Genomic DNA, 72089 nt, shown 5'->3' with positions numbered 1-72089 from the left:
AAAGTTATGTTTTTTCCCCAGTCTTTCATGATCCTAATGTTGCTAAAATGAGTTTGAGTAGAAATACATTCTTATAGGAAATCCCACCCCGCCAACTGTGTTACATTTTGAATCCTGAGTATGTGCTTCTCCAGCTTAAAAAGAACTCTTAAAAAATGGCGACATGTATTGATTACATGTGAATCTGACACCTTGTATCCCCTAATGTCTTATATAACATTTTCTAAACACTGATTTACACGTTTGATTCATTGTCTGTGTGTGATGTACAGTGCTCCGACACCCCACACTGCTGAGAGAGGCGCTATAAAACAAAAATACATGTGAGTGAGGGGCTATTGCGAAACGAGGGGCACTGTTGGAGGGTGGTAGCGAGGGAATCATTGAAGAGCCCCAACAAAGATTATTGTATACTGGTGCATTGTAGGGTCCTCATTTAATATGCAATTTGAATATATAATTAAAACGTGTTGTAGAATGCACCATTTTAAAAAAACATTCCCCGATTTTCTTGTTGGAAACTTCCTCCAAACCCCACTTGTAGTGGCCAGGCTCATTGCGCTCACTCGCTCCGCACCGTACAGGATTGGTCTGACAAAATTTGCCATGGCTGCTTTGGGTTCACAGGCCGGTCCTAGGGAAACACTGTGGGGCATATTCACAAAGAGCTACGGCTGAATTAACAGCACTTTATCGCAGCCAAAGTCTTGATAAATTTACCCACCATTCACAAGCCCAGAGCACCAGTTTCCCCACCATAGCAGCCGCAAAAAACATCTCCAAAGAGGATCCCCGCAACTATCGCTAATGAGATGCAGAGTAGGCGTACCCGTGCCAAAAGCTGCGACAACACCACACCTCAACATTCACAATGACCAGACAGATCGACAATAAGAACTCAAAACACGTAATAAGGCGTGTTAGCAGAAGGAAATTTACACCTGCCCTGACCTGGTGTAAAGTCGGACGGCAGCCTGCACCACACTAGGGAGCCCAGCCCAGAACCACGCCTGAAGACAAACAGAAGCCATGGAGCTACTGATCATGCAGCTCGGACACCCAATAGGCAACAACACCCACCCGTCACACCCCTCCCGGACCACCACAGAGGCAGCGCAGACAAAGACAGCGGCCCCCAGGAAACGCACCTGCCTCACAGGCACAACTTCGGACAATGTCACTGTCCACTACAGGCTGAAAGGGAAAACCATACTATGCATCCTGGCCATCATCGCCCAACAGGCCAATGGCGCCAACACAGCTGACAACCAACATCCCACTCCCCCCAAGCTGCTGGCAGTGCTGCACCTGTTGGAGACTGGCACACCCCAACCAACACTCGCCAGAGCCGGCGGATTCACACGGGCATCACATCCAAGTACCCCACACCTGTCATGAACATCACCATAACCCTAGCACAACAGGCCCCGTACGGCCAATACAATGCGCATGAACTGCTAGGGACCAAGCATGGACCATACGCCATAGCCGGATGCATGCACGTGTTGGGGCAATCCACTGCACACATGTCCCACCTGTGCCCCCTGGTGACACAGCACACAATCAGCGCAACAGGAAGCACACGTCACACATCTATGTGCAGGCAACATCAGAACACTGTGGGATCTTCACCAATGTCGCATCCAAATACACAGCCAGTGTGCATGATCCCTTCACCTTCCGACATTCCATCAGCAACCAGCCTTCCCAGGATGGCACCAAGGGAAATGCACAACTCCTTGGCAAGTTCCCAAATAACACCCCACTCACCTCAACTCCACAACCATGCAATTCACAAATCTGGCAATGCACACGTCACAAATTCACAACCAACATGCACAACAACATGCCCACACACCAGACATGATTGAACAACTTACAATGTGAACCTGGGCAAGCTGTGAACATGACCAATCAACATCATGGCAACTCAGCCACACAATAGACAAATGTGGGGAGAGGAGGCAAGCAGTCATGTGTGAAGGATGCCGTAGAACCATGATTGGGAAAGTACACAATGCAAAGAGTGGCGGCGTAGTGCTGGACAGACTGCGGTATGCAGAACACACCCATATCCACGGCGACCTACACCTCTGGTGTATGGAGTGTAGTGGACAGTGGACGTAACCATGTCACCCCAGCGGGGGTCCTTGCAGAAATGTTGACTATTATGCCCCCGTAAGCGGGAGCAGAGTGGGATAGTACGGCGTACTCCAGGCCAGCATATTGGTGTGAATAAAAAGCATGTAGCCCTGGGCGTGGTCCTCTTCCGGAAAGCACAACGTCTCTGCCAGGGCGGTGCCTCCCATCCCGCCACGAGGCAGACGCCGTCCTCGTTGCTCAGGCCTCTCGTGGATGCCATCATCGGCCTGATACCCTGCTCAGCACTCCAGGTGCCAGTGACTCAGTGCACCACAGGACATTGTCCGTTGCTGATTGTGTTTTGTGCTGTGGAGCAGTTGTACAGGTATGTCACCTCAAACAGTGTGGGGTCCCGGATATGTTGATGGGCAAGATGATGCAGGTCTAACACACCACACTGCATCTGCATCAGTATTATTTCGAAGGGACACAATTCAAGACCTTTTCTTCACATGAGCGCGCTCATCTCTAGTGTCCCAACCCCAGTGCACTGCAACTCACAGACACTTCTGTTTGCATGTTGGCTGTCCTCTGGACTTTCTCCAGCTCACTCCATATTGCTCACCAGTTGACTCTGTCATGCATGTGTTTTCTGTTTCCGTTGCACTGGTGTCCAATGTTCAAGTGGTTGCCAGAACCGGACATTCCGTGTGGAAGGGCTTACACTCACCCCACACACACCAAGCACAGGCCTCACTGTACATGTGGCCCTGCCAATAAAGGGGCCGGGCGCATGTGCCTGTAGCCAGTTCAGCATGATTTCTGCGTGTTTCCCTGTGGTCTTGTAGTATGCATGTGGGCCCTGGGCCCTATGACATTATATTGTGCTGTGTACATCGGATGCAGACATGTCGCCGCAGGCAGCGGGTTGGAACTTGGACATGTAGCTTTGTTGTCACCCACTCAATTCGCAAGGGGAGTGGCCAGGGCCATCGTATGCAAAGCCAACATGGGTGTGTGACTGCTATTTGAGCGCCCCTGGGCGTGGTTCTGTGCTGTGCGGAGCCAGTGTGTCCTCTGTTCTGCAGTGTTGGCTATGCACATTGTTCCATGTTGTCGTCAATGTGGGTGTGCTGTTCGTGCTATGTGTGTGTGCTGCAGTGTGCCAAGGGAATCTGGGACATGATCCTGGATGTTTGTGGGTGTGCAGTGTGCTACGCCTCGTTATGCATGTATGCCATTGTGCCCATCTCCCCCCGTCCACCCAGTCCCTGTTTGTGGAACTCCCTGTTGATGTTGTGTCAGGTCCACTCCAGATGTGTCCGTACTCCCTACTCCTTGCACTGTCTCCACACTGATGACTGTGGCCTGGGTTTCCTCCAAATCCTCCAGGGGCGCTGGACTGCCACCTTCTGTCGCCGTTGCTGCCTTCCTGTTGACAGCGGGTTGGTGCCTGGTTTAGGTAGTCACGTCATGCCATCGCCTATTGGCCTCCTGGATTGGCCTCCTCGGCACTCCAACTGCAATTCAGTGGTCTGCTGGTGGGTCAGTTGCTGGTAGTGTTCTGTCACCTCCGTGACTCTGGTCGTGTTTTCCTGTGGTCTGCACCCCGTCTTCCTCTCCCTCTTCTCCTTGGCCTTCCCCGACCTCGTTGTTCCTTGCTGGTAGTCTGTGGGGGTTGTGGGGTTCGAGTTGGCCTCTGCGCTGGGTCAAGGAGTATCCATGTTGCTACGTGTTTTGGGTTGTTTCTGGTGTATTTTTCCTGTGGTTTTTATGGTGCATTGTCCCACCAGACGCGTGGGATTTGCAGGCCTGTGGCTGCTTTTCGCTACTTTTTGAATCGCTTTTGGCCTTATCGCATGTTTTATTGTGTTTGCCTATTGCATTTTTGCGGCATGACGTTGATTTTTTTTTTAAAAAAATCTTTATTTTTCATTTTGCATAAAGAACAAAGAGACAGAGGAAAAAAATAAATAAATAAACAACACAAAACAATCAGGTGTATACTGAAACTGTCCCCTGTCGAAGGAATACAATGCACCAGCAATAACATTGAGAAACATAAGGGGATACGTAGCATTGATATGACTGCACGATTCAAACTTGCGATCAAATATATGAGCAGAGTGATGTGACACGTAAGCTAAAACCAAAGGACAATGATACATAAAATGTGTGAGATACATAGGACAATACACCAGTAGCAACTCATAAAACCCACACCCGCAGCCCAGGGGCCAGGTGGACGAATGACAAACCTCATTATGCAATGCAATGCGTGTACATACCTGTGGCTATCCCACTCCGGAGGGAGTGAGGCCGGAATGCAATGGTGAGTCACCTCCGGACTTGCACCGTGATATGTACTCCCTGTACGGCCCCCAAATGTCAACTGGTCTAGACGCGGTGGGGAGTAAAGTGCTAAATTCTTGGCAATTCACATTGCAAAAGGCCATGCTGTTTAACCAGGAGCAAAGCGTGGGAGCCCGTTTAATACCCCACACCAATGCCATCTCCGGTTTAGACAGGAGGAAGCTTAACGCCGCTAGCCGGCGAATCTTCTTCGGGAAATTAAGCACATAACCCAAAAGGGCAATCTCCGGTATAGGGGAAAGGGCCATGGATAGTATGTCTCCCAAAGTGGAGTGGACGTCCAGCCAATATTGGTGTATTTTAGGGCATGTCCAGGTTAAGTGTGCAAAATCAGCGAATGGGGAAAGACACTTAAGGCAGTGGTGTGGCCTAGAGATGTCATTGCGATGTGTGCGGGCCGGTGTGATATACAGCCGGCGAAGGAACTTGAAATGAAGCAGCTTGTGACGACTATTCAAGGAAATGTCAGTCGTGACGCTACAGCAGAAAGTCCACTGATCGTCGGAAATGGGTCCACCCAGGCCTCCCTCCCAGGCAGCTGGTGATCTGGAGTCATCTACGGGCTTGAGTGTGCTACATTGTTTATACAGCTTGGAAATTAAGTGGGCGTTGTTGGGACTCTGTATCACCAGGGAGAGTGGAGCGAATTCCGTTGGTTCCAAAGGAAAAGAGGAGAACTTGGCGCGCAAGGCCGAGCGTATTCGGGCCAGGTTGAAGGCATCAATGAAGGAGAGGTCGCTGAATCGGACCTCATCTGTTGATGAGAAAACGTGTCTATCCGGAAACAAATTGCCTACGGTGTTTAAATTGCATTTCGCCAGGGTGCGCTGTATCAACGTTTCCCCAGTGATGGGGAAGAGTGCAGAATTGGGCATGGGCAAAGCTGGAGAGTATAAAATATCCACCCCCAAAAGCCTACGTAATTTAACCCAAGCCCAGCAGGTGGAACCAGGCGTATGCGTAACAACACTGGGCGATTAAATAATATAAATACAGATCCAGAACGCCTAGCCCGCCCCTCTCGGGTGGCAGTGTCAGGACCCTCCAGCACACTCAAGGGGTTTTTATTACCCCAGACCAAGCGAATCAGCGCTGAGCGAAGGCAGGTGAAAAGAGCTGTAGTTAAAGGGATGGGGATGTTATTAAAAAGATACAAAAATCAGCGTAGAACAACCATTTTGATAATTGCGATTCTGCCCGCCATGGATAGGGGCAAGGCCAACCAACGGGAAACCTGTGTCTCAAGGTATCAATCGCAGTGCCATAATTAAGCGAATGATCGGGGCAGGGTCAAGGTGAATATGCACCCCCAAGTACTTAACAGAGTCCGAGCACCATTCTAAAGGGAACACAAAGGACCATTGTACGGTGCAGGCGGTGAGAGGAAATATTACTGACTTGTGCCAGTTAATATGTAGCCCCGAAAACCTACCGAACCTTATAATTTCACGAATCAGTGGAGTTAAATTGTCCCGGGGAAGGCGAACATACAACACCATGTCGTCCGTGTACATGGAGAGCAATAGCTGCCCAGTGCGAAACTGAAGGCCTCGTTGCAGATGGTTTTCTTGAAACTGGCGTGCTAAAGGGTCCATAGCCAAAATGAAAAGGAGAGGAGATAACGGACACCCCTGTCTTGTGCCTCGCAACAGGGGAAATGAGTTAGGTAGGGTACCATTAAGGCGCAACCGGGCCGTAGGTTTATTGTATAAAAGTGAAACCGTGGCAATGAAGCATTCAGGCATGCCCATCCGGCACATCACTGAAAGAAAAAAAGGCCACTCAAGGGAGTCAAAGGCCTTCTCGGCATCCAGTAAAATGGCGGCCGCTGGCGTGGAGGGGTCAACGCGATGCAGGACAGTGAACAACGTGCGGAGATTAAGTGAGGTGGACCTATGCGGAACAAAACCCGACTGCATCGGGGAGATTATGGACTCCATCAAGAGGGAAAGCCTAATAGCGATAACTTTGGCCAGGATCTTATAGTCTAAGTTTAACAGAGAAAGTGGGCGGTACGAGCCACACTGCATAGGGTCTTTCTCGGGTTTAGGCAATAGGATGATTAGCGCTTCTTGCAACGTCGGAGGGAGGACCCCGGCCTCCAGGGCTTCTGCATATACCTCTACCAACCGAGGAACTAGCAAGTCTTTATAAGTTTTATAGAAATCCGCCAAAAAGCCATCAAGCCCTGGGGCGGAGGAGGCGCGGAGAGCATCAATCACCTCAACTATACTGTCGGATGTAATAGGGGTTAAAAGGAATTCCTGCATGTAGCGTTCTAAATAGACCAATGCAACTTCCGATAAGTATTCCTCCCGGCCTCCGCCGTCCCTAGAAAGGCGAGAAGTGTATAGATCTTTGTAATAGGTAAGAAACAGATGACAGATTGCAGGGGTGGAATCGACGGGGGAGTCGTCAGGTCCGATCATAGTAATGATGTATGTGGGACTTCTGGGAGGGTGCAACGTGTTTGCCAACAAACGGCCCAGGCGTTCGCCCTCACCGTACTGTCGTGCAACACAATGTTTGTTTAGGAACAGCAGTTCCCTCTCGCCCGCCTCGCGGAACTCAACACAGAGCTCCAATCGGCGGGCGGTAAGGGAGTCCGAAGGAGATGTAAGCAAGTCTCGGTCCGTCGCCGCGATCTCCCTCTCAATCCAGTTCAGAGTGGAGCGGAGATCAAGCAGAACCCTTGTGTGTTTCGAGATACAAACCCCCCTGATATATGCCTTGAAGCCCTCTCATAGTACTGCCCAGATGTCGACGGATCCAGTGTTGAGGTCAAAATAGTCTTCTATGGCGCTCCTAACGTCTTCGGTGAAGACAGGGTCTAGTAAGGCCCGCCCTGGGAAGCACCACTGTCGTTCAAAACCTCCCTCTCGGGGAACCAGTAGTGTAAGGATGACCGGAGAGTGATCGGAAAGAGTGCGTGGAGGGGTCTGGACTGTCCCCAACCAGCGCGCCACCTCCGGGGAGACCAGCCAGTAATCTATCCTGGTCCAGGTGTTGTGGAAACCCGAATAATGAGTGAAGGTGGGGCATTGTGTATATAAATGGGCTTCAACGTCCATCAGGGAATAGTGCGTACAGATCTCACGGATGGCCAGCCGGGAGTGAGGCTTGGTGTCAGGAGTGGAAGCAGTACTGTCTCTGTTGTGATTGAGTAGGAGATTAAAGTCACCGCCAAGAATCAATAACCCTGTGTCCACTGCAAGGAGTTGTGTGAGCAAATCGTGGAAGAATGAGGGAGAATCACTATTCGGACCATATATGCATACAAAGGAGACCCTATGTCCCATTAGTGATCCCGTGACTATCAAAAAATGGCCCTCAGGGTCTCGGAGTGTGGAGTAGGGCGCAAACTGCGTCCTTTTGTGTATGAAAATGGAAACGCCTCTGGAATAGGAACTATAGGTGGCGAAAAACTTGTGCGGCCCCCAAGAGGCGGCCAACGTGGTGGTGGCGGGGCTGGCCAGGTGGGTCTCCTGCATGAACAGGACGTCAGCGTGGTGACATGTAATGTAATTCAGGACCTGCCTACGTTTCCTGTTATTGCCCAACCCACGCACATTCCAAGTCATTAGCGAAAGCCTGGACGGGCCGGGCACATTTCCTAGCTGTACCATCTAGATAATAATGACAAATGTAAATCCGTGTAAACAAGCATCACATCAAACAAATAAAGTTTAATCTCTTGCAATTTGAACCACACTTCAGTGAAATAAACAAACCCCCCCCACCACCCCTCACCCACCCTCTCATGAACCAATAAGAGGAATATCCCAACTAGCAACCCCAAAAAGTAAACCATGGAGGTGTTCACCATGGGGCATGGCAACGCCACGCCAGACGGGCGGACCAGCAGAAAAAAATCAGGGTAAACATTAATCGACCATGAATGTGAAGGTACCACAGATCAACAATTAGCACATCATTAGCAAATGAGGGGAGAGTCAACCATCCCCGTGGGGGAAAAAAGATCCACACTGGATTGCGATGCCTGTTGCAAGGAATAGCTGGAAGGAGAACCGCGAGGCGGCCCTCCAGGATTGTTTTTAAAGTCCCGGAAATATTCCTGAGTTGCATTCGGCGCGTCAGAGATCCTAGGACTGCCGTTGATATCGACTCTGAGACGCGCCGGGTAAAGCATGCCGTAGCGGAGGCCCAAATTTCGTAGCATGGCCTTGACACTTTGATATTTGCGTCGAGCCTCCTGCACCACAGCCGTGAAATCAGGGAAGAATGAGAGTCTACTGCCCTGCCATTGGATTTCCCCCTTCTCACGAGCCGCCCGGAGGGCTGTGTCATGAACTCTAAAGTTCATAAGTCTGGCAGTGATTGGTCGGGGAGGCAGGCCCTGTCTGGGCCTCGGTCCCAAGGATCGGTGTGCACGCTCCACTGTAAAGCCCTGGGTGAAGGATCCCCTGCCAAACAATTCTGAAAGGAGTTGCTCTACAAATGCATCTAATCTGCCAGTGGCTGTCGTCTCTGGAATACCGAGAATGCGAATATTATTGCGGCGCCCCCTGGCTTCCAAATCCTCGTTCTTAATTGCCACCTCTTTAAGAATCTTTTCGACCCTCTCAAGCCGTTTATGGGTGGTAGAGGCACCATCGTCAAGGTCAGACACCCTTGATTCCACCACATCCAACCTACGGTCGTGCCCTTGGACCTTTGCGTTCATGTCCGCAAGTTTTTTGTCCAGGTCGTCAAATCTAGAGTCCAGAGCTTTAAAGCCAGCCCTCATTTCGGCGAGCATGGCGGCGGTGAGAGACTCATAATCTGCCATGGTAGGTGGAGGTGCGGCCTCTGTCTCGGGGCAGGCCGTGGTATCGGAAGCGGCCCTGGAGGCTTTTCGAATTGGATCTTAGGCTGCCGGGGGTCCTTCTTGACCATCGTGGTGAGATAGTGATGTCCATAATGAAGACGCTCAGCCTCCAGAGACTCCAATCAAACCCCCAGGAAGTCCCAGACCATAAGTGCCCGGAGGGCCACAAAGAAGAGGTCCCAGAAGGATGGCAACCCTCTAATACTGTGCGGATCTTGTGCCACCGTCGGACAGTGGCACAAGATCCTCTAGCACCTCCAATCGGGCCGCAATAGCAGCAGGTAAGCCGTTGGTCTTCCCAAGTTGAGTGGGGGAAGCAGGCGCCACTGCCAGACTGGAATGGCGTAAGGCGCGGCCAGGTCCGGACCACAAGAAAAAGCAGCCCCCCACGAAGCTGGGCAGCACGGGTCCCGGGCCTCAGGTGACTCCCAGAAGGGCCCAGACCGGGAGGGAATGGGGAAAAAAAGGTCCCCTAATAACCATCCGGCCCAGGATCACCCCCCAGGTGCCAAGGTGTAGTGCTTCCCAACACCCACCGCCGCCAAACCCCTACTCCATCCACACCTCCACCCCGACCCCGGAACGCAACCCCTGCGATCAGGCCCCGAAGCCAGCCAATCCACCAACTTTAGGCCCCGGCTTTAGGCAGCGTAGTAGGCCCGAAGGCTGGAAAGTCCGCAACTGCTGCGGGGGCCGGGCAGGGGAGAAGAAGACAACGAGCGGGCTACAGGAGTCGGGCCCCCGGCAGATGGGAGCGGGGAAGGAGCGCGGGAAAGCGGCGGCAAGGGGCGCGAGCTCACCTTCTCTCCGGCGGCACCGGCGCGGCAGGTGCTAGGCCCGGGCCGGGCCCTGATGAGATCTGGCAGCTGCGGCGGCCGGGGACAGTTCGGGTCACAATGGAGGCATCAGCAGGGTCCAGCGGTCTGTGGGAGCTGGATTTTGACCGTGTGCGGGCCCTCACATCGCAGGATCAGGCTGGTATCGGCGCCCGGCCGGCGGAGCTCTACGCGTGTGCGGCCATCTTAGCCGCCTCCGTAGCCACGCCCACTCTGCATGCGGACATTTGCCGCGTTATCTGCTGTCTATCGCATGCACCGCCGCGTTGTGATTTCCACGTTGACACAGGGTTATTTTCCTGCAATAGGCTGCGTTGTTCAAAGTTGCGTTGCGCTACTCTTGCGGTAGTTATCACACCTTCTTGTGAATATACCCCTATGCATGTTCAAAGATGTGTCCGGGCCTGCCACTCAAGTTTTTTTGTTATTTTTCACGGTAATCATGTTTCCTGTGCTATACTACCAGAAAGAAATTTGCAGCCTTTTGGGAGATCCAAAGAGCAGCCTCAGTACATCTTACAATGGAATGCAAGGGAATCAAGGCACGCGTGACTGTCTTTCCCAATGCTCTCTCTTCAGCGATTTTCACTTATTAGACGTTGCTTGAATGCTGTGTCCTTTCTTTGTATTTGCTAATTCTTTTTTAAATATATTTATGTTCTTTTCGTTCTGTAAGTATAGTCTTTAAACAAATTGATGAGATGGTGCATGTGAAAGCCATGAAAGGCCATCCCTTTCTATAGCTGAGCTGGTAGAGCAGCAGACATCCAGCATCCCAAAATGGAGCTGGACATTAATTCTCTTGCAGAACACCACCAAAAACCCTCCTTTATTCCCATTAGCTTCCATATCTGGTGACCCAGTATTTTTGTTCTCTTAACTCTATTCTTATTTGCTTCAATAATTGGCCTTTATATAAATGTCTTTCTGTATCATCATTGTTTACGCTCTTGGGGCGGCCTGTGAAGAGGACATTACAACTCTCTGGGCCCGATTCATAGAACTAACTTAAGACAAAATCCTAAACTTACTACCATTTTGGTATTCACAGAAGGCACTTACTCATTTTGGTATTCACAGAAGGCACTTACTCATTTCGGTATTCACAGAAGTTAGGAGTTCTAACTTTAGGACTCCTAAATGCCTTCTGTGAATACCGAAAGTCTTAAAGTTAGGATTCTTAGGATATTTATTCACAGCAAACTTGCACGAACAAAACAAAATAGACGCGTTTCGGTATACACATAGAAGAAGGTCTATACCGAAACGCGTCTGTTTTGTTTTGTTCGTGCAAGTTTGCTGTGAATAAATATCGGTGAACAGCCCCTAAGAGTGCTTTTTTCTTTCAGACGGAAGTCTTGTGAGAGGAGAGTTGAGCGGTATTTGTGATACGGGAGCACCCCCGTATGAGAAGCACCCGCCGGTGAGTGCACCGCGTTATTGGTGCCGCAGAGCGAGTATATATATATATACCAAACAAGCACCAACTGTGAGACATGTGGAACCTGCAACCAGTGACTCGAACTTATCGGCGTCTGATGCAAGTCTAGCCCCGAGCGAAACTGAGTCTGAAGACAGTATCCCAGGTGCAAAACAAGGGGATTTGGGGCAATTGACGCTGGCCGAAGAGTTGGAATATATCCGATTGCAGAGAAAACTAACATTACGCCCGAGGAATCAAAACTCCGCAACAAACAGAGGAGAAATGCAAGGAGACGCAGCGACGAAAATGCGCCAACAGGAAGAGGGAAAAAACAGAAAAATCGTTTTTGGAAAAAGAGAAACTAGAGCATGACAACACAATAGTGAATCTAACGGACACAGTTTTAAATGAAGCAGAAAAACAACTATTGTCCCTGGGATTATCCTTTTGCCCTGAAAGCAATTTTAACTATTGCAATACCCGCATTGACGTTTTCAAGTTCATTAGGAAAATCAAGCTAAGAAAGTAATATGCAATTAAGAACCAACTTAATAACAGAAAGGAAAACATCAACAGCAGCCACATAGATCAGTGCGGGCTACAAGCCAGGGATATGGGACTTATGCGAACACTACATGAACTGAAGCATGACACATTGAGCACAAGCAGTACTTAAGAAGTGGCCGATAGTGAAGAAATAAATATCATGCACACCTCAAAAAGCCCTTTTAAATCCTTGTCTACATTCATTCCCAGTATGCAGCGTGATGCCATAGATATCTATGCTGAGCGCATCACAGAAGAGCTTAAGAAATTACAATTTGCTTCAAAAAAATCGTTCAAGCGACCAAGCAAACAAATGAAACAATATTTCGACCTCATGAAACAATTAAAAGGTAACAATTCTATTGTCATCAAACAATCTGACAAGGGCGGAAATATTGTTCTGTGGGATAGGAAGGCATATGTAGCAGAGGCTCACCGGCACCTGGATGATACGCAGTGTTATAAGAAAATAGACATGATGGCAGTGAAAAACATACAGAAATTATATAAGGACGATCTCAATGAGTGGCGAGGTGAGGGACTCATTTCCAAAGACGAGTATAAGTTTCTTCACAATGAACATCCCATTCTTCCGAACATCTTCTTCATTCCAAAGGTTCATAAAGGCGAAACTCCTGTGCCAGGAAGACCTATTGTTTTGTCTATTAGCAGCACCTTTGAGAATACTTCTAAATACATTGACTTTTACCTTCAGGAATTTGTGACAGCACTACCAGCGTACATAAAGGATACTACCGAGTTTCTACACCTTCTAAATAATTGTGAATGGTCTGATAATCTGTTGTTTTTAACCATGGGCATATGTAGCCTTTATACCAGTATTGCCCATAACGACGGCATACAAGCTGTTAGTTTTTTTTCAAACAAAAGACCTACTTATGAAAATGATTGACAGATGTTTACATAATACATATTTACGTTTGATAACTCTGTCTTCAAACAACTAAGGGGTGTGGCGATGGGGGCATGTTTCTCCCCCAGCTACGCGGGGCTCCACGTTGGCTAGTGGGAGGAACATGTCCTCAAGGACATTTAAATCCTTTGTTGAGAAACTTAATGTGAACAACCTAAATCTACAGTTCACAAGCCATATCAGTGTGAATACCATTGAATTTTTGGATGTCCTCTTGGAAGTGAAGAACGACAAACTTACTACCAAACTATTCAGAAAAAATACTGCTGGGAATAGCGTACTAAATGCAAACAGTAGTCATCCTTCCAATTTAGTACGCAGCATCCCGTATGGGGAACTGCTGCGTGCAAAAAGAAATTGTAGTACTGAGATCTTTTGAAAAAGAGCAAAAAACTATGTGTCAAAGGTTCCTTGAAAGAGGATATAGTAAAAAGATCATTAAAGAAGCCGTGGAAAGGGTAGAACTCAAAACCAGAGACGATCTACTGTATCCTAAACATAAAAACAAAGAAGATGATTGTATTAGATTTATCACCACATTTTCAGGACAGGCAAATGCAGTGCGACAAATTTTTAGAAAGCACCGGCATGTACTATTGACAGACAATCATCTCAGTAATAAACTAAGTAGTAATCCACAAATTACTTTTAAGAAAAGTAGATCACTGTGGGATGAATTGAGTCATAATCATGTCAGGTCAATGACAGCAAAAGATACCTCAATACCAGCTGGTTTCATATGCTGTAAAAAATACAAAGCCTGTAGAAATAGCAGAGACTGTGACAAATTAAATGTACCCAATTCCAGCAGGGAGTTTACCATCAAAAAGAATCTTACTTGTAACACTACTTACAGTATATACGTCTTAATTTTCCCATGCCAAAAATGGTACATTGGTATTACCAAACATGAAGCAAAAAAACGAGTGTTAGAACACCTGCGGACTATTAAGAATAAGACCAGACAATATCCGGTATCTCGCCATTTCGCTGAAAACCATTTTAGCAATGAAACTCTGGTACGAATGGTGGTGATTGATTCTGTTAATTTGGGAGCTAGAGGAGGCAATCGTGAACTCTCTCTACGTAAGTTGGAGTCACGATATATTATTGATTTGGAAAGTCTTTCACCTAAAGGTCTGAATATTAGAGAAGAATTAGCAATTCATTTACATGAATAATATGGTCTTATCTGTATACAGTTTATGCTGATTGTAATTTTAATCATGTTTTTATTTTAGATGTTTTGAGTACTTCAGTTTTGGCAACCTGCGGCCTAGAGATGAAATAATGAATTGCACAAATGAACTGTGAATGGAATGAATTTGCACATTTTGGATTCAAGAACTTGATACATAATTGGTGTATAGTATATGCATGCCCACTTGGGCTCTGAAAGACAATCTTGCCTACTTGGGCTTGGCAGGAAGCACGCTGTCTCAATAAAGTTACTTGGACTCATTTGAAAGACAATCTTGCCCACTTGGGCTAGTAAAGTTACGTGATTGAGACAGAGCATGAAGACCGTTTCGGGCTTTATTAAGCTCGGCGATATTATGACATTAACTGTTATGTTTTATACTATTACCCCGGGATGTATGTAACGGTTTTGATAATTTTGTCACAATGAGCAAATGAGATTCTGATATTACCGTATTAGAATCAACAATTGTCTGTCTTATGTGCTATCAAATTCACAGCAATGAATATTGAACTTTGATACAAGACATTGTATATGTGCTTATATTGTGTATATATCCGATGCAACCTTGCACACTATAAGATGGCCGCCACTGTTGCCTTGAATAATCGCATGAGGTGAATGTTTTTTACGTTTTTTCACGTAATGTATTTAAACATGGTGGACACTTGCTTTTACGAGTGTGATCAAGGGCTAATCCCCGAAACGTGTCGTTTTTCCCTTGCCAAATAAATTTATTTGCAGCACTTGAAGTGTCCGAGTGGTTCCTGTGGCGAAGGGAGCCTGGGAGTGAATATATATATATATTTACATATATATATGTTACCTACTGGCAGTCGCCAGTAGGTAGTTATAGTTAGGATTATTTTATATAGGAAAACCGCAACATTCTATTGGGAATAACTTTGGTGCCGATTGAGGGATCTGCCTGTAATTTTCCTGAAATTTGCCTCCCCGCGCTCCGCTCCTTCCCTGAAAGTTTGGGAGGGATTCGTTAAGCGGGGGCCAGGATAAAAGGGGGGTCCCAAAACGTGTTTTCCCCATGTTAATTTCCATAGGGCGGTTGGACTCACTTTTAGCCCGAACGGCTGAATGGATTTCCACCAAACTTGGCAAAATTGTAGGGACTGGTAGCCTGATGTGCCTTTGCTAAGTCTCAAGATATGTGCTCCAGTGGATTTTGAGTAATTTAGGTTAAAAAAAATATATATATCTATAAGCGCGCCCCGGTACGCGCACCGGGGCGCGCTCCAGCGCGCTACGCGAGTTCGGGAGCGGAAAGCTGATTGGCTCTCGGGTGTCTGTCAACATTCCAAACAGTCCGGAGCGGCCGCCATCTTGTGTCTCGGTAGGATCGAGACACAAGAGGTTGCAAAAACAAAGGGGGAAATGACCAAAAGGGGGCAGGGTAGACCCCCCTGACCCCCTAGGTTTGATGTGGGGGCCATAAAAGGACCACGCGGGGCAAAAAAAAAATATTTTTTTTCGATTTGCGCGGGGGGAGCGCCCGGTACGCGCACCGCGGAGCGTACCGTGGAGCGTACCATGGGGAAAAAAGAAAGACAGAGTTTTTTAAAAATGTAGCATTTTTTTATACATTGGAGGTAGTTCTAAAAAGAACTGTTTTTTAAATTCTTTTTGTTGTTTTATATTTTTTTTATTGTTTTTTGGAACATTTTTTTGGCTTTTATGAACAATTTTATATTTTTTTGTAATTTTTAATGGGACAAACAAAAAACAGGGAATTGTAAACGGCTCAACTGGAGCAAAAAAAAACAGGGAAAAATTAAGGTTTCTTTTTACAGTTGTGGTTGTCTCCAGCACGGTTGATGAGTTTAATACTTGGCTCTCCATAGCAAATTGTAGTCCATCAAAATTTGCAAACTATTTTAAAATCACCAAACTGGGTTTGGATGTTTGGGACCATCTCCCTTGTCTCTGGAGCCGATGGAGTGGGTTGTTTACTTTGGGAGGTGCTGGGAGAAGATTGGGGAGGGTTTCTGGTCAGTTCTCTGACCTCTGCCGCAGCATAGTTGTTTGGGTGTCGGCGTTGCATGTGGCGAATCATGGTGTTGTTGCCAAAAGAATACTTTTTGGCAGGGTTCCCCCTGGAAAGTACAGTGCCACAGATCAGACAAGTAACCTTTGGCGCATTAACTTTCTTGAGGCCCCTTGGGATTTTAAAAAACTCCCAGACAATGTGCTCCTTTGGCTTATAGGGGGTAGTATCTTCAGACAGGAACAAAACTGTCCTGAACCAATAAAAAGTGTTATTTATAGGTCACATGACCCGACGCGCTTACGTTACGCGCCCCGGGGCTTTCGTAGCGCCATCGTATGCGCTCGGGTGCTTCCGGGTGCGCTTACGCCGTGCGTATCACGCGGACGCGGCTATGCGATACGTCACGATGATGTTTTTGTTCGCGGCAATAGCGCAAACGGGACGCTCACTGGTACGCGCAACGGGGCGCGCCGCAAGACTGCGCTTTCCGGTGCGCACACCGGTACGCGCACCGGGAGCGCTCCAGGGCAAAAAAAATAAATATATATATACATACAAAAAATAGTATTACATAAATAAACAATATAGGATTCATTTAAAAAAATAATATATTTGATAGCAATAGAAATTTGCTATTAAAAAAACTTTGAAATTCACTGAAAAAAACATAGGTTTGAGGCCCTATATATAGTTAAGAATTAGCATTTAAAAAACCTATGAAATTCACTGAAAAAACCATAGGTTTCACACCAGTTATAGTTAGGAATTAGCATTTAAAAAACCTATTAAATTCACTGAAAAAACCATAGGTTTGACACCAGTTATAGTTAGCTGGAAATTTTACTGACATAAATCCATTGAAATTCCCACGTTATAGTTAGTTGGACTCTCTATAACTTGCGCGCCTGCAATGCACTGCTGATGACGTCACATATTACATCACTCATGACATGGTCAATGACATCACTCATGACATCACTGATGACACCATCCTTGTGACAGAGTGACAGACCTCCTTTCAGTGTAATGTAACCCTTGAAACACATATTGAAAAATAGAAACTAACATTTTCAAAAAAATGGTAATACCCATACCAGTTACAACAACCAATTCAGTAATTCCACCATCTATATACACATCCACTCATTCACCAACAGTTCTATATAGTCACTCATACATATACTCACTCATCATATGTAGTGATACACATATACATCCTGTTACACACCGACAGTCATCCAAAAGTTACTCACACACATACTCACACATGCAAATAAACTATTGAACATCCATTTATTTGCATATACAGCTATACACACACTACCACCTTACTTCTAAGGAAACTTACCCATACTTACTCTCTTAAACAATCACTTATAGAAACACATACTCATTTAAACAGGAACTCTTACAATCTCTCACTCTCACATATACTCACTTATATACATCAATACTCACATATACTAGATTAAAACATATGTAGTTACTGATAAAGACACTAGTGAGACAGTCATTCACTCCCTAACACACACATATACACACTCATCCACCCATACAGTCCTGCACATATGCTGTCTTCAAAACACACACAAACAGTGAGTCAGTCATTGATGCATCTATGTGCTAAGTAATATCCACACCAAACCATACAGACACTCATACTGATACTAAAAAAAACATCTAATAACCCATACACACACATGTAGCTACTCACCAACCCATGCAGCCACTTATACACAAAGTGAAACACTGATACATATATTTAAATATTTAAACATTACTCGCTAATATATGTATTCACTAAGATACACTTAATAAGCCAGTTAACCAATCAATTTTTTTAAAAAAACATCCATTTAGACACTTATTTAAAAATGTATTCTTCCATCGACCTTTACAAATACATATATAAAACATATTTATTTTACAGAAAGACACACATTCACTGGATGGTGTCATCAGTGATGTCATGAGTGATGTCACTGACCATGTCATGAGTGATGTAATATGTGACGTCATCAGCAGTGCATTGCAGGCGCGCAAGTTATAGTGAGTCCAACTAACTATAACGTGGGAATTTCAATGGTTTTATGTCAGTAAAATTTCCAGCTAACTATAACTGGTGTCAAACCTATGGTTTTTTCAGTGAATATATATATATATATATATCTATATCTGGTATGCCCGGTTGTTGTAATCTACCTGTGATCAAGTTTCGATCTGTGAACCAAAACGCGTTGGGTATAGCTATGATTGCTAAATTGAAATAAAAGCAACTTGAAACTGCAGATTCCGAGTGAGTGCGTATTCAACCGATCTCTGGGCTCAGAGGTCACCTGTGAATATATTTACCGGCTGCCCTGCCAGAGGAAACTCGCACCGCACCAAAGATGAGCGCTGGCGTTGTAACCGAGGGCGATACAGGATTTATATATATATATATATATATATATATATATATATATATATATATATATATATATATATATATATATATATTACCAACTGGCGGTCGCCAGTAGGTATATATAGTTAGGGATCTGCCTGTAATTTTCCTTAAATATGCCTCGCTGCGCTCCGCTCCTTCCCTGAAAGTTTCGGGGGGATTCGTCAAGCGGGGGCCGAGAAAAAAGGGGGGTCCCAAAACGTGTTTTCCCCATGTTAATTTCCATAGGGACATTCTGACAAGGCTACAGCTCGAACGGCTGAACGGAATTACACCACATTTGGCAAAATGGTAGGGACTGGTATGCAGCAGTGCCTTTTGTATGTTTGGTGTAAATCGTTCCAGTAGTTTTTGAAAAAATTGAATGTGAAATGTAGCCCAATGCAATTTTCCATAGGACCTTTAGCCACGGCTACGGCCCAAAACATTTTTTTTTCCAGAAAATCACCGTACACGCACCGTACATGTACGTACGCGCACGGGGTTATCTCACAGGGGAATACCAGGACGGGTTCCCTAAGCAAGCGCCGGGAAACCCTTTGTGGGTAGCTGTGCGCTATATAAGCTCAAATACATTTACATTTACATTTACGGAGCGCGTACGCCCGCGATTTTCCTGAAAAAAAAATTTGGGGCCTGGGGGGCCTTGTGGGACCCCCTGAGCAGGCCTAGGGGGTCAGGGTGCTTCTACCCTGCCCCCTTTACGTGTTGTGCACCTTTGTTTCACTGCTTTCTTGTGCCTTGGTTCTACCGAGGCACAAGATGGCTGCCAACACTTCCTGGTTTGGAGTGTTGACAGACAGTGGCAGTGGCAGCCAATCAGCATGCCTTTCACAGGAAAGCAGCATGCTCATTGGCTGTCAACACTTCTAACCAGGAAGTGTTGGCATTCATCTTGTGCTAGGTAGACCGAGGCACAAACGTGTAGAATGCAAAAAGGGGGCAGGGTAGAAACACCCTGACCCCCTAGGGCTGCTCAAGTGGTCCCACAAGGATATTAACATATTTAAACATTATCCGCTAATAGAATTAGCATTTAAAAAACCTTGCAAATTCACTTAAAAAACCATAGGTTTCAGGCCATATATAGTTAGGAATTAGCATTTAAAAAACCTTGCAAATTCACTGAAAAAACCATAGGTTTCAGGTCATATATAGTTAGGTATTAGCATTTAAAAAAACGTGCAAATTCACTGTAAAAACCATAGGTTTCAGGTCATATATAGTTATGAATTAGCATTTAAAAAACCATTGAAATTGCTCCTATATAGTTAGTTGCACTAACTATATTTCGCGCACCCGCAATCCACTGCTGATGATGTCACATATTACATCATTCATGACATGGTCAGTGACATCACTGATGACATCACTGATGACATCTCAAATAACATCACTGATGACATCACTGATGACATCTCAATTGACATCACTGATGATATAATTCATGTGATAATACAATGCACCTCTTCACACTAATATAAGCTTTGATACACCCAGTGTTAAACACAGACTTCCATTCTTGAAACCATTGACACACCAATACCAGTTACTACATACGTACACACTGATTGCCAGGTCTATACACACATCCAATCATGTACCCATAGAATCACTCATACATACAGTCACTCATCAATACAACACTATCATCTGCACTCAAACACCTATTCAAACACTCACACTCTGCCACTCATCCATGGAGTTACTCACACATCTAGTCAGTCATGCAAAGAATCAATCACACTTTCATTTTCTCAACTATAAAGTTATACACACAACACCTTACTTATTCAAACATATACTAACACACACTTACTTTGTTATACAAATACTGATACAAGTACACAATAATTCATACAGCCACTCGCACAATCAGTGGCTCTTATGTGTAGTCATTTATATATGCCAGTTACCCACACACACACTCAGTCTCCCATACAAATACTCGAGCAACCAATCAATAACACATATAGCCACTCGTATAGCTACTGATTAACACATGCATTAGCTTACACAACAACAGATATACTGATGCACACATTCAGACAGTTTAGTCACTAACCCATGCATTCAGTAAGACACATTTAATCACTCACTCATACATTCAGTCATGTACCTACCAAATCTTTCATCCAGACACTTTTTTTTTTTTTTAAGTTTCAAAAAACCTTTATTCTTTTGCAAAATATTGTACATGGTGTGCAGCCTACAACCCTGGGGCCGGCAGCTGATACTCAACAAACACATCCACTCATACCAGGAAATTCCTACACAGCCTGTTAGCCGACATCCCGGAGGCTCGGCGGCGTTCAACTACTACATGATGTAAAAGATTTCCAAGTATATCAACAGTGTCACGGCCGAAATATCGTCTCATGTCACCTGCTACTATACATTTGCTTGCTTACAGGCAATTATCACGCCAAACCCGGCATATCGCAGGACAAACACAGCCTACATTTGAAGCAAAATCCCTAAATCCTACCCCAACAATCCCCCCACCTGCAACTTGCCAGCAGTTCGCTTGTCCAATCTACGTCCCAGAGAAGTATTTTCTAGTTCCCCTCCTTTAGGTATAGGAGGGGGAGACGAGTACCCCGCTTGGATTCTAGTCTTCTACCCCATTCCTGCAGTATCTCTCAAAAACTCCCCTCGAAGGTTATCCCCTGGTCACGTTTTGTGAGTGCTGTGCACTTCGGCCCCGCTCTCCCCGCTGACTCAAAACACCTCCGTCCTAATTCCAGTTTCACTCTGTGCGCTCCCCATTCCCAGAATCAGTCCCCACAGCGTGTTCCTCAGGTGCAGCAAGCTCATCAGTGTCCCCACCCTGCTCTGTCTCCTCCTCTACCTCACTTGCGTTGACATATGTCTGTACAGACTCCAGAAGTTCTTGGGGCGACTCTTAGGCGGAAGCAATTCACTGTACACCTCAGATTGAGTGCAGCAATACAGCATATCTCTAGCCCATCTCTTCTTAGTAGGTAACGGACCCCTCATCCAGCAAATGGCCACGACGCGCCTGGCCATTAGTAAAGCAATATCCGCCAGGCGTCTTAGTGCCACTGGCAGTGGTTTCGAGTATTCCAGCAGTGCTAGTACCGGGTTGGCTATTATCTCTACGCCTAATATCTAGCTAAGTTCCGAGAAAACTTCCACTCAAAATTTGTGGATGCCAGGACAGCTCCAAGCCATGTGGATAAAATCAGCCATTTGCGTGTGACAGCGTTCACATTCCGTAGACCGCCGCAGGCCGTACCTGTATAGCCTCTCTGGGGTATAGTAGACACGATGCAGATATTTAAAATGCATCAATCTATGCCTCCCATTCAGAGACAGTCTTTTAGTGCTAGTGCAACAATACTTCCACATCTCGTCGTCTATCTGTGTTTGGAGGTCGCTTTGCCATTCCATTCTAGCCTTGGAATATTGAAGCTGTTTGTGCCGGATCCCCAATTTATTGAGGTTAGTAACCAGCTTGCGAGAGGACACTGTCTTAATCACATATGTAAGTTCCAGTACCTCAGGTGGCTCCGCAAGGCCCGGGCCCAAAGAGTCCTGCAACGCGCTTCGGACTCTATGATACTGGAAGCGCGTCAAGAGTGAAGCCTCTGTCTGCGGGGGGGGGGGGGGGGTGTATCTGTTCTAACGTTTTCACCACCCCATCAATGAATAGGTCTCCTAACCTTGAGATTCCCAACTTGTTCAGTGCTCTCGTGACCCCTTTCTCTTTCAGTAGGGGGAGCCATACTGCCCATTCAATATGCACTTGCGGGGAATACAGTAATTTGCAGCCCTGCGGCTTTGTCAACTCATGCCAAGCATGGTTCGTGGTCTTTATGGAGTCCAGTCTGCCGACACTACGGTCAACCGGGAGGCAGACAGTGGCCGGCAACGGTAAAGGTTACGCGAACAGACGTTCAAGTATCACATGTGGGATGTGTGGTTTTCCATGTATCCACGAATGCAGGTGAGCCGCCTGTGTCACCCTATAATATCTCTCCATATCCGGGGCTCCCAGGCCCCCCATCTCGTACGGTAGTGTTAAGACCTTCCATTGAATTCTAGGTTGTCTGCCCCCCCATGCAAGGGTAATGAGTACCTGTGTCAGTTGTTTGAAAAAGACCCTGGAGAGGACCACCGGGATATTAGTGAATAGAAACAAGAACCTTGGTAAAACCACCATTTTCATGATAGCAATCCTACCTATTAATGACAAGGGAAGTTTGCACCATTTTTCAACGTCATCTACCAGCCTTGAAAAAGCAGCCCCGTAATTCTCCCGAATCAGTATTTCAGGATCTGTATGTAGCTGTATCCCCAAGTATCGAACCGAGTCCGTGGACCACTGCAGTGGATATTCCATCTCAAACGGCCTAGTAACTGGAGTTAACGGAAATGCCACTGATTTGGCCCAATTAACTTTCAGCCCCGAGAGGGCCCCAAACCTTACCACCTCTCTAAGTACTGATTTGAGATTTGTTTCCGGATCGCGAATATACAGCAGCGTGTCATCTGCGTACGTGGAGATACCTATTTTGTACGTCGGACAGTTGATACCCTCTAAATCATGGTATTCCCTGGTCGCACATGCCAAGGGTTCAGCAACCAGCGTGTATAATAGGGGGAAGAGGGGGCATCCCTGCCTTGTTCCCCTGCTTATTTCGAAAGCGTCAGTGACATTATCTCCTATCCGTAGTCTAGCCGTGGGTTTGTAATATAATGCCCCCAGCATTTGCAGGAAGGGTTCACCCAATCCCAACTTCTGCAATACTCTCAGCATGAATGGCCCTTCCACAGAGTCGAATGCCTTCTCCATATAAAGGAATATGGCTAGCTCTTTATTTTCTTGCTGTACGTGCTGCATTGTTCCCAATACCGTTCGGATATTATACGTTAGATTTCGATCTGGGACAAAGCCGGCCTGCTCTGGTGCCACAAGGTCTGGGACGAGCAGAGCCAGCCGCGTGGCTAACACTTTAGCATACAGCTTGGCATCTACGTTTATCAGGGAAAGCGGCCTATAGGAAACGCAAGAGTTGGGAGGTTTCCCAGGTTTCAAAATTGTGATCAGCAGTGCCTCACTCATGGAGGCTGACATACTGCCCTCCTCGCAAATGTCATCAAAAAGGGTAATCAGGTGTGGCATTAGTTTGTCTATAAACGTCTTGTAAAAGCCCACTGTGAGGCCGTCCGCCCCTGGGGCACTGCCAGCACGCATCCCTCCCAGCGCCTCCCGAATCTCATCCTCTTGGATTTGCACCATCAAGAATTCCCTCATCGCATCAGACAAGAAGGGCATCTTGATATAGCTGAGATAATCCTCGATTTCCTCCTCCATCTGGGAGGATTTTGACTTATAGAGATCAGCATAATAACCCTTGAACTAATCGAGAATCTCTATCTCATCTGTGAGCACATCTCCTGAAGCTGTTACCAACTCATCAATCACCATAGGCCTCCTTTCCTGACGCATTATTCTGGCCAATACTGAACTAGGCCTATCCCCTTCCCCGTACGTCCGAGCTGTAGCATACTTGCCCATATGCTGCACTTCCCTATCTGCCTCCTCATTATAGTCAGCGAGTAGTGTTTTGAACTGTTCCGTGACATCAGCATCCGAGTTATTCTGCTGCCTCGTCTCAAGGTCCTTCAGTTGGGTTTCAAGGTGTTTCAGCCTTTGTCTAATGGCCTTAAGAACACTAGAGTGTTTGGCCATAGCCCATATAGTCTGGAAACTATCAACAGATCCCAGATTAGTCTCAAAGAAGGCATCTGTGTCTTTTGCCAGTTCCCCTCTGAACACTTCGTCCAATAGGGAGTAAGGGGGAAACCGCCACGTAAATGGAGGAATTCTTTTCGTCGCGACTACCAGGGTCAAGAGCAGGGGGGAATGGTCTGAAAGCGTACGAGGCAGGAGCACACAACACCGGACACAATGAAGCACCGATTGCGAGGCCAGGAAGTAATCAATTCTTGTGTGCACGTTGTGAAAGGCTGAGTAGTGCGTATACCCCCCCTGTGTGGGGTGCTTGGACCGCCAAACATCGGCAAGGTCGAATTTAACCAATTCTGCCTGCATAAGGAGGGCTGCAGCAGCCGGCCGCCGAGGCGGCCCCCTAGATCTGTCCAGTTCCGGATTGAACACAAAGTTGAAATCTCCCCCCCCCAAAGCATTTTAGAGGAAGCATAGGATCTGCAGTGCGCAGCCAGGGCCGCGTAGAACTCTGGGTGGTCGTAATTGGGCCCATATGTGTTAACCACTATGAGATCGTGTCCTTCACCAACACATCTGGCAATCAGATAGCGACCTTCCAAGTCCGCCTCAATCAATGTCAGTTTTAATTGGGATCGAGGGTTGACCCATGTTACTACCCCTCTGGAGTGTGTGGTGAATCCCGCCGCCAGACTGTTGCCCCCAATTCCCTTAGCAGAGAGCATCTTACTCTGAGGCGGGTGGTGAGTCTCTTGTATAAGTGCGAGATCAATGTGGTGCCTAAGAAGGTAGTTTAACACCTTCCTGAGTTTGCGGTAATCATTCAGCCCTCTCACATTCCAGGTCAAAGCCTTCACGTCAGCCATTCCATGTGTACAATTGAAGAGGTAGCAGACAGCGTTCTCCTAGCACTGCCAAACAGTCTCTGCAGGGCTATGTCAACATCAGTGGTTCTCCTATATGTAAAATCGGACAGCATTCTGCTTGGCTCAACGTTCAGTACCCCTTGTGCAAAACAACAACACACATTCCCCCCCACCCACAGCAGACCACCCCAACCTGGCCTGGCAGGACCCAATCCCACCCTCCCACTCCGAACTTGCAAATATTTTCTGAGTATTCCCAGGTAAAGCCCACCTAGGGGTGGTTAGTGCTATAAGCGCTAGGGCAGAGGTCGCCATAAGAATCACACAACAGTGCATCAACATTGTACCGTGCTAAAATGACCCCAGACGTCATCACCCTAATCAGCGTCCATCAACGGACGGCCAAGCCAGGGTTCAGTAAGTGTTTCCCACTCGGTCCCCTCCTCACTCCCGCCTCAAGTCTCTAAAATAAAAGTTCTATGGCAGTGTGTGGCAAGAATTATGCTGATACATTGCCCCAATCTTTAGAAATGTTCCCCTGAGTAGTCTCAGGTACAGCCCTCATAGGGGCAACCAGTGACAAAATCGCTAGGGCAGAGGTCGCCATGAGAATCACACGAAAGTGCATCAGCGTTTTACAGTGCAAAAAAGAAAGAGACCCCATTGCCACCATCCTGGCTAATGTCCATCGACGGGAGGCCGAGCTTCGGCCTATCGAGTGTCGATACAGGGCGTCTCCCAATCACGCCCCCTCCCATACCCACCCCCCATCCCCAACATCAAAGATCCATGGTAGTGTTAAGCAAGAAACATGTTGGAACTTTGCCCCAACCTGTACCATGAAAGTCACATGAGTGTCATCTGGTGTGTATATAATGAAAAGATCTCACCAATCCGCCATGCGCAGCAAAATCTCATGATGTGACAGTCTCTTGTCTGCAGCACTTCGTCACACCAAGGAGTCATGACAAAGCAGTGTCCCAAAAGGCACGCCACTGCTCCGAGTCAAGTAAGTTCGGGAGCGGGCGCCCGTCGGATCGCCAGTGAGTTTATTCTTGTTCGTCCAGGTTGCTGCTTTCTTCTTGTTCTCCGATTCAGAAAAGGGGGTGGTGATGAACAGAGTGTCTGAATTAAGCAGACCACTCTTACCCAGTCCAAAGATCGGTCTGCCCTGTTCCCATGATGCACTGGGCCAGGGTCAGACTAATTTGCATATAGCCAAGTTCTGAGCTGGGATGGTGCAGTGAGCTGAAAAACGGTGATGGATCAAGCCCTGATCTTTGGACTGGGTAAGAGTGGTCTGCTTAATTCAGACACTCTGTTCATCACCACCCCCTTTTCTGAATCATTTTTGTCCACCATAAGCGTGGAAGGGTATACTCAGATGTGAGTCCCTAGCTCATTGCACCATCAGGATTCAAGCAAGCCGGGCCGAAGACGGCTGAAATGCCAGAAACCGGTCCCCGGTAGCTTGTTTCCTTCCCAGTATAAGAATTGGCTTGGTAGTTTGGTCTGCCCTGTTCCCATGATGCACTGGGCCAGGGTCAGACTAATTTGCATATAGCCAAGTTCTGAGCTGGGATGGTGCAGTGAGCTGAAAAACGGTGATGGATCAAGCCCTGATCTTTGGACTGGGTAAGAGTGGTCTGCTTAATTCAGACACTCTGTTCATCACCACCCCCTTTTCTGAATCATTTTTGTCCACCATAAGCGTGGAAGGGTATACTCAGATGTGAGTCCCTAGCTCATTGCACCATCAGGATTCAAGCAAGCCGGGCCGAAGACGGCTGAAATGCCAGAAACCGGTCCCCGGTAGCTTGTTTCCTTCCCAGTATAAGAATTGGCTTGGTAGTTTGGTCTGCCCTGTTCCCATGATGCACTGGGCCAGGGTCAGACTAATTTGCATATAGCCAAGTTCTGAGCTGGGATGGTGCAGTGAGCTGAAAAACGGTGATGGATCAAGCCCTGATCTTTGGACTGGGTAAGAGTGGTCTGCTTAATTCAGACACTCTGCTCATCACCACCCCCTTTTCTGAATCATTTTTGTCCACCATAAGCGTGGAAGGGTATACTCAGATGTGAGTCCCTAGCTCATTGCACCATCAGGATTCAAGCAAGCCGGGCCGAAGACGGCTGAAATGCCAGAAACCGGTCCCCGGTAGCTTGTTTCCTTCCCAGTATAAGAATTGGCTTGGTAGTTTGGTCTGCCCTGTTCCCATGATGCACTGGGCCAGGGTCAGACTAATTTGCATATAGCCAAGTTCTGAGCTGGGATGGTGCAGTGAGCTGAAAAACGGTGATGGATCAAGCCCTGATCTTTGGACTGGGTAAGAGTGGTCTGCTTAATTCAGACACTCTGTTCATCACCACCCCCTTTTCTGAATCATTTTTGTCCACCATAAGCGTGGAAGGGTATACTCAGATGTGAGTCCCTAGCTCATTGCACCATCAGGATTCAAGTAAGCCGGGCCGAAGACGGCTGAAATGCCAGAAACCGGTCCCCGGTAGCTTGTTTCCTTCCCAGTATAAGAATTGGCTTGGTAGTTTGGTCTGCCCTGTTCCCATGATGCACTGGGCCAGGGTCAGACTAATTTGCATATAGCCAAGTTCTGAGCTGGGATGGTGCAGTGAGCTGAAAAACGGTGATGGATCAAGCCCTGATCTTTGGACTGGGTAAGAGTGGTCTGCTTAATTCAGACACTCTGTTCATCACCACCCCCTTTTCTGAATCATTCTTCTTGTTCTCCGGCCTGTCTGTGCGGACTGTTCCTCTGTTCCTTGGACCACTCCTTTAACGATTTCTGTAGTTCCCTAGGGTCTGTAAAGAAGTGCGAGTGACCCCGTCTGTTGATCCTCAATTTTGCCGGATACAGCATTGCATAGTCTAGACCAAGGTCTCGCAATTGTTTCTTGTACGGAGCAAAGTGCCGTCTCTCCTCCTGGCCCTTCGCTGTGAAGTCAGGGTATAGGGACACCTCCATGCTCTAGTATTGTAGCTTTCCCTTGCCTCTAGCCACTCTCAGCGCCATGTCGCGGTCTCTATAATTCAGCAGTTTTGCTATTATCGGCCTCGGAAGCGCGCCAGGTCGTGGTCGCGGTCCCAGCGTGCGGTGTGCCCTCTCAACTATAAACATCGGGGAGAAGACATCGTCACCTAGCAGGGTGACCAGTAGTTTCTCCACGAAGAGTTCCATCTTTCCCGTTTGCGTCGTCTCCGCAATCCCCGTGATGCGTATGTTCGAGCGTCTCGATCGAGCCTCCAAGTCTTCCGACTTATCCTGGATAACCTGTAGTAGTCTGGAGAACTGTTTACGATCTTTATCCCACTCCGTCTGCGCCTCTTCGACCTCCGTGATACGCCTCTCCGACATGTCAAGTCTTTTCGCATGCTTGTCTACCCGCTCCGACATGCGATCCATACGGTAGGTGAGCGCATCGATCTTTGTACCAATGGAAGCCATGCTGTCTTGCAACCCTTTCTCCATAGATACAAGCATATCTTTTATCTCCGTGTACATTGTGCCTTCTGGCCCTTTGTTCCTTGGAGAGGGATCGGGCTCTGTGTCTTCCGGTGCCTTTGTCTTGCGCTGTTCAAACGCCAACTTAGTCTGGGTCCTGTCGTTCTTGCCCATATTGCGCCGCTGGGTTGGGATGGCGCCCTCTTCCACTGCACAAACTCTGGGTTAATGGTCGCTGCAATCCGTGGCGCTGGTATCACAGCGGCGCTCTCACCGCGCGATGCAGACTCTCCGCCACTACCCACTGCTCGCGGTCTCTGGTTCCCGCCGATAGTGCGGCACAGTACTGTGAAATCCGGTTTCACCTCACAGCCGGTAGGGAGACCGCGCATCCGGGATTCATTAATTGCAGGCGCTATCAGTTGTCTTTCCATTGGGGTGTCAGCCGCGCATCCCCCGTTGCGCTGAGGTATAGTGGTCACCGAGCCAGCTGACCATATGTACTAGGGGGAGTGCTGCTGTCGGTCCCTTAGTGCAGCCCACCCCGCCGAATCTCCTAGTGCAACGTGGTCCTGCGCCGTGCACCGTATAACTCCAACACTTCAGTATCCTGCCGGCAAATATCTCCGAATATGTGCGCTCTCCCGTTTAAAACAGCTATGCCGATGTGCGATCAGCGCCCAAACACCACCTTGAAGCGCCTTGGGTGGGAGGAGTACAGATGACCCGTGACCCCACCGCACAGGGACAAGGAGTTGAATCCACTCCGGAGGGGGCCGCAGTCGGTCGCACACCTCGCTAGTCCGATCACCCCCTGTGTTCCTACGGCCGGTGCAGTCCCACAGTTCGGCTCCTCTGGGACTCTACAGTCTGATTGTAGGGAGTGCTGAGGTATGGGGGGGGGGCCCGGCGCAGCCGAGCAACCCATGGGCCGGACAGTAGTGGCCTCAGCTTACACCTCGGCACCTATGTTGAGGAAGCGCCAGCTCCGGGGTAGCGCCCAGGCAGCACAAACGATGTCCATTGGCCGCAGGGAGGGTCGCCGCCGAAGCGCCAAAATGGGCACAGTGCGCTGGAAAATGTTCGCATCCAAATCCGGCATATTCCCGAGGTCCTGTGTATGGCTGCTGCAGTCCGAATCACAGACCACTGTATCTCACCTCAGAACTCCTCGACGGCACTGTGCTCCGCTGCCCGCGTTGTGCTTCTCGGAGGTGTACCGAAGGTCCCTGAGTCTCCGCCTCCCCACCAGCCGCACGTCGGATCATGCAGGCCGGCCAGGCGCACAGGAAAGTCCGCTGCTTTTGGGCCTGGGCAGCCAGTCGCCCGTATGCTCTCCCACACCTCCGATTTTCGGCCGATTTCCGCCGATGACACCACCGCTTGTACCGGCAACGTTGGTAAAGTATATATGACCGGGATGCCCGCCACCCCCTCCCAACACCAATTTCGCATGGGAGGAGACAAACACAAGTTTGAGTTTTTAGAAGGCGGGAGGGGAGTTACCCCCCGGCCGTATTTATTAAAATATGAAACCAAATTTAAAACTTTAAATTAAAACGTTTCATGAATTATGTACAATTTTACTTCCATTACATTTTCATGAAGACATGTTCTTTGGCTAACCTTAACAGATCTCTAATACAAAGGTTTCCTAGCCGAGTCTAGCATCCTGAAAATGCATAACATTCTAAAATAAAATTGTACATCCTAGCATTAATGGCCAACGGCAAGGTCTTAACCGGTGTCAGATCCCTACTACCAAATTTCGGCCCTCACGGTGTGAGTGGCGCATGCGCAGAGGACTTTACCCTCTTTGCCAACTGTAACTTCCCTTGTCGTGGGGGCCCCCTTTCACTCGACGCCATCTTAAAGGTCGTCCGAGTTCCCGTGTGAGGTATCCGTAAGAAGGACAGCGTGGACTCCCCCCCTTCCCCACACTCTCTTCCGCCGGAGCGGATATCCGGCCCCCGGGAAATTCGTAGGAGGGGCATATAGCCGTCTCCCCCCTGGGAGGGGCCTATGGCCGTCTCCCCCTAGGCGACCCATCCGTAGTGGGTGCCGCCTCCCTGTGGGAGGGGCCAATGGCCGCCTCCCCCCGGGCGCTCCCATCCGTACTGGGTGGCGCCCCCCCTAGGGACCTTGAAATCACTGCTCACCGATCATGACCTTACCGCCCGACCAAAATAAATACGACAGTTGTTTTACCTACTAAGGAAAGAAAATACGCCTAATCTGCCACAGCTTGACAATTCATCAACTTTCACATTGCTACAAAGGGAAAAAAGTCCTAAAGCACAAGACAATTTTTATTATTTGATACATTCCTCCATTTTTTCTACAAAGGAAAAAAGGCCTACAAACATTTATTCAATCAAAGGCATCCGTTAATGCTGTAAAATGAAACTGTATCTCTTTAATACATTCGAATATCACCAACAATTACTTTATTCAAACTAACATTGCAAAAAGGGGGTTGGTGGGTGGGTCAAAATTGCTGCTTGTTCCGTCGAGGGCTCACGAGCAACGAGTGGTGCAGCCTTCCAAACACTGGAACAAGAGGACGCTTCATTGGATTCCCGCTCTATTTATCCGTCTGTGGAGGGGCGGGGGCCCTCCTCGGGTACGCCCATCCGTGCGCGGACTTCCGGGCGGGTGTCTAGGACAACCCCTTCTGGGCGGGAAGGGCTTGCTCCGGCTACGCCGCTTTGGGCATACCAGCCGAACCACGCCCCCCGCCCACAATGGTTTCCCGGGGGGATCGGGGCACCCATCCATACGTTCGGGGGGGAGTGGTCTTCCCTTTCCGTATGGCCGGGATGCCCGCCACCCCCTCCCAACACCAATTCCCCATGGGAGGAGACAAACACAAGTTTGAGTTTTTGGAAGGCGGGGGGGAGTTACCCACCCGGCCGTATTTATTAAAATATGAAACCAAATTTAAAACTTTAAATTAAAACGTTTCATGAATTATGTACAATTTTACTTCCATTACATTTTGATGAAGACATGTTCTTTGGCTAACCTTAACAGATCTCTAATACAAAGGTTTCCTAGCCAAGTCTAGCATCCTGAAAATGCATAACATTCTAAAATAAAATTGTACATCCTAGCATTAAGGGCCAACAGCAAGGTCTTAACCGGTGTCAGATCCCTACTACCAAATTCCCGCCCTCACGGTGTGAGTGGCACATGCGCAGAGGACTTTACCCTCGTTGCCAACTGTAACTTCCCTTGTCGTGGGGGCCCCCTTTCACTTGACGCCATCTTAAAGGTCGTCCGAGTTCCCGTGTGAGGTATCCGTAAGAAGGACAGCGTGGACTCCCCCCCCCCCCCCCTTCCCCACACTCTCTTCCGCCAGAGCGGATATCCGGCCCCCGGGAAATTCGTAGGAGGGGCATATAGCCGTCTCCCCCCTGGGAGGGGCCTATGGCCGTCTCCCCCTAGGCGACCCATCCGTAGTGGGTGCCGCCTCCCTGTGGGAGGGGCCAATGGCCGCCTCCCACCGGGCGCTCCCATCCGTACTGGGTGGCGCCCCCCCTAGGGACCTTGAAATCACTGCTCACCGATCATGACCTTACCGCCACAGGCCGGATAGTTGACCGACCAACCTGCCCCCCCCACACCTCCTAAAGGTCATGCCTCCTCAATCCCACTAGCCATGCTATGAAGTCTCCTATGAGTAAATCATTCCCCGCCCTGGACAAGTGAACCCCATCATTCAAGTAACAGTGATCACCCCGAATACACCCATTGGGAATGCTTTGCAAATGCGCGGAGCGAAACAATTTCCCAATTTTGTTGTTGACCCTCTTTACCGAGTGGTTTAACGCCGTTACAGAGAAACCCCCCGCCAAACTCTCCTGGGGATCATGTGGGACCAGGCAATTGTGCACCCCGGGAGCCTCCTAGCCAACCAGCTGACTGCCGACAATATGTGTTCGACTAACACCCGTCTTCCCAGTCTTACCAAGTCATTGCCCCCCAAGTGCACTATGTTTACAGATGGCGGTGACCTTTTCCGCCCTAAGAGTCCCTCCACAAACGCTTGAAACTGGTCAAAACAGAGGCCTCCCTTCCCATGGAAGGTTACTCTGAACCCGTATTCCCCAGATGCGTGAGTCGCGTCACCTGCCATGAATACGTCCCCGGCGCGCCTCACGTATGAGTGGCCCACGAACCATACCACTCGATCTCCAGCTGGTGATCCCTGACCGTTGGTCCTTTGGTGCTGGGTCGATCCCCAATTCCGCCCCGCGTCACAGGCTTGGGAAACTGTAATTCAAACAAAAGACAACAAGCGTGAGTGCATTTCATCAGTCTTTTACAACATGTGCAGTCGCACATACCTCTTGAAACAGTTCGAGGACCAACGGCCCAGCTGTTTAACTTCTTCCGCACCCAGACCCCGAGCCGTAGCCTCAGTAGCGGCCCCTATTCTGAATGAGTGGGTCCCAAAATCGCACGGGTTCAAGCCCGCCGCAGCAATCGTAAGTGCCAGCACCCTCTGAAACTGAAATTTCGTCAACGGGGTGCCGTCCTTGTGTCTAAGCAGGCTCCCTCCCCATGTCGCCGGCCTCTGTGCCAGGTAGTCCTCTAAATACCTTATGGGACAACTGGGGCTCCCTCGGGCGCGCTGCACAACAACACTACTCCCCAAAGCTTCCTGGTCTGTTTTGGACCTGGCTATCGAGAGTAACATAGAATCACCCCGTATTTGGACATGATCCCTGCATAGGCCTCCCTCCACATCCTTCTTGTTTCTTGCCACAAGTTCACTTACCCGCATGGCCCCATGGAATGCCAATGCGATAGCCGCTCGGAACAGAACTACCTCGGAAGGGGAGGAGCATGTCTCATCAAGTTTTGCTAGTAGCAAAGACAATCTCTCTAAACCAATCGGGTGCCTTGTATCTTGTCTGCGACCCTCCAGGCGTTGCCAACCGCGGAGTGCCTTTCTGACTAGGAAGGAACCCGTCGGGTCCCGTATGCCGTGGAGCTGTGCCATGAATGATATGGCCGCCCTATGTCTGTTGGCAGTTGCAGCTGATCGGCCTTCCTTATGAAGCGCCACTAAGAGCTCTAGGAAGGATTCCTCCTGCCCCCAGCTATGTCTCCCTACCGGCCCTAAAAAGGCGCAGTATGAACGAAACGCTCCCTCATAGGCTTTCCTCGTCCTGGGCGCTAAGCTGGCTGCCACGAGGTCCTGTAATCCAGGGCACAGATCTGCCACAGTGCTTCGGGGAACGGTGCCGCCACTAGATCCGCTGTAGGTAGATAGCCCCTGAAAGCCTGCATGTGTGAACGAGAGAGTGCATCAGCTGCATTATTCAGTACACCCGGCACATGTTTTGCCCTGACCTGTACATTCAATCTCATGCATCGCAATACAATTTCTTTCAACAGTCTCAAGATCCACTTGCAGCGTGCTGCCTGGTGATTAATGCACTCGACCACCGTCATATTGTCAGACCAAAACACTACCGAGCGGTCCCTAAAATCTTCTGGCCATGCCAACAGAGCCACTCAAATGGGAAATAGCTCCAAGAACCCAATGTTACCTGTTAGGCCACTGGAGTGCCACCACGTCGGCCATACTTGCGCCGACCATCAGTTACCAAAGATTGCGCCAAATCCCACGCTCCCAGCTGAGTCGGTCCACAAACCCAGTTCGTCAGACGATGCTGGGGGTTTGTTCCACGCCACCCGACCGTTGAAGTCCGCCAGGAATGCCAACCAAATGCGCATGTCCTGGCGAACCTCTGCCGACAGTCTCGTGCGGTGGTGTCCCTCCTTGAGGCCGACCATAGCTTGTGCAATGGAACGTGAGAAGGGGCGAGCCATCGGTATCACTTTTAAGGCAAAGTTAAGCTGGCCCATGTTTATTGTAATTGGTGCAGGGTCACCTTCTCCTTACCCAGGCATTGTATTAAGGAAGCCCTGAACTTGGCCACCTTCTCCATTGGCAGACGGAAGCATCCCTCCACGGAATCGAGCTCAATTCCCAGAAACTCCAGTGAAGTAGATGGCCCCACTGTCTTACCTGGTGCCAATGGGACCCCAAACTCCTGCATGAGAGTGCAGAAGTCCTGCAGTGTCTGTGAACATTCCGTAGTGCCTGCCGGACCCAAGAACAGGAAGTCGTCTAAATAGTGCATCACCTGTCTATGCCCAGTGGCCTCGGTGAACGCCCATTCCAAAAAACAGCTGAACATTTCAAAATAAGCACAAGAAATTGAGCAGCCCATGGGCATGCATTTATCCATGTAATACTTCCCTTGGAACGTGAATCCCAGCAAGCGCTGGTCCCGAGGTTGTACCGGGAGCAACCTGAATGCTGATTCGATGTCTGATTTCGCCATCAAAGCACCGGGGCCCAGGCGATTCAGTAGCTCGACGGCATCGATGCGTATCGAACTGAACATACTTCAGGGTCAATAGCTTCATTCACCGAGGCCCCCCTCGGGCCGACAGATTGTGAATGAGTCTATACTCCCCCGGGTCCTTCTTCGGAACCACTCCTAGAGGTGAACACACAAAATCCGCCACTGGCGGGCATGCAAAAGGCCCTGCTACCCGTCCCAAGCTGACCTCTTTGGTAGTTTTCTTGGCGGCCACCGCCGGGTTATGTTGAACAAATAGCTGATTCTTACAAAAGGGGCTCCCCCGAAAATTCCCCGCCGGGATGTTGAAGCCATACAGGAAGCCATTCCTCAAAATCCCGCCAGATACATGATCAGGGTATTTGTTCAGCCAGGGAGTCAAAGCCAAGATGTCGATGGGTGAAGATGATTGCTTCCTGCTTGGATCCCCCCTTTCCTCCCGAACTACCGCTCTTGGATCTACAGCTAATTTCTGGATGTGAGGAGTTCCCACAGCCCGCACAAGCATGCCGGAACCTACATGTTCCCTGGGGCCTGTTACAGTTACCTCTGTTGAAACCCTAACAAACCCCACGCTTGCCCCCATTCCCGCCGGTCTTGGGCTGTGATTCCCCACCAGCGCTTGCACGAAAGGGCTGTGCCGGTCTTTGTTGGACTGTCCCAGACCCGCACCCGCCTGGCGACGACGTACCCGCCGATCCAGGCAAGAGCTGTTTGTGCCATGACACCGTGTCGAGACAATCCCACGTTAAAGTCTCATCAAACTCTTTAGATTTTCGAAAGTGAACATCATAACCCTTCCATTCATTCCCCCGGTACATTGTATAAAAATCCATGATCCTGTTCTGGTAACATGATAATTCGGGCAACACTTCGGGTTTACGTTCCCCCATTACTGCTGTAAATATAGAAAAGGCCTTGACCCAGTTCGCCATGGTCTCATCGACCCTAAATTCCGCCATCTTGGCCCGCCATACGCTGGGGTGCCATAAATCTTTCTGGGTCTTTGCGTACTCTATCTCACGATGGTCGGTCAACAGTTTAAACATATTAATATATTTGTCCCCCCCATATCATTTCCTTCGTGGCCGCCGGGATGTGCTGAGACAACCTTTCCCGCCTCGAAGGCACTGAACTCTCCCCAACCATTGGCAATGGGTTCTTACCGGGTTCAACTGCCGTGTCCGCTGTCTTTGCTCGGCCATCCGTCGTGACTCCCGGTGCTACCTAGTGGGGAATATAAGGAACATTCGCTGTCCCGGCTTCCCTTGACTGCCGTAACTGCTCAATTATTATTCTGGCTTCCTCGGCCGGATCCCCCGCAGCCACTGCCCCCCCCTGCTTTCTTCTTTAGCCAGGGTAACACTGCCGCTAACTGAAGGGCCAGTTCTGGGGGCATCTGATCATCCTCAACTGCCGTTATCACCACGGGGATTGGTAAACCCACGTCCGGACCTGGTACCGGGCTGTCCACCGGTGCGACTGGGTTGATTGCGCCCGGGCCTGCTGGGGGCACCTCCGGAACTGGGCCCTCCCTGGAACCCGCCCTCCTCTTATTACGCTTCCCCTTACCCTCTGGGGCGACGTCCGGCACGGCCGGTCCTATCACTTTCTTAGGCCGCCCCGAGAGGTTGTTCTGCGCTGCTATCTGCTTCTTAACCTCTGCTAAGCCCCGACCGATCAAATCCACTTTACCCATCCTCCGGTCCATCGCCGCTACTCGGTTCACAAGGGTGCGTAGCATCTTCTCCATCTCGGAGCTCTTTCCCGCTTTCTTGCCAGACATATCTTGGTTACTCCGCCCAACTTGATCCGTAAGGCTGGCACTGAAAGAGAAACAACAAAGATTACAAGTTCTCAAAATTGCTGCTTGTTCCGTCAAGGGCTCACGAGCAACGAGTGGTGCAGCCTTCCGAGCACTGGAACAAGAGGACGCTTCATTGGATTCCCGCTCTATTTATCCGTCTGTGGAGGGGCGGGGGCCCTCCTCGGGTACGCCCATCCGTGCGCGGACTTCCGGACGGGTGTCTAGGACAACCCCTTCTGGGCGGGAAGGGTGTGCTCCGGCTACGCCGCTTTGGGCATACCAGCCGAACCACGCCCCCCGCCCACAATGGTTTCCCGGGGGGATCTGGGCACCCATCCATACGTTCGGGGGGACCGAGTGGTCTTCCCTTTCCATTCGCCCTCTGCAGGTTCTTAAAGTCCGTCGAGGAAGGATAATTTGCAGGATTTTAACAGGTGATGGCGCAGAGCTCAGCGCTCAGCGCTCACACGTCTGAGGTTCCGTGACAATTGTAAATGGTGCATTCGACTCGCACGAATATGGTCGAGTCTGGTATCTAAGAACCGCAAATGACGAGTTTAGTAGGTGCGCGCAGTTTCGCTGTGCTAACTTGAACCGTTCGTTTGTTATGTGGGTTTTTCATCTGTACCCACGGGTTCCATCTTAGATACGGCATCCATTTTGTCTCTTGCCCTCAAGTAGCCAGCGAACGGACGTTGTCCGCTTCGCGACCCTGGGACTCCCAAGATATCTGCGGAAGACACATGTCCTTTGTAAGTGTCTTTATGACGAGGGGGATGCTACTGTAAGGCAGATGGCGCCGCTCAAGGCTCATCTTGCCGCACGGACTTATTTTCCCAGCCGTGCATCTCATTAGGCACGTCCCTTTGATGCCTGTATCTCGTGTTTCCCGATACCTCCCCTTTTACACCCTTTTCGATCTCCCCACTGTCTCCGTCTTCCTCTGCACCTGTCTTTGTTCCTATTTTGATCTGTTTTACTACCGACTGGAATTCACTAATGTTGGGAAGATTGGTTTTTACAGTTGGGAACCGCCAAATGTTTCCGCACTTATGATCCGGACCTCATGTGTTTTCAAAGTGACCAAAGCGACCCCTCTGGGGGATAATGGTGGGAACCGGGTTGTAAACTTTTGTGTTCAATGTAATCCTATGGGTAAAAACTGTATAAAAGGAGCGATCCACAGAACCAATTTGAAGCAGTCTCCCCAAGTTGCACGTGTGTTGCTTGTCGTGATTACTGTATTCCCTGCAGTAAATAAACCTTGAATCTTTGACGCCGAAGGAAGTGTCCCGTGTCTCTGTGATTCGTACGCCGGAGCAGGTTACCCACGAAGGTTTCAGGTGTTGTGCCCTGGCACCGCTGGGTCCTACCGAACCCAGTCCTTCAGTTGGCGCCCAACGTGGGGCTGCATCAGTGGTACCGGTCCAAGCCCGACGATCGTGAGGAACTTCGTGTGAAATCTCCGAGGGAAGGTGCACTCCGCTTCATCGATCCTGTTGTCGAAATAAGTGGCCCGAAGACTTTTCCCGCGAAGATTCCCGCCTCCGGACGGCTGCGACGGACTGCTGCCCTGACTGTAGACCTGTTTTGGCGCCTGGCGTAGACCTTGGTATAGCGAGACGATAGACGGGCCTTCCTGGTGACGCCATCGATCTTTGAGTTAAGTATTTGTGGGTCGCTCCCATGGTTCTTGGTTGTTGACACTTTAGTGAGTGTTTTTGTTGTTAACGCTGTGTGAGTGTTTTTGTCGGTGACACCTTGCTAGCGTTTTGTTGTTGTGTTATTTGACGACTGCAGCCGCCAAAAACCGAGGGTTTTGTTCTTTGCTGGGACGTGGTAAATCCCGTAACTCTTGAAGTTTGTGAAACTCGGCTAGTGTGCAAGATGCCTGGTCGTAGTACTTTGTTTAGCTGTTTCAGACCTTGTGGTACGGATTCCCGACTGGAGGACTCGTGTCCGATACCTCCGGTTGGAACTCCCACTTATGAACTATATAGTAAACATGGACTGGGTCCGATCACCTTTAATGATTATTGGATTAAATATACAAAGAAGGACGGCGACCTTCGTTGGCCACCTCATGGTAGCTTCGAGGCGCCGATCTTAGATAATTTAGAGATTAAATTGTTCGAAAGAAAGTCAAGGCCGGCCATGTTTGATGCCTTTCGGTTGTGGCGCAAAGAAGCCCGACAGAAAGAAATCAGACAGAATAAACGTAGTCAGCGAGATAATGTTGCTACAATAGTGAAGAAAGCAGAGCGATTTCAGCGTGATAAGGAGGTTAAGGATAAGGAAGTGTTTGACAGACTACAGCGTATGACCGTAGATAAATGTTATCCTGCTTTGCCTACGGAGTCGGAAAAGAAGGAAGAGCCAGTTGAGGATCCTTTAATGTCTTATCTTATGAAGTCGCCACCTCCGTACGTACAGGGTACCGCAGCTGCAGCTCCTGTGGTTCCTGCCGTACCTATTCTTCCACCTATCCTTCCTGTGCCTGCTCCTCAACCTGTACCTGCTCTTCCGACTGTTCCTGCCCCTTTGCCTGTTTCTATCCCTACTGCTCCTCCGCTTCCACATACTCCTGCTCCCGCTGCTGCTCCTGTTTTGTTAACCCCTGCTGTTGCTACTGTTTCTACTCCTTCACTTGTTAGTCCTGTGTCTTATACTTCTCCCTCTACTCGTTCTCGTAATTCTCCTCTTGCAGCTAGTTTCTTTCATTCGCTTGGGCCTGTGTATGGGTCCGCTAGCTCCGATGGTCCTCAGAGTCGTAGTCAGCTTCCTGGAAACAGAGAACGCGTTGCGCTATATAATATGGCGATGGGTTGGATGGTAAACCCTCTTAGAAATCCGCCACGTGTTGTACTCGAAACATTTTGTCAATTTAATATACCTACCCAAAGATACGTGTTCGATGAAATGTGTAAGTTCCTTCGCGATCAGATAGAGGCTGATGCGCCTGACGAGGTGCTGACCGCCCTGTCTGAGCTTCAGCTCCAGTTTTCACATGGACTGATAGTGGATACTAATGTTCGACGTGCTATTGAGCGGTTGTTATCTCTTCGCCCCGCTCCGATACCTCATGCATTGTTTGTTGAGGATATTGAACCACAACCAGACGCATCTGGCCAATATCCTATGCGTGAAGTTCCGCCGGTTTGGGTACCAGCTGATCCTAATGCTCATCCTCCGACATTGGCGCATTTCCAGAGAATATGGATACATCTTCCATGGAAACGCTCGGAAGTGTTACAGGTGAAGCAATCTTTGCCTGACCCACGCAAAAATCCTACAGGGTATTACAAAGAATTATCGCAGCTTGTAGATGCTACGGTAATGAATCTTGCCGATATCGATATGTTGTTTGGCAATGTAGTACCGCAACCGGTATGGGCTAAGATTCGTCATGAAAATCACCCGGCTGAATTAGGTGGTGCTTGGGCTGCCATTGTAGCGGCAGACGCCGGACAAGTAGCTGCTACTAAACCCGACCAGTTGATTCTTGACCTTCCTCAAAGGATTATTACGCTAATGAAAACTCTTATGCCAGCTATGAAGGTGAACTGGGACAAATTGTCAGCCTGTAAGCAGAAGAAAGATGAGAGTGTTTCCGACTTCTTCACGAGGTTCGAGGAGGCATTCATCGACCATAGTGGTCAGGATATGGGTACTGAGGGTGGACAGAGATTGTTCGTGGATAAATTTGTTTGTAACTTATTGCCCGATTTGAGCAATAAATTGAGAAATTCGGAAAGTGCATGGGCCGTTTCTACCTCTGCTCAGATATTGGCTACGGCACAATATTATGAGAATAGAGAGAAAGAAGAGAATGACCGTGCTGACAAAAAGACGAAAGAGCTAAAAACTAAAGTGTTGTTGCAACAAGCGTATCCGCCGCGTTCTAATCAGAATGCACCCCAGCAGAATAGATCACTGGCACAATCGAATCGATCGCAGCTGCGAAATGATTCCTCCTCCCAAAGATCATCGTTGGGGTACAATCAATGTGCTTATTGTAGACAGGAGGGACATATTAAATTTAATTGCCCTGTTTTGGATGAACGTAATAGTGGTAACTCATCTAGAGGAGGTCGTGGTGGTTCGCAGCAGGCATCACGTGGTAGAGGTCGTGGTGCTCAGAACGATCGTTCTGATAACTCATCTAATAATAATAATAATTGTTTTGATCAACGTGGATCGTCGCAAGGGCGATCTGCGCAGTACAATGTAGACGATTATTACGTCGATCAGGGGACTGACGACAGTAATTACTAGGACAGCCACAGACAAGGAGAGGGAGTGGTATCAGTTCCGGTTGATCAGAGAGGGCCTTACGTCGCAGTTGCTACATCGGGCGTCGTTGAGCCTTTTCTGTTGGACACTGGTGCAGCGAAAAGTTCTATTCAGCATTCGAAACTCCCTGGCGCACCTTTGTCTGGCTTAACAAATGTTTCCGTAGGATTCTCTGGCGCCCCCGTTAGCAATCCAGTTTCGCGCCCTTTGCCCCTTACAATTGGGCCACGTGAGCTTCAAGCTCCCTTGATTTTGACTACTGGCTGTGGTGAAAATCTTTTGGGCCTGGATTTGCTTAAACGTTTGTATGCAACTCTGTATTGTTCTCCTGCGGGTGTAAGGCTTACGTTAGGAGAAAGGGTTGTCTCTCCCATGTACTTGTCTCTTGACAAGCTCCCACCGGAATTGAGTTCTCTTCCTGCGTCTTTGTGGGCAACGGGTCCGAATGACGTGGGCCTACTTGATATCTCGCCCTATGTTGTTCAGTTGAAATCTAATGCGCGATTGCCACGTATTCCCCAGTATCGTATCTCTCTTGATGGTGAACGAGCATTGTTAGCGATCATTTATGATTTGATCGAGAAAGATGATATTGAAGAAACTCGGGGAAACGTGTGCAACAGCCCTGTGCTGCCCATTCTTAAACGTACGGATCCTTCCAAACCGCCTGTTTATCGTTTTGTTATTGATTTACGGGAAGTGAATAAAATTGTGGTTCCTCAATTTCCTGTTGTGCCTGACATCACGGCGCTACTGACTCTGATTCCAGCTTCTGCATCGTGGTTTTCGGTGATTGACTTGAAAAATGCGTTTTTCAGCATCCCGATTGCTGAAGAGAGCAGAGACCTTTTCGGTTTCTCTCTCGGTGGACGTAGCTTCCGGTTTAAACGCGCTCCTCAGGGCTACTGTGAAAGTCCATCGATTTACAGTCAAGCCTTGAAGGGTCAACTGGATGCGTTTCCGTTGCCGGTTGGTGCGGCCTTAATCCAATACGTCGACGACTTATTGGTGGCTGCCGATACTCAGGACATTTGCAAGATTGCTACGGTGTCGTTGCTGCAACATCTCTGTGAGTTGAATCACAAGGTGTCACCTACTAAACTCCAATATTGTTGTCAAGAAGTAACCTATCTAGGTCACTTATTGTCAAAGGAGGGAAGGAGGTTGACCCCAGAGAGAATTGCAGCGATTGCGCGAATGGCTGTGCCAAAAACCCAAAGAGATGTGCGTGCCTTTCTAGGTATCACGTCGTACTGCAGGCAATGGATTCCTAATTTTTCATTGCTAGCGAAACCATTGGTGGCTCTTACGTGCAAGGATGTTTCAACTCCTTTACCATGGACGGAAGAATGTCAGAAAAGTTTTTCTGAACTGCGTGATTCATTGTGTTCGGCTCCTGTGTTAGGTACCCCGGACTACAGTAAGCCGTTTACATTATATGTTCACGAGAGGGAAGGTTGTGCTTTGAGTGTCTTAACGCAACCTTTTGGTGGTAAGCAACGTCCATGCGCATATTTTTCCTCGACCTTGGACCCAGTAGCTAGAGCATTGCCGAGTTGTTTACGAGCAACAGCGGCAGCTGCGGTCTCCATCCGACAATCAGCAGGATTGGTCATGGATAATATGCTTACGGTGATGGTTCCGCATGCAGTCGATACTCTTTTGAATCGTACGAAAACTCAGCACTTGACGAGTGCGAGGTTGTCTGGGTACGAATTGACGCTCTTGGCAAGCCACATTCAGATCAAACGTTGTAATGTTCTGAACCCGGCAACTTTGTTACCGATTAGCACAGAGTCAGATGAAGTAGCAGAACATGATTGCTACTTGAGGACCGAAGAAGAAACAAAAGGTCGAGTGGACCTTAAAAACACCCCATTGGAAGACCCGGATGGTACTTTGTATGTGGATGGGTCATGTTTTAAGTTACCGAATGGTGATGTGACTACTGCTTATGCTGTTGTAACGTTGAATACTGTTGTTGAGACTGCAAGGTTGAATCAGAATTCTGCCCAAGCTGCAGAATTGATTGCTCTTACTAGAGCATGTGTGTTAGCGAAAGGGAAACGTGTGAATGTGTTTACTGACAGCCAGTATGCGTTTGGAGTCGCGCACAGTTTTGGACGATTGTGGAGAGAGAGAGGTTTCTTGACGTCGCATGGTACGAAGATTCAGCATGGCCAACTTGTGAATGATCTTTTGGATGCACTGACGTTGCCTAAGCAAGTAGCGATTGTCAAATGTAGTGCGCATCGTAAGGTGACGGATGATGTTGGTCGTGGTAATGCGTTTGCAGACGAGATTGCTAAGGAGACTGCCCGGAACCTTAGCACTCGAATGTATGTGACGAGTTCGGTTAGGTGGCCTGCAGAATCGAGCATGTGTGAGGACACTATTGAGAGTGTGAAAGAAATTCAGAATGAGGCCACCGAGACAGAAAAGGCGAAGTGGAAAGAAAGCACGGGAAAGTTGGATGTGAATGGTTGTTGGATTGATTTGTCGGATCAGAAAAGATGGTTGTTGCCGGATGCGTATGTGCTGGCCGTTGTGACAATGGCACATGGGTTAGCGCATATTAGCGCGAAAGGTATTTGTAAGTTGCTGTCTCCTGTGTGGAAGAATGATGGTATTACGAAATGTGCTGAACGTTTGGTGAAGAATTGTATGGTGTGTATGATGTACAATCCTGGCAAAGGAACCCCAACTCCTCCTGGCAGTTTTGCTCCCCCTTCATGTCCCTTTGAGGTGATACAATTGGACTTCATCCATATGGAGCGATGCAATAACTTGAAATACGTTTTAGTTGTGGTTTGCGCATTCTCCCGATGGATCGAGGCCTATCCTCTCAAGGACAATACTGCTTTGTCGACTGCGAAAATCCTACTGAAGGAATATTTTCCTCGGTACGGAATGCCTAGAATTGTGTGGTCAGATAACGGAAGTGAGTTCGTGGGTAGTGTGATGAAGAGTGTGTGTAAGGGCCTTGGAATTAACCAGAAATTCCATAGTGCCAATCATCCCCAGTCAGCTGGTTTGGTTGAAGGGTATAATGGTACCCTTAAATTAAAGTTAGCAAAGATTCAGGCTACAACTGGTCTTTCGTGGCCTGACGCTTTACCTTTAGCATTACTGTCAACTAGGGCGACTGTACACTCCCGAGTAGGGCTTAGTCCCTATGAAATAGTGTTCGGCCGTCCTGCGAATGTGTGGGGGGTTCCTAGGCCAGGAATGTTTTCTGATCTTGAGTACCCAATGTTGATCGATTATCTACATGACTTGACTGCTAAACTGAGGTTAATTCACCAACAGGTTTACGACGCATTGCCGACGCAGACGGAGGGTCCAGGCCACCAGCTCCAGCCCGGAGATTGGGTGGTGACAAGAAACTTTTCACGTAAAAACAATCTGGACCCGAGGTTCACCGGACCTTATCAAGTGCTCCTGGCCACGAGGACTGCCGTTCGTCTTGAGGGACGTAAGAATTGGGTGCATGCCACCCATACTAAACGAGTCCCCATTCCTTTGCCGGCAGACCCGTGGGTAAGGAGAGGCATTGCGTCTACAGAAACAGAAACATTGCCAGCGTTTGTGCCTTTTAGCGACGCACAGCCTGTTGGAGAATCATCAGCGCAGCAGAAAGACTCTGTTGAGAAATTGTCATCGAAAAACTCAAGACCAGAACACTTAACTGATCAGCAGGACGCTGTCTCTTCAACAGATCCTTTGTTCGACGAGCAGACCCGTCCTGGGAAACACCGATACTCTCTGCGATCTCGCACTAAGGACAAATAAAATATTTTGCTTTGTTGAATTGACGATTGCATTATCCCCGTTTTCCGTGATCAGTTTTGAACATTCGTATTATTGTAATTGATTTTTGTACACATATATTGAGTTTCCTTCATTGTATCTTTTTGCTTCCACAGCTGAGAGACTTTGTTTTTGTATATATACCTATTGTGTATTGAAGGCCGTAGGGCCGCGCGCGTACTTCCTTCTGGATAGTAGGTCTTGACGCTAGGTTAAAGGCCGTCGGTTCCTGGGAACTCCTAGGGATTGACTATTGCTACACAGAACGAAGTGCGTCAAGAAACGTTGCGGACGGTCGTAGGGAATGGCATTCTCGAAGCTGAACGATTTGGAAGGAGCTCAGGTTCATCGATTCAAGTTGCAGCAACTCAGTCGTACCAAATGTTTTATATTCCAGCTGTTTGTATTGTTTGTGACTGCTTCAGCATTATTGGCGGGTGGGGTGTATTACACGATGTCTTACTTCTTACCTGCTACACCTACTCCTACTCCTTACCCTAATCTTACCTCTACTGCTTCTCCTCATTCTTTTCACATGTTACCGGAACACGAGCAGGCTAGACGTGTAGAATTCCGCAATAATTCCTTTATTCAGCTCCTTCATCAGCATCAGTTAGTGGTTAACACTACTAATTGTTGGGTGTGTGGGTTGATGCCACATACTACTGATAAAGGAATTCCATATCTGGTGTTACCGTATAGCTCCCAAGGGTCCGCTCGAGCATTTCAAACAATGTTTCGAAGCGCACTGGGTTTCCACCCCATTCGAGAACCACGTTCCCCCTACTCTGGGCCTACCTCGTATCAGAAACCTTTGTCAATAGCAATAGAGGATTTAGATAGCGATATCTATGATCCTTCGCTTATTCCCGAAGAAGAGGTACAAGCCTATAGGGTCCTAAGTAGAGGTGAATATAGCGCGTTCACTAGCGAAAAGCAGCTTAAAAGCTCGCCTCCAATATGGGTCGTACCCCACACTGGTAATTTTTGTCTCATGGGTCGTGGCCGAAGATCACAAGCCCGACTTGGAGCAAGTTCTTGCATTGAAAATTACATACTGCCGATGGTCTCGTCCCCTGTGTTTCTGGCTGCCAAGGGTACATACTTTATCTGTTATGATCGTGCATATGCATGGTTGCCCGCTGATTTCATGGGCTCATGCTTCATTGCAAATCTGTTGCCTCCGACGTTCACTGTAGATGCCGATTATCACAAAACTAGAGTTGTGAGAGGCGTAATTAGCGAAGAGGATACTGCCGGTCAAGAGGCAGGAGACTTTTTCAAGGGTTTCCTCCCGTTTTGGGGACCTATGGTTAATAGTAGGAACCTGAGACAATTGACTCGAGTGGTAGAATCGACAGCTAATATTACTGCCAGTGCCCTTGGTAATATTACCACTGAACTTCAGGCGGAGAGACTTATGACGTTACAGAACCGCATGGTTTTAGATGTCATTTTAGCAGATCGAGGTGGGGTATGTAAGGTGATCCATTCGAGTTGTTGCATTTTTATTCCAGATAATGCTCCAACTGTCTATCAAGCCATCTCGAGGTTGCATAAGATCTCCGAATCCATACACGTGGATGTAGGGGATTGGACGTTACTTGGATGGTTTTGGGGCCTGATGTCGACTTGGGGTTGGAAGATTCTGATGATCATTGGAGCTGTTGTGGTGTTCCTGTTCACGTGTTGCCTTTGTGTGCAGTGCGGTCCTGCCTTATGTGGCCTCTGTGCTACAACGTGTATGAGACAGCCACCTGTTACCAAGGGGACTCGTTTGGACAGAGCTATGCTACAGCAACATCTCGATGGTCTGATGAATATTGAATATGATTCCGACTAGTGCTTGCCTACATGAGGGCAAAAGGAGCGTCTGAGGTTCCGTGACAATTGTAAATGGTGCATTCGACTCGCACGAATATGGTCGAGTCTGGTATCTAAGAACCGCAAATGACGAGTTTAGTAGGTGCGCGCAGTTTCGCTGTGCTAACTTGAACCGTTCGTTTGTTATGTGGGTTTTTCATCTGTACCCACGGGTTCCATCTTAGATACGGCATCCATTTTGTCTCTTGCCCTCAAGTAGCCAGCGAACGGACGTTGTCCGCTTCGCGACCCTGGGACTCCCAAGATATCTGCGGAAGACACATGTCCTTTGTAAGTGTCTTTATGACGAGGGGGATGCTACTGTAAGGCAGATGGCGCCGCTCAAGGCTCATCTTGCCGCACGGACTTATTTTCCCAGCCGTGCATCTCATTAGGCACGTCCCTTTGATGCCTGTATCTCGTGTTTCCCGATACCTCCCCTTTTACACCCTTTTCGATCTCCCCACTGTCTCCGTCTTCCTCTGCACCTGTCTTTGTTCCTATTTTGATCTGTTTTACTACCGACTGGAATTCACTAATGTTGGGAAGATTGGTTTTTACAGTTGGGAACCGCCAAATGTTTCCGCACTTATGATCCGGACCTCATGTGTTTTCAAAGTGACCAAAGCGACCCCTCTGGGGGATAATGGTGGGAACCGGGTTGTAAACTTTTGTGTTCAATGTAATCCTATGGGTAAAAACTGTATAAAAGGAGTGATCCACAGAACCAATTTGAAGCAGTCTCCCCAAGTTGCACGTGTGTTGCTTGTCGTGATTACTGTATTCCCTGCAGTAAATAAACCTTGAATCTTTGACGCCGAAGGAAGTGTCCCGTGTCTCTGTGATTCGTACGCCGGAGCAGGTTACCCACGAAGGTTTCAGGTGTTGTGCCCTGGCACCGCTGGGTCCTACAGAACCCAGTCCTTCACGTCTTGCATGGACGCTGGCAAGCTCCGCCCCCCCTTTCATCCAGACACTTATACATCCACTCATTCTTCAATATGTAAAACATATTTAAACTTTACAGAAACACACAGTCACTGGATGATGTCATCAGTGATGTCATTTGAGATGTCATCAGTGATGTCACTGACCATGTCATGAATGATGTAATATGTGACATCATCAGCAGTGGATTGCGGGTGCGCGAAATATAGTTAGGACAACTAACTATATAGGAGCAATTTCAATGGTTTTTAAAATGCTAATTCATAACTATATATGACCTGAAACCTATGGTTTTTTCATTGAATTTGCACTTTTTTTAAATGCTAATACCTAACGATATATGACCTGAAACCTATGGTTTTTTCAGTGAATATATATATATATATATATATATATATATATATATATATATATATATATATATATATATATAATACGCATAAATATATATCTCCTTAAAAACCCACAACCCCATAAATCATACTCACCATAAAGCCTAAAAGTATTTGTGCAGCCCAAAAACCCATACCCACCCTGCACCCTAAAATCTGTCTTGCCACTCAAAAACCCATACCCACCGAACAGCTCATACCCACCCTAAACCCAAAATTACCCTTGCCACCCAAAAAGCCATACCCACCCTAAACCTAGTGCTAGACTTGCCATCTTTGGCATGGTTATCCCTAACTTTTTTTGCATCTACCTCCTGTATTTATGATGCTGTGCTTTATTTAGTTTTTGCTGGCTTAGATGGTTTGGGCACTTTGCCACTGCTGATAAGTGTCAAAGTGCAAGTGCTCCCTGTGTAAATTGTTGTTACAATTGGTTCACCCTGATTGGCATCTATTTGATTTACTGGAATGTCCATAATAAAGTGCACTGAAGTGTGCCAGGGCCTGTAAATCAAATGCTACTAATGGGCCTGCAGCACTGATTTTGCCACCCACATGAGTAGGCCTGGAAAGGTGTCTGCAGTGTCTGTTTGCAGTTTGTTAATTGCCTTGTCGACTCAGCAAGTGTACCCAATTGCCAGGCACTAACCTTCCCTTTTCTTGCATGTAAGACACACCTATGATAGGCCCACGGTACCCCCATGGGCAGGGTAGAGTGTATGTGAAAGGTAGGACATGTACTGGTCTGTGGGCCCTGTCCTGTTAGTGAAATACTGCCCATTTCTTTTTTCACTATTGAACGGCTATCTCGCCCTATAGAATAGAATGGGAAATACTTTGTAACATCTTACAAGTATAACTTCCCACTGGGACAAGATAGAGAAATATTTTTAGGCTCTCTGAACTCAGAATGTAGTAACACATCCTTTATTAAAGATGTTTTTTAAATTGTGTGTTTGAAAATGCCACTTTTAGAAAGTGGGCATTTTTGACTGTTTAACCATTCTGTGTGCCTCTGTCTGTTTGTGTATTGGTTGTCTGGTTTTGGAGTGACAGGAGCTGGGGATGCGCATTCGCTGTAGACAGCCACTGGGGGTGTGTGAAGTGTGCCTGGCCCTTCCTGGATGACTCAGGGCTGAGCTGAATGGGGCTTGGCTGCATTTAGAGTAGTGGGAGGAGATTTCTTTGCACCCGATTAGGGCATGTCTTCCTTGCACAATGCTGTCTCCACCCCCTATGGTTATACTGCACCAGTGAAGACAGAACTGGTTTGGACTCTGCTCACAGACCCTTGCACAAAAGGAACAAAGGCATTTTGGGGTAGAAGCATGAGACCTAAAACCCCAGAACTTTAAATCACTTCTGAACTCAATAGGATCCTTTTGACGTGGATTAGAGCTGAAGAGCTGTGAGGAGGAGTACTTCCCTATTTGCTGTGTGGTGTTTGGGGGTGGTCTGCAGTTGCTGTTTCTGCCAAGGAGAGGACACAGACTGGAACTTTGCATTGAACCTGGTAGAAGAAGATCTCAGAGAGCCTGTGTGTGCTGGCCTCCTGTTCTGAAGTCTCAGGGACCAAAAGACTAGACCCCCAGCTCCCCTGAACTTTGCTGCTGAGAGTTCTGACCTGCCACAAGGTGCTTGTTTCAGTTCTGGGCCTTTGGAGGTTGTGCTTGCTGCTGGGAGCTGGAAGAAACCAGAAGAACTAAGAAAATCAATGCATCACTCTTTTTGCAGCTGTTATTCCAATGCCGCACCTCAGTGCGAGAATAATCTCCACGCATTGCTGCACTGCTGTCGAAACTGACGAAGTGCCTGTCTCTGCTGCAAGAACTGACGCATTGAGGGATCGCGGCTGAAGAAACCGATGCCGCTCGACACTGCTGCAACGATTGCCGACGCATCTCGGATTTCCACGCATCGTACCTGTGCGGCAAGTTTTCCCGACTTATCACCCACGGATCAGAACCATCTCAAAATTGATGCATCACTTCCCCCTACAGACCGGTTTCGCATGACTTCTCTTGCGTGCAGCAGAACTGTCGTATCGCCTCCCCATGGCCTCAGGAATTGACACTTCTCTTTGTTTTTTGACGCATCTACAGGTACTTTGTGAGAAATCACGCATCCATATTTTTCTATATACCAAGTTGTATTGAAACCATTTTAAAGCCATATTCTCATTATATGTATGTTGGATTTTTGTCGTTTTTGTCTCGTTCAGTTTAGATAAAGATACTTTATTTTTCTAAACTGGTGTGATGTCCATTTGTGGTGTTATCGCTGTATTACTGTGTGTCTTGACTACAAATACTTTACACATTGCCTTTGGGATAAATCTGTCTGATTGTCCCAAGCTACCCAGGGGGTGAGCAGGGGTTATCTACAGTGTATCTCCCCCTTACCCTGACTAGAAGCAAGGGTCCCTATTTGGACAAAGGTACCTACCTCTGCTAACTAGAGAACCCCATTTCTAACATTGGTGGTCAGCTGTGAGGATTTGGACTTGTATTTGTACTTGACCCACAGTGATTGGTGTACATCACTAGTTTAGTGCAGACCACTACCCAACCACATACTGTGTTTATTTTTTGATCATTTTTTTATCTGACCCTTAGATCATCTATGCACCATGTCTCTGAATGGTAAATCAGCAAGTGAGGCTGCAGAATTGGAGTTTGGCATTAAAATATTAAGTAGTTACAAAGTAGAGCAACTCAAGAAATTATGCAAGAGCTTTGGATATCTCATGAAGATCCACTCTAGGAAAGAGGAGCTACATAAGGCATTAGAGGCCTGATGGGAGGACTTGTCTGTCAGGAGAGCAGCCTTGAGGGCTGGCAGCAATCATTCTTCCAAGAATTTCTCTCCAGAGGAAATAGAGGAGAGCAAAAGGACCAGAGAGCATGAATTGGAAGTCCTGAGGCTCAAAATTAAACAAATGGAAATGGAAATCCAGAGCAAGGCAGAGGAGAGCCAGAGTGCTCGTGACTTGGAAGAAAATACGTTGCTTTTGGCATAAGAATTGAGCAGGAGAGAGCTGGACCTTAAGGCCAAACAGGCAGAGTCCAATACAAATGGTAGCAGTGTACAACCAGTGAAAGGGGATATGTTTTACATTCCCAAGGACCTAGTACAGAATTTCCAGAAGGTGAGGATATTTATACATAGTTTGCATCTTATGAGGAAGCACTGCATATGAATGAAGTCCCTGAGAAGGATTGGGGGGCGGGCCTGCGGAGACACTTTGAGGCAATGGGAGGAACACCCTGACACCTTTGGAGGAGGCAGGTGCTCTGACCTATCCCATTATGAAGGAGGCTTTATGCCTCAGGTATGGGCTTACACTGGAGCAGCACCGGGAAAAGTGTAGGTCCTTCAAGATGCTTGAATCCAATACGTGTGTGAATCTTTCTTGCAGAGCACTGGATCGTTGGACAAAGTCTGTACAACATGATTGCTTGGGAGCACTTGAGTAGTCTTTGTGTTCCAGAGCTGCGCCAGCATCTGATGGATAGTAAGCTGACTACCCCAGGAAGCTTGCTCAGGAGGCGCACTGTTGGACGCGTTCCAGGGTCCTCAAGGGGTACCTCAAGGGGGGGTCAGCCAAAGGTGGTCAGGGTCCCCGGCAGAAGAGTGGGGGGACAAGGGTAACCAAAAGGAGTTCTCTAAAAGGCCCCACAATAGTTCCTAGGGTAAAGATTCCCAGCCCTCCCAAGTTCTAAGAAGCCATGGCGTCCTAAGGGTAGGCCAGACAACCGGGGTCAACATAAGTGTTATGCATGTGGTCAGGAGGGTCACATGCAGAATGATCCCAATTGCCCCAAGGCACCACCAGCACCCACTGGTGCACCTTCACAGTGGTTAGTTAGTGTAGTGCTGGTTTGAGTTGGTTCCTACTGAGGGTGGGGAGCCAGCTGTAATGTCTCTGATCACATTGGGAGATAGGAGATGGTCTAGGAAACCTGCCTGCTGGATAACACAAAAAATACCTGCAGTTGGCGGCCATCAATGGGAGGAGGGTGGGGGCTCTAAGAGACACCGGAGCCAGTGTGACAACTGTCAGATGTCAATGGGTGTCTGAAGAGCAGAGGTCATCCCCAATGTACTTCACCCTGTAGTTGCTGCAGACAACTCTGAGAGCCTGTGTAAGGTAGCACAGGATACCTTTGAGCGGGGGTCTCAGGTTCCTTTGTAGTGTAGTTCTTATATTCCCAATAGGCTCTGCGCATTGGAATAACATAAACGATAGTTTAGACGTAGTACTGAAGTCGAGTAGGTCTCTATTGAGTATCTTAGACTTAATTGTGAATGCCAGCTAGCTCGGAGATCACTAGAAACTTTCTCGAATAAACAAGAAGAGATTATTTTCTGACAACCATGTAACAGGACAACTTTGTTCCCCAAGAATGAAAAATATATCTTCAGAGTTGCGGAAACAATAGATGGCTATTTCACTAAGTCAATCGTGCATGCTTTGTTTCACCAGGGTTTTTGCAGTGAAAATAGAGAGAGAGGCGTTTTCAATAAAAAGGTTATTTATTGAGCAGTCTTCTTTCTCATGCAAGAGAAGTTAATTGCAACAATGGTAATACTTGCTATGAAGTAAAGTGCGTACAGTAAAAAGAGTATTATGAAATAATACTGTAAAAGCATGATATGGTTTCCAAGCCATAAAATACTTAAAATAGATCAAATACATACAATGATAAATAATGACTAAAAGTACTCAACTGGTGCATCTAAAATACGCCTACCCCGGTGTACCTAACCTAAGTCTAGTACAAGGGAAGAAGTAAGTGAGGTGTAGCTTGAGTTAAATAGTTTCTGCCAAGAATCTATCCAAGAATTCTCTATGGGTCTAATCAACTCCGTACCTTGGTTATAGAATGAAGGAGGTCTTGTATCCCTCTCTCAGGACTCGATCTTCCAGTAACCCGCAAGGGTAGCAGGGAAATACTGGAGCTGGATTTCTCGGCAGGAGAAAAGACAGCGTCTCTCTCAGTGCGTCAGCTGGAGGTTCGGCTTCCTTCGGCACTCGCTACAGCAGGGCGTCGGGCAAGTAGTTAGTTGATCTGCTCCAAACCACTGTGTCTTTGCTAGGGCAGATGTGGGTATATTTATACCTGGAAGGTGCCGAGTTTGACGTAAGGGTGGACATAATAACGTCACTAAGAACTCGAAGTTCTTTACACGCTCCAGGAGTTCTGGGACAAATCAATACTGAAGCAGGGGGAAGTCCCGTACTGCTGAAGGCTGGTTGTCTTCAAGAACTCGTTGTACTCTAGGAGCTTAGTGGAAGTAGCCATGCCGTATTTGGACTGCATTGGCTGTGTCTAAATATGGTTATGATTCTTATGCCTATATAAGGATATATTAAGTTATACCTATATAAGGACATGAATCAGGAAAATTACACTAGAGCCCTAGATAAGTTTACAACACCCACTCCACATAGAATGTCCATCTTTACTAAATACTAAGCAGTTATAACATTTCTTAGCATGTGTTTACAATCCCACCCCAAAAATACATAAAAATGCATTTGAAATGGTTTGTACACGAAAAATTTGTATTGTACTGTACAATTTCTAAGCAGTGGTATCATTCAAATAATGAATATAGTTTTATATTTGAAATGCTGGCTGAATGATTCACGAAATTACATTTATGAAATGGCTCTTAATACGGAAGAGAAGGTCGAGACCATTTCATCACAAATTTATATAATACTATACATGTGCTAGAGGCTAAGTTTAAATATTGTCCCTAGGTTTCAAAAAATAAAAATCTTATTCTCTAAGAATAGTTCTACATTAAGCAGATTACTCTGTGCCAAAAAAGGTAAATATTTTGGTATTGAGAAAAAATTATTTCGTTGCAGTAAAAAATAGTTCCAAATTTGAGAAGTTCTGTTTAACAAAACTGAAGGCCGAAATCAAAGTTCAGGGAACGCTGTGTGCTTGTTTCTCAAGAGTTATTCTCGTTGTTAGGAGAAAACATTAACTCAGATAGGCTAGCAAAGAATTCGTCTACCTCAGTAGGCGAAAGTTGAGCCATTTCCGAAAAAGTAGAAATAGTGCATATGTGAGATGCATTACCGTCAGCGTTATCTGGATTAGCAATGTTCACAGAAAGTTGTACCTGTGTGCCACTTACATCTCGTACCTCACCGCCACCTAGTCGTAATGGTGAGGTCTCAACGAATGCCGTCATCAGAATTGGTAGCCGCTGGGGACAACACGTTGCATGAGCCATTACCGAACCAAGCAAAGTATCGACATCCATAGGTACTGCTGATGGAAGTGAGAGACAGATGTCTAACTCGCATTCTTCTCCGCAGAGCAGGCATCGTAGAACAGGTAAGATGCAATCTTGCCAGATTGGTCTGAATGATAGAAACCATGGGGCCGATTCACAGAACTAACTTAAGACAAAATCCTAAACTTACTTCTTTCGGTATTCACAGAAGTTAGGATTTTATCTTAAGTTTGTCTTAAGACAAACTTAAGACTTACTTAAGACAGACTTAAGACAAAATCCTGTCATAAGTCTGTCTTAAGTTTGTCTTAAGACAAACTTAAGACAAAATCCTAACTTCTGTGAATACCAAAAGTAGTAAGTTTAGGATTTTGTCTTAAGTTAGTTTTGTGAATCGGGCTCTAGTGTTATTCAGATCTCTTAGACGAGCCAAGCTGAGGACCTGTGCTATCTTATTTCGGTACCACATTGCCTGGATCGTTTGTTCCATGGTAATCGCTGGTGGCCGGACTTGCCATATCGGAGCAAATGAAATAAAAATAGAATTCCTGCTACGAGTCCCAAAATGAGAGGCAGGCCGCCGAACACAGAGTGCACGAAATTCGGGAAAATGCTCAGAACTGCTTCAAAGGGTGCTAACAGTCCAGAAAAATGTGTCTTAAATACATGTGCGATGCCACTGGTATCTGACATGTTTAAAATTTGATCTGACATTTCTACGAAGTGCACGGGGCAGTTTGTTGATAATAATGTATGTATCTCTGCTGACGTCCTTGCAACTTGCAGATCATACGTTTCTCTAGACGAGGTTAAAGGCACAGTTTTTTTGTAAAAGAATGGCTTTCATTCTGCTTAATGTATCAATTCAAATAGAAGAAATATTCAATGAAGGCCAAATAGTTGCCGCCTTGTCTGGCTTGCTGTTTGGATACAATACTTGCATACAACAAGTGACCCTGGATGTAACACTGACGAGATAGGCCGTTCCTGGCAACATGCCACAACAGCTGTGGTCACTTAACATAACGTAGCTGCCGTTGGAAAGCTGCCTGACAACAGGTTCTATTTGTGTGGCTGGGGTGCCGTGCAAGTGGCAAGAAAGGTCATTAGATGAACACTCGCAGGCTCCATGTAAATAAATTTCTTGACACAGAAGTGTACCACTTAGCGAGTTTTCACAATTTTTCCCACTAAGAAATACTTCTTTGTTACGCCCACTCCAACATCTATGTGTGTAAGGTAAATTCCAGGTCGACTTAATGTATCCTTTACCCAACCTTTCATACAGGCCCGCTGGTATATGCTGTAGGCAATATTGAAACTGGAATGTCGTTATTGGTATTGTTATGGTACCATGTATTATCCATTCAATGACAGGCCTCTCGGAAACTGTTAATGGTAATCTTTCTAGTTTTTCAAAGCTCAGCAACGTATAGTCTGCTTCTTTTTGTGCCAAAGAGATTTGTTTATCTGTAAGGTTAAAGATAGAAAATAATGACGTTGTTTTGATTAGACGCCAAGGCACGTAGCCTGAACGCAGATTTTGTAACGTCCAGCCTAACTGTACAATAGAACGTAATTGGGACTGGCCATATTGTAACATTAGCATATCCTGTTCTATTATATCAATAGCAGATGATACAATGCTGTCCAAAGAATACATTCTGGAGGAGATTCGTTAACCCATTGTCCACTACAGACAGTGATTTGTCCAAATTAATACGATCAATTTCTCGTATTTTTTACCAGTTTCAATTTGCATTACTTTTCAAGCTTTGTTGTAAGCAGCATATATACCTGCGTATATAAAACATTTTTTTTTTTAAACAATTTTATTGATACAAAGGTAAACAATGGGCATTTCAAAGACATTCAGTGCATACAGTAATAGGACAAAATTAAAAAAGAAAATCAAAATAGATACATCAGAGCATTTCAAAGAGGAAACACCAGTGCAGTTGTGGCAGCGTTTTAGTATCTTCACCCTGCTCCCAGGACCCCCCATCCCCTCCCCCCTCTATTTAGAATCAGTATCACTGTCCAACTGAGGTGGTTCACAAAAACACCCTCTATATTCATTCCACGCTCCCGAAATCTTGGCCCATTTTCGCAGACATTTCCGATTCAGATATACCGCATTTTCGGCAAACATCGCTGAGTCCAGATCAGCACACCAATCCCTGAGCGTCGGTACCAAGGGGGACCCCCAGGTTTTAGCCACATTTCGTTTAGCAGACATATTGCCGAGCGTGGCCCAGTCTTGTAGGGGGTGACTAAGATCATTAGGCTCCCAAATGTTCAGCAGACAGCAACGCGGTTCGGGGACCAATTAGACCTTAACAACTTGTGATATAGTCCGCATAACCTTGGACCAAAAACAAACAATCAGGGGGCAGTCCCAAATGGTATGGAAGACGGTCCCTTCCACCCCACAGCTTCTCAAATAATACTGATGTGCAATTCTTCCTATCCTATGTAGTGTGACCCTAGTATAGTAGACTCGATGTAGAACTTTCAGTTGTAATGGGTCAAGAGACCTAGTTTGTGTGTATGGTGTACTGCGTAATTCTGTCAGTATTTACCATGAGAAAGAAAAATTTCTTTCTAGAGTCCCCTCACTCACCGGGGTTTCCCCACGGTGACATGCTTCATCATTGGGGCCATCCCAGGCCCTCGTTCCGGATCCTCGTCAACCAGACGGACCTGCCCGGCCTGGCGCCGAGTGTCTCCGCCTCCTCCTCAGCGCTCTCAGACGACACGGTGGTGGCGCGAGCCGAACCTGTGGAGTTCCACCTGGCCCTGGAGAAGAGGATCACCGGCCTTCACCCCGAGGACCTCCATTCAGGAGAGTCATAGTCGGCGTCCGCACTCGGTGGCACCTTTATCTGAGCCCACACTGTGCGCTTCCCGCGTTATGGGGAAGCCGAGAGGGGCCAAGGGGCCCACCCCGGCCGCCTCTGACTCGGAGACCCCAGACAAGGAAGGCAGCGGCAACCCGGGGAACGCTGGTGGCGCTCCGCTGCAGCAACAGTTTGACCGCGTCCTGGAAGCGATTGCGACCACACGCTCGGCCCTCCAGCAGGACATTGCTCAGGTGGCGACGAGTCTGGGCCTCCTCAGGGCGGATCATGGCAAGCTATCGGACAGGGTCAAAGAAGTAGAAGGCTCGGTGAAAACCTTGGAGCCGGCGCAGCGAACCCTGGCCGCGGCAATGAAAGATGCTCTAACCCGGATTTCTGCCCTGGAACAGCGAGCGGAGGATGCGGAAGGCCGTAACAGGCGCAACAACATCCGAGTGGTAGGCCTGCCGGAGAAGATCGAGGATGGCGACATGGTGGCCTACTTGGAGGCCTGGCTCCGAGACACGGTAGCCCCGGAGGGCCTATCCTCTTTCTACACCCTTGAACGGGCTCATAGAGTCCCAGCACGGCCACCGCAACTGGGCCGGGCGCCGCGCCCGGTGGTGGCGCGCCTCCTACATTTTCGCGACAGGGACCTCATCCTCAATGCCGCTAGACATAATGGCCCTTTCAAGGTGGAGAACAGCCAGGTAAACATCTTCCCGGACTACACCTATGAAACCCAACGTAGGCGGTACTCATTCTTGGCGATCAAGCGTGAGCTCCGGAGCGAGGGTATTCAATACTCGCTCCTATTTCCTGCAAGGCTCCGCGTCATTGTTGACGACAAGACTCAATTTTTTGATACCCCGGAGGAGGCCTGTAACTGGCTTGAACTTTATAGGGCTGGGAAAGATGGCTTTGCCTCCACATCTCAGACAACGGCGGAGCCGGGACAGCGACGGCGATCCACGAGGGTGCGGAGTCGCCGGGGCCGTTCAGGCGGCCCTACTACTGCAGAGACATCGACGGAGCGGAAAGGTGTATTGGAGGTGTTGTCTGCCCTGTCTGGGTCACGAGAGGACGCTATTGCAGAAGAAGAGAACCCTGGTGACGAGGGGGCATCGACGGACTCGGAGAACTCGGTGACAGATAGTACCGGCACACCGGTGATTACACCAAAATCGGTGGAGGACCTTCTTGATGGACAGGGTTGACGGGGTGAGCTGTATCCTTTTGGGTGGGGGCCCGTAGCGGGGGTGGAGGGTGCCGATGGTTCAGCATGATTACGGGAGAAGCGGGGGGGTGGGGTGCCCTGCCTTTGCCCCGAGGGTTTCCGTTACTGTTTAGGGCTTGCTTAAGTCCTGGCAGCCAGGGCGTCGAGGGCCCACTGCCACCGCCCAGCCCGCACCTGGCCCTTAAGGCCTTCCTACGGTGGCGACTGTAGGATTAGTTTGGGATGAGGGGATTTCTTGAGGGCATGGTTTGGATGGGAACTAGATGGAGTTATTTGGGTCCTGTTCTGGGGGGGGTGGGCAGGGGTTTGGGTAACGTAAGACTTGTTGAGTTTTGGTTGGGGAAAATGGCCGCCATCAGTGTTGGAGGGATTGTTGTTTGCCTATTGCTGAGACCCAGATGGAGAGACTTTGCACGCACAGTATGGGACAATGGCTGACGCTGCTAATGTGAAGTGTATTACTTGGAACGTGCGGGGGCTTCACACCATGTCTAGGCGGCACAAAGTCCACGCTTATTTAGTGCGTAGGGGAATACAAATGGCGCTACTGCAGGAGACCCATCTGACCAAGGCGGAAGGGGCGGCGCTACAGCGTAGATGGAGGGGACAGGTCTTCTACACGTCGTACTCAGCGTATGCCAGGGGGGCGCTAATCTGGATCCGGGCTGGGGTTCCCTTTCAGGTCACAAACTCAGTGGTAGATCCCGAGGGGCGTTACGTGGCCATCTCTGGTACTCTGGGGGGGAGGGACCTGAACGTTTGCTGTGTTTACGCACCTAACATGGACCAGATTGCCTTCCTTTCTAGGTTATCGGGCTCGTTAGCCCACTTTTTCACGGGGCCCCTTCTGCTCGGTGGGGACTTTAATTCAGTGGTGGATGTGGAGACCGATCGCTCGCACCCGCCCCTCCCTGATTCTCCGGTTCGCCGCGTGGCCAAGGGCCGTAGAGACTGGCAGACACGGTGGGGTTTGACGGATATTTGGAGAGCGCAGCACCCCGACACTAGAGATTACTCCTACTTTTCGGGCCTCCACGAGCTGCACGTTCGGCTGGACGGGTTTCTTGGCTCGACAGAACTGGTTTCGGCGGCCATCAGTTCCGAATACTTGACTAGGACCATCTCGGACCATAACCCCCTCCTGCTGGCCCTTCGCTGGTTCCCGGGGGCGCCGGCGGTGCCCACCTGGAAGTTACGCCCTGAGATGCTCGAGGACATTGTCTTCAGAGCGGACTTAGGTGATAAGATTGAGGAGTATTTCGCGTCCAACGGGGGCTCTGCGAGCTCGAGGGCGCTGGAATGGGACGCTTTTAAGGTGGTGGTGAGGGGTTATTGCATCACCAAGAAGGTAGGTATGAGGCGGGTTATCCTCGATGACTTGGAGGCGGCCGACCGGAAGCTTCGGGAGTTGGAACTCCGCCGCCCCGGGCACCCTGAACTCCAGGGACGCACGGCGGAGGCGAAGGAGGCGGTAGCGGCTGAGGTCGAGCGGCTGCGCTGCTTCGACTACAAGGCCTATACAGTTCGGTCCCTTGCAGAAGGGGATAAATCGAGTGCACTGCTGGCATGGTTGGCAAACCCTACGCGCCAGACCTCACTGACGACATCCATGCGTATGGCGAACGGGGCCATGGTGCACACTCAACCGGAGATTCTAGGCTGCTACCGGCACTACTACGATCAGTTGTATCGCAGTCGCGCTGCCAAAGACCCCGACCTTCTTGAGGATTATTTGCGACCCCTAGTGCTCCCGGTGGTGGAGCCTGACGTGGCGAAAGCCCTAGGTTCCGATATCGAACTGGGGGAGATCCGCGGCGCCATCAAAAGGATGGCGCGGAACAAGACCCCAGGACTAGACGGTCTTCCTGTGGAGTTTTACGCGACCTATGCCGACCTCCTGGCTCCGAGACTGGTGATTGTTTATAGAGAAGCGAAGAGGCTTGGCCGACTGCCTGGCTCAATGCGTGAGGCCCTGGTGGTTCCCCTCCTCAAGCCGGGGCGAGACTCAACCGATCCGGCGTCCTACCGGCCTTTATCGATGCTGACGGTCGATTATAAGATTCTGAGCAGCATCCTGGCCTCGAGACTAGTCGGCCACATGGCCTCCCTAGTGCATGAGGACCAGGCCGGGTTCATCCCCAAGCGCAATACAACAATGAACATCCGTAGGTTGTTCCGCTTACTAGGTGAGCCGCTAATAGATGCTCCGTGCCCAGTGGTCCTGTCGGTGGACTTAGAGAAGGCGTTTGATAGCTTGGAATGGGACTACCTACACACGGTGCTGCGACGGTTTGGCCTCGGTGAGGGTTTCATCAGATGGACCGCGGTCCTGTACGCCTCCGTGTCGGCCAGGGTGCGGGCGGGCCCATTAATTTCCTCACAGTACCCGGTAGAAAGGGGCACGAGACAGGGCTGTTCGTTATCCCCACTTCTCTTTGCGCTGGCGGTGGAGCCCCTCGCAGTGTTACTCCGGTCGGGGGCGCATTACAGTGGTTTCCGGACCCCCTCGGGCCCGCACCATGTTTCGTTATATGCCGACGACCTATTACTCTTCCTTGAGGACCCAGTCGAGGCCCTACTAGGCGCTAAGACGGCGCTCACGGCGTTCGGGGCGGTCTCGGGCCTACGGGTAAATTGGAGCAAGACATGCCTCTTCCCGGTCCGTAGAGGCACCCCTAGTCCAGTCCTCATTGGAGGACTTAGATGGGAACCTGACTGTTTCAGATACCTGGGGGTGTACATTTATCATGATCCATCTGACCTCCTGGACGGAAACATAGCCAGATGTAGTCGAGCTCTACGGGGGAACATGGACTTCTGGGCTACACTGCCGCTTTCGTTGGCGGGGCGGGTCGCCCTCCTCAAAATGGTGGCTCTCCCCCGACTGCTATACTATTTCCGGGCGCTGCCAGTTTGGATCCCGCCAGCCACGTTTAGGCTCTTACGGTCGACGGTGACTGGATTCCTTTGGGGCTCGGGCCGCCGTAGAGTGGCCCTTAAGACCCTGATGAGGCCGAAAGCCGAAGGGGGACTTGCAGTGCCGGACTTCGAGAAATACTATCTGGCGGCGCAGCTCCAGACTCTCACCCAGGAGGTTGCCAGGGAGTTCCGAGGCCCGGAGGACAGGAGAGGTACAGGGATGGCCAGGCATGTCCTATCTTTCATAGCTCTACGCCAACGTTTGACCTTACAGGACCTGACGTTGGAGGAAAAGACCATTCGCCTGTGTTGGAACCGAGCTCACGCCAGGGGCCAACTCCGGATACCGTATGCGCCGGAAATACCATTGGGGATGCTGACGGCGTTGCCCCATGGCGGGGATTGGTCACGGTTGGCGGACTGGGAGGACGCGGGGCTGCAGTTGGTGGGGGATCTTTATGAGGCCGGGGTACTCTTGCCTTTCCAGGAGCTCATTGACCGCTTCGAGATTCCCCCAGGGGACTTCCTGTTGCACTCGGCCCTGGTCCGTGCGATCCAGGCGCATTGGAAAGGCGGACAGGAGGAACCTCCTACGTCTCCGGTGTGTCAATACGTCATGATGTCTGCGGGCACGGTAAAGGCGGTCACCTGCCTCTACGGTAGATTGATCAATGAAGGGTTGACCCCCCTTACGACCCTCAAGACCCGGTGGGAGGCGGACATAGGCAAGGAAATCCCGGAAGCGACCTGGTCTCAGCTCGTGCGGCGGGCTTGGAAGGGGACGCGTCACGCACGTTTTCAGTTGGTCCACTATTATGTACTCCATCGGGCTTACCTGACCCCGGCGAAAATCCAACAGTATTTCGCTACGGGCTCGGCAGCCTGCCCCAGATGCCCGGCGCCAGAGGCAGACCTCCTCCATATGTTGTGGGCCTGCCCGGGTCTATCCTCCTACTGGGTGGAAGTGGAGAAGACCCTGACGGAGGTGACGGGGAGACCTCTATCGGTTGATGCGGCGGTGGGTCTGTTGCATTGGTTTCCACATACCCCCAAAAACAAAATTTCCAGTAAATTTATAGATTTAGGGCTTCTCTTAGCCAAACGAGAGGTGACCAGGAACTGGAAGGCACGAGCTGGTCCGACTGGGAGCAGATGGCATAGCGAACTATTGAAGTGGGCGGCGGGGGAGAGCACGCTGAGATACCAACTGGCTGGGAGACAACGTAACGAACGAGCACAGGAGACAGCGCTGGAATGGGAGACACTAGTGCAGGCCCTCAGAGACTATTGCGCCCCCAGCGACTCTGATAGTGAGATAGCAGCGCGCCCTGAGTCCCGATAGGCGATGGTGTTTACTGTTACTGATACGCACATCTTGGGTCCTCTCACGAATCCTATTGCGGTAGCTACCATACACTGATGGCGGGGTTGGGTGGGGGAGGGGTTTCTTTGCAAGTTAGTGTTTTGTGGGTGGGACTTTCTTTTGGGTTTGGGGGCTTGTTTAGAAAAGCAGATGACGGACAGTGGATTATCCGGACCAGCCTTTCGCTCCTGCTGAACCCCCACTGGATTTTATCGCCCGACTTTGGAAATGTGGGCTGGAGTCTAGTGTATACAAACGTGCTGCGGGGGGTGGACGGGATGCAGTCGATTGATTTCAGTGTATTTTTGATGCTGGTCATAATTGTAACAGTTTACTGATTCCTGCAATAAAAATATATTTCAAAAAAAAAAAAAAAAAAAAAATTGGGGCCATCCCAGTTCTTTACGAAAAGGGGCGTGCTGCGACTAGCGAACTGCGCAGGAGCACTGTATTTGTGAAAGGCTATGTGTGGTGTAAAGTGTTGTGGTGGTGGAGTGGTTGTGTGATAAAAATACCGTGCTAGTGGGCTCAACAATTTATTCTGCTCCTAGTTTGGTATGTGCTAAAATGGGGTAACACTGTTATCTAACCTTAAATTGGGCTAGATCAGTGTCTTGTGGTCAACATTTTTCAAGCTCCCCAAGCTTTTCATCAGGACCATACAGGGTCCAGCCCTGTATATTCCACTCCTATATTTAAATAAATAGGATTGATTAAACTATTGAGCTGTTAATTATAAACATGGGTTTTTATACATACGAACTTGTATATCATTGGTGTATATGTATTGGTGCTAATTTGCACTTCATGGTCCCAGGCGAGGGCGGGATCACCTCGTGGAAACATTGTTCCTTATCAGCGAAACCGCTCGGGATTACCTGCTCGATCCTCATCCGACCGCACCGTTAATATGCGGTCCTAACCTATGTTCCATGTTTGGGATTGCCCTATCCCCCACTCCTGGGGTTTCAGCAAAAGGAACATTGTTTGCATCAGTTTTATATGAGTACTTTACTGGAAAGCCTTTCTGGAGTGTCTTACCACTGTTTTTTACTGAAGCAGTGACAGCTTGCATTATTTCGCTGTCTATTTTCGTTTTTGAACGAGTGATTGCAGCTACGGAAGCCGTGTGGGCGGCTGCCTTTGCGGCTTCATCAGCCAATTAATTCCCTGCAACGTGAACGCCATCACGTTGATGACTCAGTGTATGGATCCTGTGAGTCTTTGGTAGTTCTTTCTGTAAAAGAACTACTTGTTCCCAAAGCATTTTATGCTTTATTGTGCCACCTTTCGCATCTTTGAAGCTGTTTTGAACCCAGTTCTGCAAGTATTCATTGTAAGACTAGACGCAGTAATACGAATCGCACACTATTAGTGTGGGGAATTCGCGATCGGTATTCTCAAGCGCCATCTTGAAAGCCTGTGGCTCAGCTCGCTGAGCTGTACAGTCTCCGAGTGATTGAGTTTTTGTGACCATAGGTCAGAATTTACCTTTCCGCCAACGACCTTTAACAATCGCGCATGCAGCACCATATGCTTGTTTACCCCCAATTGCGGGCTGTGCTGATCCGTCTGTATATATTATACAGCCGTAATATTTAAGAGGCAGAATTTCGGTCGGCAGAGGACATTCGTACTCGTATTGGAGAAATTCTTGTGTTTTCAAACTAGGGTCAAAAATGTATTCACTGTCTGTTGCAGCAAGAGAATTAACCCATTGTATCCATCTTGGATGTAAAGCTTTAGCATTTGGAATGCTCGCTCTTATCACTGCCTCTAAGGCTGGTACAGGTGTAACGACCGATATGCGTTTTCCCTGTGCGAGGGCTCTTACTTTTGCTATAGCAGTTTAGACCGCTGTCAGAATTTTCTCAGTTGAAGTGAATTGTATTTCAGCTTGTGTGTACAAGTGTGATTTGTAAGCTATTGGTACTGTTTCACCTTCGTTATAGGTCAGGTATGTGCATCCGCATCTTCCTGGGATGACTCGGATTACAAGGTTGCGTACGTTTACGCGTGTTTGCAGCTTTGTTTTAGCTAACATGTCTGTTTGTATTGAACGTAAAATTTCTGTGTGTTTCTGAGTCCAATTAGTTGGTTTGCAATCAGGTTTTATTAATTCGTAGAGAGGTTTAACCCTCTCTGCGTAATGCAGAACGTAAGTTCTTCCAAAATTTAGGAAACCTAGAATTGATTGAAAGTTTTTCAGCGTTTTTAGTGCTTGGAGCAGTGCAAATTTCTCTAAGAAATTGGCTGCCAGGCTTTTCCCTTCACTTGATAACTCATATCCTAGAAATAGGACAGTGAGGTAGGCAATCCGTGATTTTTTAAAGTTGAATTTGTACCCTTCAGATGCGAACCCAAGTATAATGGTGTTCACTCTTTTCAAGTGCCTGTCCAAATCATCGTCTGTTAGATAGATATCATCGACATAAGATAATGCCTCATCATCATACATTTGTAGTAACTCTGTTACTCTAGCTGAAAATAATTCTGGGCTATTCTTGAATCCCTGGGGGAGACGGCAAAATTGTCTCTGGGCCCCCATACTTGAGAAAGCGGTCAAATACCTGCTTTCTGGTGCAATGTTTTGACAGAAGAAACCATTTGAAATATCTAATGTTGTTTTATATTTTTTGCGCACGATGTTATTTATCAGTGCTGCACTGTGTGAATTTTGTATTACAAATGTTTTGCAACAAGAGTTTAAGTGCCTGTAGTCCAATACTAGACAATATGAATTGTCTGGTTTTGAGACAGGAAACAAAAGATTGTTCATTTGTGAGGTGCATGTTTCAATCACCCCCTGGTACTCAAGTTGATCTAAGATCTCCCTGACTTGTTTTTTAGCTTTTTGCTTAACAGGATACTGCCTTTGTGCAGTAGGTTGATTTTTTTAACTGGATTTTATGGTGAGGGGATTCCTCATCCCATCCTACATGATTTTTTATATAATGCAGGGGCTTGGGCCACTGCCCATTTTCTTGCATATGTATATTTTTTATGAATTGGAATATGATTTGAGAAGGCAGGCATAATCATTTCTTCGCCATGTGGGCACTCCCTAACAAATTCTGGTGGCCAGTCTTTCTCAGCTAGAAGAATATCATAGTCTTTTGGGAGAAGCTATCTAGCTTCTCCCAAAAGAGAGTTCTTACTTTCCTAGTTATGTCCCCTTCTATACGCAATGTTATTTCATATAATTTATGGGGGACACTAACTCTGGTGTCTGCAGTTTCCACCTGAATGTAATCATTCGTGTCCACTGTCTCCAGAAGATTCATCACGATCTTGCGAGATACGGTCACTTCTGCTGCGCTGTCTAGCATTGTTTGGGCCCACTCTCCATTCTTGAGTTGTGTCCTCAGGATCCTCGGCATGTTTTATCTTTATGATTGCTACCTTCTTTTTGGAAAATTGAGATTTTTTACTTTGGTGAGCGGGTTCCTTGTCTTTGGACTTGACGCGCTCTTCTTTATGTTCTGACCGTCCTCTTCTTTCCGATTTCTGTAAGGAAGTCTGAAAAGATCGAGAGGGACGTGTATCATTATCTTGATATCTGTCAGGTTTTTTCAAATTATCCCTATTTCTGAGGTTATATATTATCTCAGTGGGCTCCCGTTGTGAAGACCTACCCCCCCCCCCGTTCTGGAGATCTATCTCTCCGTTGGGGAGACCTTCCTCTGGACTGAAACTGTTTCTCTTTGGGAAGAGTCTGTCTGGAAGATTCCCATTTCTTTTTAGGAGTAATTAAACTATTTTTAATGAAAGTTTTTTCAGGATTTTCTGTTAGTTGTGGTTTTAGTGGTTTCCCACCCAAACTATCTCTACCTAATTCTTCATAGGATTTTTCAATTATTCTGGCAAGTTCAAAAGGTTGTTCTGCTATATCTGTTTCTTTTAATTTTTGGCGGATCGCCACTGATGCTGCTACTCCTTTTATGTTGGCTAGTAGTATAGCCGAGACTTGTTTAAAATCTTTCAGTCATTTCAAACCTAGATTTAAAGCAGGCTCTGGACCGTATTCATTTTGAATCTGTCTTAGTACGTCTGGTATAACCGCCATAGACGGAACACCATGTGTTTTTGTGTAGATTGAAGCAAAGACTGTTCCCCAAGTGTCACAGTCTTCCACATGTGGTGCGATCCCCATTGGTAAATAGATTGTCAGAATTCTGTGTTTTTCATGAGGTGTACTATCAGGGAATACTGCCTCTATTTGAGTAATCTTTTGAGCCAACCAGAAGAGAATTTGTTCCTGTTTTGCGGGTAATTTACCAATGACTGATTGTATAGTCTGTGGTGTAATTTTGCTTGTATTCCCCTGGTGAGGGGTTTGCTGTGGAATTGTTATTGCTGATTGGACTGTTAAAGTCTGCATGACATATTGGACTAATTGTCTATGTATTTTAATTAATTGTTTTAGTTGAACTAACAGTTCTCTGTCTGACATTTCTTCAATGTCTGGATGTGGTGTATAACCAGGTAATAGCGGCCAGGTAGCTCCTGGTATACCTAGTGGACCGAGTCTGGTAATGTCATTTTGAAGTTTTAGGGCGCCATTAAACCAGAGCTGATGCTCCTGGTAAGTTAGTGGAATTTCGACGTCCTCAAAAGGAACGTATTCCGCTGGAGGTTCCTCTGCTTTGTAGTAGTGGAACTCGCGTGTCACAGCATTTGCTGCTGGAAAAGTTATCCATGAATAGAATACCTCTGTCTGCCGATATTCATGTGCCTCTACCACAAATAAGACTGTACCACCTCTCGATGATACTCCATTATTTATAAGTTTGTAAGATACACTCTTTCTTATATTTACTGGGAGGATTACTGCATCCGGTCATTTTGCTGAAGACTTGTGTCCTCTGCTAATAGTTGAGTTGCTATTCTAGCTCTCTCCCTTTTCTCGTCACTCTCCGCCATTTTGCTGACAGAAAGTTTGCAGAGCAAGTTTCAAAGAAACAAAGATTAGGTGCACAATATTTTGGAACACTGTATCCTTCAACGTTGAATAAACCAAAAAACGAATACATAGGATTCTCGTCCTATTTAGTTCTGGTGGATACTAACCTTTTACCCACTCCAGACGTCTATTGGAGTTTTTACGGAAAAATGGGTCTGTGTGAAAAGCACGACTGAGTTACTCTAGTATCAAGCGTTAAATTATCGCTTTACCAAACGTTGGGCGCCATGTAGTGTAGTTCCTATATTCCCAATAGGCTCTGCGCTTTGGAATAACATAAACGATAGTTTCGACGTAGCACTGAAGTCAACTAGGTCTCTATTGAGTATGTTAGACTTAATTGTGAATGCCAGCTAGCTCAGAGATCACTAGAAACTTTCTCGAATAAACAAGAAGGGATTCGTTTCTGACAACCATATAACATGACAACTTTGTTCCCCAAGAATAAGAAATATATCTTCAGAGTCGCGGAAACAATAGATGGCTAATTCACTCAGTCAATTGTGCATGCTTCGTTTCACCAGGGTTTTTGAAGTGAAAATAGAGAGACGGCGTTTTCAATAAAAAGGTTATTTATTGAGCAGTCTTCTTTCTCATGCAAGAGAAGTTAATTGCAACATTCGTAATACTTACTATGAAGTAAAATGCGTACAGTAAAAAGAGTATTATGAAATAATAGTGTAAAAGCATGATATGGTTTCTAAGCCATAAAATACTTAAAATAGATAAAATGCATACAATGATAAATGACTAAAAGTACTCAAATGGTGCATCTAAAATACTCCTACCCCGGTGTACCTAACTTTAGTCTAGTACAAGGGAAGAAGTAAATGAGGTGTAGCTTGAGTTAAATAGTTTCTGCCAAGAATCTATCCAAGAATTCTCTAAGGGTCTAATCAGCTCCGTACCTTGGTTATAGAATGAAGGAGTACTTGTATCTCTCTCTCAGGACTCGATCTTCCAGTAACCCGCAAGGGTAGCAGGGAAACACTGGAGCTGGATTTCTCGCCAGGAGAAAAGACAGCGTCTCTCTCAGTGCGTCAGCTGGAGGGTCGGCTTCCTTCGGCACTCGCTACAGCAGGGCGTCGGGCAAGTAGTTAGTTGATCTGCTCCAAACCACCGTGTCTTTGCTAGGGCAGATGTGGGTATATTTATACCTGGAAGGTGCCCAGTTTGAAGTAAGGGTGGACATAATAACGTCACTAAGAACTCGAAGTTCTTTACATGCTCCAGGAGTTCTGGGACAAATCAATACTGAAGCAGGGGGAAGTCCTGTACTGCTGAAGGCTGGTTGTCTTCAAGAACTCGTTGTACTCTAGGAGCTTAGTGGAAGTAGCCATGCCGTATTTGGACTTCATTGGCTGTGCCTAAATATGGTTATGATTCTTATGCCTATATAAGGATATGATAAGATATACCTATATAAGGGCATGAATTGGGAAAATTACACTAGAGCCCTATATACGTTTACAACACCTTGAAAGTTGTTGTAATTCCACCCATGCCGGTTCACTGTCTGCTTGGCAATGACCTGGAGAGCTCAGGTGGAGCGCCAAGTTCATTTAAAGATGTTGGGACTGCCTAGGCGGGCCTGTGTGACCACTCGGTCAATGGCATCCAGTAGGGATGATCAAGAGGACCTGGAGTCTGAAACAATAGACCAGGTGTCTGCCAGAAATAGGAAAGGCAGAGGGCATGGGAATCCAGCCCCTAAAGTTCCCATGGTCCAGGTGGAGGCAGAACCTGAGGGGGGTGCCCTTGAACCTACAGGAGAACATGTGGCCAAACATGGAGATATGCTTGAGCTGACCCATTGGCAGCAGGAAGGAGGTCCCTCCAGGGAGGAGTTCTACACAGCACAGATGGAATGCCCCAGTCTTGTTGGTTTGCGGCAGCAGGCTGGAGACCAGGCAGCAGGTGGTCTCTCTTGATCACATTTGATTTATTGGGTAAATGGTCTCCTTTACAGTGAGCCTAAGGTTGCTCACCCCGGGGCAGCTCGATGTTGGGGGGACCTACATGCTACAGGACCTTACTACTGGGTCTGGCTCATGACATACCTTTTGCAGGACATTTGGAGTGTGACATGACCTATCACAGGCTTGTCATCCACTTTAACTGGCCCCAAATGCAGAGGCACACTGGCGCATATTGTAGGTGTTGTCAGACTTGCCAGGCAAGTGGCAAGACTGGAGGGAAGCATAAGGCTCCCCTCCAACCCTTTCCTCTGGTGAGCACCCCTTTCAAGCGGGTGGGCATCGACAATGTGGGGCCACTGGAACCCATGACAGCCTTAGGCAACAAGTTTATCTTGGTCTTGGTAGATCATGCCACCCCTTACTGGGAAGCTGTCCCTCTCAGGACAATCATGGCCCTGTGGTGAGCCGTGCATTGATGGGGATCTTTTCCCATGAGGGGTTTCCCAGAGAGGTGGTCTCTGACCGTGGTACAAACTTGTTTTCCAGGTATTTGAAGTCACTGTTGGAGGAGTGCGGTGCAATGTATAATTCACCACTCCTTGCCATCCCCAAGGGATTGAGTTGGTTGAAAGATTCAACTGAACGCTGAAAGGCGTGATAAAGGGTCTTGAAGAACCTATGAGATGTAAGTGGGACATCTTCCTACCATGCCTGTTGTTTGCTTACAGGGAAGTACCTCAGAAATCCTTACGGTTCAGTACCTTTGAATTGCTGTATGGGCAACCTCTGAGAGGACATCTGAGTCTGGTGAAGGAGGGCTTGGAGAAAACTCCTGGTAAGACCCCCCAAAATGGGCTCGCTACATGCAGGCCTTCAGAAACCAGACTCTGCGCTTTAGGAAAAGCACTCAGGTGAACCTGGAAGCCAGCCAGGAGGAGATGAAACATTGGAACTACCAGAATACCACTCTGGTTGAGTTTCAGCCTGGCCAAAAAGTGTGGGTGATGGCACCAGTGGAGCCTAGTGTGCTCCCAGACAAGTGGAGTGGTCCATTTGAAGTGGTGGAGTGCAAGAGTGATGTGACCTACTTGGTCAACTTGCAAACTCCCAGGAACTCTTTGAGGGTCCTACATGTGAACCACCTCAATCTTCACTTTAAGAGGTCTGAAGTAACAATGCTCCTGGCTACAAATGATGGAATGGAAGAGGAGAGTGAGCCTCTTCCTGACCTTCTGTCAGCCAAGGAACATGATGGGTCAGTGGATGGAGTGAACCTCTCTCCCACCCTGATCCCAGAGCAGCAGAAGTACTGTCACCAGGTGCTGGTGGGTCCCTTGCTCACTTTGCCACTGAATTCAAGCTAGCCTGGCTGATGAGGGGTGTTTCCCTGAAACCGGTCCCAGGATGCTTGTTTCCAGTCCAGGGAGGACCTGGGCTGGCAGTCTGTGCTGTACTGTTCCCATGAGGAACAGGGTCAAGACTGATTTGCTTATTGGTGAGATGAGGACAAGAAAAAACAAATTATGGCTAGGTCTGAACTGGGGTGGCAATGTGAGCTAAAGAACGATTATGGATTCAACCCAGATCTGTGACTGGGGGTGAGTGTCTGAAAAGTTTCAGCACTCCGTCCATCATCTCCTTGTGCTTGCTATGATTGCCCTAAGTTGGCAGGGTATACCCAGACATGGGTCATATGCTCTCCATGCAACGTCAAGCTAGCTTGGCTGATAAGGAGTGATGCCCCGAAACCGGTCCCATGATGCTTGTTTCCAATCCAGGTAGGACCTGCCTGGCAATCCAGGCTGGACTGTTCCCATGGGGAGCAGGGTAAAGACTGATTTGCATATGGCTGGGCCTGAACTGGAATGGCATGGGGAGCACAAACATGATGGATTTAGGCCCAGACCACTGTGCTGGGGTGAATGTTTTACATTGTGCAGCATTTTTTCCATCAATTGTTGTTTTTGCAACTTTATGAAAGTAGCATTTTTAAAAGTGTAACAATAAATCCGACTTTATCATTGAAGGGGATTTCTCATTACACAATTCCATAGGTACTGAACATGACAGCTCCACCTTCTCTCAAATAGGAATTACATCTTATTAAATGTACTAAGGAATCCCCAATGTTATCCTATGCAAGGGGTAGGCCTCACAGTAGTAAAAAAAGAATTTAAGAGTTGTTCATTTTTTACCAGGACATGTAAAACTTAATAGTACATGTCCTACCTTTTAATTACACATCACCCTGCCCTATGGGCTACCAGGTGGCATATGTAATAAAAGGAGTTTAAGGCTTGGTAATGGGCTTTAAATGCCAAGTCAACATGGTAGTGTGACACTGCCTTCAGGTTGCAGTAAAGTGCACTAAGTCCTAAGGCCA

This window comes from Lissotriton vulgaris, chromosome 10, assembly GCF_964263255.1.
Source record: "Lissotriton vulgaris chromosome 10, aLisVul1.2, whole genome shotgun sequence".
Lineage (NCBI taxonomy): Eukaryota > Metazoa > Chordata > Amphibia > Caudata > Salamandridae > Lissotriton > Lissotriton vulgaris.
This window is presented reverse-complemented; position numbering follows the sequence as displayed.